This window comes from Phaseolus vulgaris, chromosome 3, assembly GCF_051622355.1.
Source record: "Phaseolus vulgaris cultivar YP4 chromosome 3, ASM5162235v1, whole genome shotgun sequence".
Classification (NCBI taxonomy): Eukaryota; Viridiplantae; Streptophyta; class Magnoliopsida; order Fabales; family Fabaceae; genus Phaseolus; species Phaseolus vulgaris.
In genome coordinates this window covers 13,686,379-13,758,467 of record NC_143500.1, presented here as the reverse complement: position 1 = coordinate 13,758,467, position 72,089 = coordinate 13,686,379, and the positions used below count along the sequence as shown (strand labels likewise).

Here is a 72,089-nt window from a genome sequence, read left to right as displayed (position 1 = left end):
GAGATGCTGCTGTGTTTTTATAGTAGGATCTGGGTAGTTATCTTTGTAATCCACTCTGTGTTGAATCTAAAGCTTAAGTGTTTTCAAAACTTTTAAGTTTAATGTGTTTTTCAAACTAAGTGAAAAACCTGTTGTTTTGTCGAAACAACCGATTGTTTTACACTTAGGTGTTTTTGAAAAGGTTGAAAACTGTTTTGGTTGGTTGACTTGCTGTCAAACCAAAACAACCGATTGTTTTGTGAAATCAATCGATTGTTTGTTTGAAAATCTTAATAGAATCTGTTTTGTTAGTTAAGTGTGCTTTAAATGATTTTCAAACTGAATGCGCTCCTGTTTTAATTGCTTTGATCAATATTTGAAAGCTATAAATAGTTTGTTAATGTTTTATAACAAACAAGGAAAGAGAAAAACAGATTTGAGTTTTTCGGAGATTGCTTTCAAGATTTGAGTTTTCACCTTTGAGCTTTGGTTTTCTCAAGAGAGAGTGGAATAGGATTACATATGTATTGATTTCAGTTGATTCTGTAACAAGTGTACTTCGTTCTGAATACTTTGTACATTCTGGTGTTGTAAATCCAAGAAGGGTTGTGTGCTCTTGAGGTTGTCAAGATCAACATTCATGTGGGTGTGCTGAGCCAAAGGAAGTGTGTTTCTTGAAGGGATCAATGTCACTTCTTTGGTGGTGTTTGTATGTAATCTGTAATTGATTGCTTAGTGGATTGCCCAGTGGATTTTGGGGACTGGATGTAGCTCTTGGTTTAAGAGTGAACCAGTATAAACTGTTTGTGTATCTCTTTCTTCTTTCAAACTCTTTTAAATTCAATTGTTATTGTTTTACTGGTATAAACAACTGATTGTTTCGCAAAAACAACCGATTGTTTTTCTGGTGCTTTGTTGTTTTGAGCTTTGTTCTTGGCTAACTGAATTCCTAATCTAGTTTCTTGCAAAGAATTACATTCTAGCTTAAAAAGTTTGCGAAAACCCCCTTTAAACAATTCACCCCCCTCTCGTTTAAGGCCATACATTCTAACATAAATAAGTGGTTATACGCTCCTGGTTGTTATTGATCTAAGATAACACTTTTAAATCAGTTTTTCCAAGATTGCTTCAAGATTTGGATTTTTTTTTCTAAAAGTGGAATAGGATTGTGTTGTATCAAGTTTGTTTTGATCTTTGATCATTCCCAGGTGTATTTCATTCTCTTTCATTTGATTACTGTATTTCTGTAAAGATTGGTGTAGTGCAGATTCAGAAGGTGTTCTAAAATTTTTGGTGTTTTGCCAAAGGTGGTGTGTGTTCTTGAAGGGTTCAAGATCACCACTTTGGTGTGTGTTGTTTAATCAAGTTTTTTGATTGCCTAGTGAATTCTCTGTGGTTAGCTAAGGACTGGATGTAGCTCTTGGTTAAGAGTGAACCAGTATAAATACCCCGTGTAAATCTCTCTATCCTTTCTCTCATTTAAAACTGTTTTTGCCTTCTTTTAAATACAATTGATATAAACAATCAATTATTTCGCAAAAATAACCGGTTGAAATTCTACAATCACTCTAAAAACAATTTTTATCTTTGGTGATTTGATTTCTAATTGATTGATTCCTCATTGCCTTTCATTGTTCCTTCAAAACTTTCGAAAATCTTTCAAAAAACAATTCACCCCCTCTTGTTTAAGACCTACAATTCTAACAGAATTAACACAAATGATAATAACATGTAAAGTAAAAGATAGAAGAAGATAGAAGAAATTCACACTATGAACTAGGATTTAGGAAATTTTAACATTGGTTCAATGAAGGTGAAGACAAACATTGTCTTTTGGGTAACCTTCTTAGGAGCCATTGAAATCTTCCAATGGAGGTTTGAACGAGGAAGAATGGAGAAGACTCAAAAGATTCAAAAATTCATTATAGAGTGTGAGTGCGTAAAGAAAAGCTTTAGCGTCACATTAGGTTATTCTTGAAGAAGAGTTTGAAACAAAGCGATGATTACGTTTCTGTTGGCAACGTTGACTAAGACGGGGCAATGTGCAACATTGATTATGAGCAATGTTTGTTTTGCGCTAAGTTGTTTTTATAGTCATGCATTAAAAGGTTCATCTTTTCACCATTAGTACCCTTTAATATGCTTGATACTTACTAATGATTGCTTATTAATAAGTTGGTACATGTTTAGATGATCATGCTTTCATTTATTGCCTTTTCTTCGTCAGAGTTCAATCTGTTCAAATGCTTATTTTGATTGAAGACCTCAGTTAGACAGAGTTGATGTTATATAGTGCTTATGATCCTTAAGACGTTCCTTATGAACTTTTAGACTTCCCCAAGATTCCTGCCACATGAGCTTTTTTAAATCACGAGTCTTTGTCATAGATGTTATATATGCGCATTCCTTTGGCATGCTCTACACTACTTTGGGTTGTTCTATGCTTTTAGAGTAGCTCTTTCTAAGAGCCACTGGCCCATTTAGAAGAAATTCTATTCTTCCAAACATATCCTCTACAGTTTCACCATTCATCATGCTAAAGAACTAGTGTTGATTTATGAAGATTGTAGTTCTTCTCTTTTTAATGTCTTCATTCGCCTTGTACTTGATTTTCAAGAAGTCATGTAGATCCATAATTGACTTTAATATACACATCTTCTTATCTTCATCTTGTTCTTTCATTATAATTATTTTTCTCCTAATAATGCTTGAGGCTTTGTAGTATATGCTCCCTCATCTATCATTTGTTGTTCCAAACTTGTAATGTTGAATCTTTTTTTGTAGACGTTGTCAAGCGTTCGACCCTTTACAGGATGGCTCTGATATCAATTGAATTATGTTTTAAAATTTCTTTACAATTTTTTTTGTAAATATTGTCTAATGATGTTACTTAGATTATAGTTTTATATAATAAGAAGTCTATTAATGACTCCTTTTAAGTCCAAAATTCGTATGATAGAATTAATCAAATGTAATTTCAAGCTTCTAATAGATTTACTCAACCAATATATTTTTCAAACTTAGTTTTAGCAGTTATTATCCCTCTTGAATTAACATAGATGATAATAACATATAAAGTAAAAGAGATAAAAAAAAAGGTAAGAAATACGCATTATATTTTATACTAGTTCGTCAGATACAGTAGACAACATTTAATTCTCAATCAACAGATTGAGTTTCACTAGTATACTAATATTGTGAAGTACAACTGAGTATTATTTGGGATCATAATCAATCTTGGCTAACCATTTGAGTATTGTTTGGATCCTAACCACTCTTGGCTAACCCCTTTAGTATTATTTAGCATCGTAGCCACTCTTGGCTAATCTTTTGAGTATTCTTTCACACTTAGCCACTCAACAAGTATTTTTTTTAATCACAACCACTATTGACTTACCCTGTACAAGTATTCTTTTACACTTAGTCATTCCTAGCTAAACCTAGTATTCTTTTCGATTGCAAACCACTCCTAGATAACCGTGTATGAGTATTCTTTGCCAAACAACCGCTTTGGGCTAATAAAATACATTTTGTGAGGTATGATTATTTATAGAGTTTAAGAATTCTTTCCTAGTTCGCTAAATGAACACTCTAGTATTTTCTATGAAGATTTTGTGCCACAAAAAATATGGGCAACATTTTAGAACAATGCAACATCCTCACTCACATTCTTCTTCCTAAAAGATAACTTTATATATAGGCACTAAAAGAATATAACTATTGAAAATCCATTCATGACTGTTGATCAACTTCAAGTCACTTGAACAACCTTTCTACGTCTCATAAGCTTTATAGTGGACGATGCATTAAAGGCACTTCATCCAACTTTAATAAGTATTCTTCTTTGCGTAACATTTTGGATAATTGACAGTACTTATCCCCTTAGGTAGCATAACATTTTTCACCAAAATATGGTAAAAGTACATACCATATTAATCAAATAGTTGGGCTATAGTTGAAAGTCGTTAGAGTCAAGTTCACTAAAAAAAAATTGTTGTTACCTACTGATAATTAATTACCTACAAATTTGGATTCGTAGATAAATTTGAATTTATCTACATATTATTATCCATATGTAAAATTGAGTTACCTATGAATATTTTCATATATAATCATGAAGTAGTTTAGCATAAAAATCTGGAGATAAAATTTGTACGTAATTTTAATAGATTGAAAAGAAAAAATGTTACTTATGAATATTACCTACAAATTTTTACATATGAATTTAAATCCGTAGATATTTTACCTATAGATTTAAATATTAATATTCATGTTTGAATATTAATATTGTTAATAATATGAATGTAGTAGTAATAATATTATTAATATTAATAGTATTAATGTTATTAAAATTATTATTAATATTACATTAAGAATATTATTATTATTATTATTAACCTCATTAATAATATTATTAATGTTATTATTATTAACCTCATTAATAATTATATTAATGTTATTATTATTTATATTACTATGAATATTAATAATAATATGATTATTATAAATATTATTGTTAATACTATTAAATACTATTAATATTAATAATAAGAAGAAGAATCATAAGAATAATTATGATAATAATAGTAATAATTATTATAATAATAATATGATAAAAAAATTGGTGTAGTGGTTAAATGTTCTATATGTAATCTTTAGATTTGAATTCAATTTTCTCTTGCAACAAAATCTTAATAATAATATTAAGATTAATAATAATAACAACAATAATAAGAGTATGTAATTTTTTTTTTTTCAGTGATTGTTCTTGAAGATAATAGTTTTAACTCTTTACCCAAGAGATCACTTGATATGACTCCTATTTGAATAGATCTCCTTGATATCAGGGATGACAATGTGGGACGGGCCATGCGGGCTAGTCCGTGGTCCGCTAAGAAAAAATATGGGACAGAGGGCCTATTTCAGCCTGTTACCCCGCTTAGGCCTGCTCCGCATAACCACAACCCGTGCGGATCAAGCGCATAATATCTTAAAAATCTAAAAATTTCTTTATGCATCCCCATAACTTCTTCATGTAGCCTTACATTTTCTTAAAGTACAAAATTATTCATTCGAAATTTACAATCCAAAATATAAATTTGGATTCTGGATTGTTCAATCTGGAATATTCTACAATCCGAAACACAAATTTTAACTTTCAGATTCTATAACCCTGAAAGTCTTTGAATTCCATATTTTGGAATTAAAGAAAAAATGTTCAATGAAAAATGTCAAAGGTTAATTTGAGCAGTTTTTGAAGTATGGGGTGCAAGAAGAAAGGCATGGAGGTGAAAGAAGAAACTACCCTTAATCCCTAATTCATAACACCTTCACGAAATTCAATAATATTTTTTTAATATTTAAAGAGCATTTTTTTTTTGTCTAAAATGCATAGATTGTTTATGTTTTAATACTTATTCAATGCAGTAGTTAGAAATTTATTTTTTTTATTAATAAAATTTAAATTTAAATATAATATTATATATATATATATATATCATTTTATACTATTTTTTAAATTAGAATAACAAGCATGTGTCTACATGTACCTTACAAAATGTATATATTTATTGAAATATTTTATTAGCCAATTTATTAGTATGATTAAAATTAAAATTTCATTGAAAATCATAATATCATAATATTTTTTTTATTCATATCTTATTACGCATGTTTAGTGAGAATAATAACGTGGGATAATTTACCCAATTCATATAAATAAGAAAAAAATTAATTTAATAAAAAAAATTCCAAATTTATATTTGAACATTTATTTTTTATTAGTTTAAAAAAATATGTGTACTAGGTCGTAGCCTACGAGCCAGCTCATATGCGAGACAAACCAATAAAATGAATTTGCATTTCTTACGTGGGTCGGGACAATGTGGACGGATGAGCCCGTAGTGCCATCCCTACTTGATAGACGAAAGCAAGAGACATAAAATAGGATTGTATAGTGTGAAATTGGTTGAGAGACGAAACACTTGTATCTCTCATGTGTGGTTGATAGAAGCATTCATTCTTAAAAATCATACATGATCATGTTTTATGCTTTGTTGTATTTAATTACTTAATCAAAATTATGATAGTTTTTTTTAGCATTACACTACTAGTGTAATTAAATATAATTACCATTTAAACTAACTAATATTATAAACATTTATAAATTAAATTTTAAATTTACAATATTATTAATTGAAATTAATGTATTTAGTTGTTTTATTGATATGTTAACGGTTGATTTCTTGTATAGAATTGATATATTAATTAGTTTAATTGATATTAACACCCTAATAATGAGTAGTACTACTTGTTCCTAGTTCAATTGGTAGTCAAGATTATTCATGCATTTGCAAAATATATATTTATATTTAAAACCATTCACCATCTCCATAGATAAAATGACCTTATTTTGGATAACAAGGCAATATAATGAAACAATCAAAAGTGTTGAAAATTCTTCCTATCAAAATTCTCTAGGGAATTCTTCAACTGTATCTCTCTTTTATGTAATCACTCCAACTTTTATTTATAGGAATATCGTTTTCGTGAATTGTTATCCCTCTATTTTATGAGTCGTTGAATTGTTTTTGTCGGAAAATTTATAAATTTGTAACAAAACACACCAATGAGAAGACTCATTTGAACACCACTCTTGGTGAAGTGTGTGGTATATATTGAAAAAGGGAAAGTGTGAAAGCATAAATAGGCTATAGTTGTCAGACATTTTCATTCTATTCTATAAATAGTACTGGTGTTTTGTTGTGGATTTTACGAATGCACGAAACTATTGAGTACCTTTTATTTGAAAACATATTTTTTATAAATTAAAAAAGAAAAAAATAGAAGATTAATAGTAGAAATGAATACTCATGGGAACATTTTCAAATAATTTTTTTTCCTAATTTTCAAGTGCGTAGTGAAGAAGAAGGAAGGAATTTTAGTAATTAGTCTCTCACAATATTAATTTTTCTTGAGAAGTTAACTAAAAATCTAGTGTCATTTTAGATAATCCCATGATTTAGTATCATGAAAATAAATAACATATATGTAATTAAGACAACGAATTTAAAAAAAATAAAGTTTAAGTTTAAATAATATTCACAATAATATGATTTTTACTTTGTAGATATATTTTAAAAATAATGCTTTAAATTTGTCACATAAACAATATAATATTTAAATGTGATAACAAAAGTTAAATATAATCATAAATCAATTAGCAATAAAATATGTAACACCACATAAATACATATAACTGTTACAATACAAGTTCTACAAGTTTCTATACAAGCTTAGAGCTTTTCAAAACATTCATAATATATGATTAGGACTTAATACAAATATTTATAATCCATAGCTCAAAACAAAATTCTAAAGCCTTCCAGGCTCTCATGCACCTGCACCTGTATGATCATCTACTCGTGTACTAGTTCACAACACAACAAAAAAAATAAAGATAAACTAGTAAAATAAAATTTATAAAGAGTAAACCAAATTACATGGATCCATTTTCCAATTATTCAATATTCTTCAAATCCCAACATAAAACAATCACAAAGATCCTACATAGATCTACATATCCAAGATATTCCATTGACAAAATAACAATTGACGTCTTCTGAAAGATCCGTATTAAGTAAGTCCTACCAGAGACTAATACCTAATCCAATACCCAAGACTTAGATTACCAACGAATCCAAGAGAAAAGATCAGGGTAAGTTCAATACAATCCAAGTTGAGCATCTCATATATCACGGTGTGCATGAACTCCCCCATCAACTTCTCACCGCCTGGTATCTTAGTCTATGTGACTTTGATCATGAGTGAAGTGAGGAGATCTCTCTTACTACATAGGCATCAATACTTAATACACAAACAAACATCAGTCCTTACATTATCCAAATGTATGACTTTAATTCCATAAAATTTTGATCATACAATATCATTCAAAAGGCAATCCACAACATTCAAAACTCTATTTAATATAAAAAATAACACTTAAATATTAAACCATCAAAATCTAATATTTCTATAAGTTTAAACAATATATAAACAAACAATATCCCTACAAGAGAAATTGAATATTGGAACCACGTCTCCTCTACATCCAAATCTTCTAGTCTAAAGTACTATTAAAAACTAAAACTAAAGTTAAATTCTCTTACCTGAAAAATTGATCTTCAAGGCAGTTTCCAAAACCAAGCAGTAATATTATACCAAGATATAGGGACCTAGAGCAAGCAATCCAAACAGAAGAGAAATTTAGTATACATTGAGATTATCACTATTTTCAACTGACCCCATCAAGATTGATGATTAAATCATAAAAAAAACATAGAATAAAAGATCTTTAAAGCAAATATGAATTTACTGTGTTTAAGAATTTGTGCGAATATAAATGTTCCAAGACTCCTCAACTACGGTGAGATGCAATCAGATTCTGAAATAGTGAAAATTGGAAGAGGAAGAGGAAATGAAGAGAAAAGGAGAAAAAGAGAAGTTAGGAGAGAGAGAAAAAATAAAATGAGAATGGGAGAATGTTGTGTTTAGGAAGTTTACAAAATATAATTTATTGATACATTATATAAGTATTTTTTTTCGATGAAAGTATATATATATATATATATATATAATTTATATCATCACTTTCAAATATAACACACATTAAACATATATGTCTTCTTATATACTAAACTTAATTAAATTTATAATATCACTCCACTTTTTTTTTTCTTTATATTTATATAATTGTACATAATATATCATAAAATTAAGTAAAAATAAGAACACTAATTATTGTTGTGCGATGTGTTCTTAGTACTTTATCACGTCTCAAATAAAAATGCAGAATATTGGTGAAAAATAAATAAAACATACTTAATGTTATATTAAATTTATAAATACTCAAATAAATAAAATTAATTAATATTTTTTTTTACAAAAGCATACTTAAGTTTAAAATAAAATTGATTAAATTTGTTAAGCTAGGTGAATATTCAAAATTCCTAGAAATAAAAAAATATAGATTTTTAAAGTTAATTTTATTCTTATAAGTATTAAAATGGCATTCACAAGATTCATGTATATTCTATTTTCGTATATTCTCTTTTTGGGTTGAGATGTCTCCTTATGTTCTAGTTAAGATACCCTTCCTCAACTAGATCGATAATAGATTATGTAAATAATGATAAAGATGAATTTGTTAGGGGAAGAAGAAGAAAGATGAGTAAATACATGAATCATGATAAGAAGAAATAAAGAATAAGAAATGAATAAAATATTTGAAGAAAAGATTTGAATGGAGATTCACAAGAGGAAAACTCAAAGTAATGGAAGAATAGATAAAGAAACACTTAATTTTGTATATCTTAGATTATAGAATATTCCTTGATGTTCTTGGAATATTCTACAATCCAAAGACACACAAGTAAACACATGAAATTAATAAAGAGTAGAAGGCACATGAAGAGTTTCAAATCAACACATGTCACTTTCAAGTGCATGTGATGGTTGTAGCTCTTTCATGTGGTTTTTTCTTATTTTTAGGCGCCCATGTGTGCATAGTTAGATGAATAGTTAACTAAGTGTTAAACATATGATCAGTTAAGTTAATCATTAACTTAAGTAATCTTATGTTCACACATAAGATTCCAATTATTTTAAACACATGTAAGGTGTATTTTCTTATTCTTGATCATGACATGTGTAAAAAAATATATCAAAACACAAGAAGAAAGAGTTGATTTGTGTTTTAAAAACCTTTTGCAGTTTTTGTAATGTATCGTTTGATCGCAAGTCGTCAAACAATAGTTTAGGCTTGACAAACGATATCTCAAAAACCTTTTCTAAAGGTTGATTTGCAAATCTTTAATTTTTTCGTTAATGCAATACAACAATATGCAATGAACAAGGATTAGGGAAATAAATATTTACTCTATGATTTTTATACTAGTTCGTCTAATAAGGCAGACCACGTCCAAATCTTATACAAATAATTGAGTTTCATTATACAAACTACTATTGCAAGTTACAAGTTGAGTATGATTTGGAATGTAGTCACTCTTAGCTAATAACCCAAGTACCATTTGAATACTTAGCCTCTTAAAGCTAAAACCTCAAGTATTATTTGAAATGCAACCACTCCTGGCTAACCCATTGAGTATTGTGTGCGACACAACCTGATGTGAGTTGATTTTAGGATTGCACATTTTATGGGTTACTCTTTTGTTTATGAATTTTGGATTAACAATTATGGTAATAATCTCAAAGAAGATTGCCACTGGACACAAACTTAATCAAGTAGTTAAGTAAGTGTGAATGTTCTCTTTTAAAGAGCAAAAAAGAAAACACAATATAAGGTGAATATGATGATAATGGAAAAATTAAAGAACATAGAACATACACTAGTGCAGAAACAGTCATTAACGATAGTTAAAAAGAGTATTTGAAGACGGTTGTAAAACTGTGGTTATATAAGATGTCGTTAAAAATAATAGCTTTTAACGACGATTTTTAAATCGTTGTTATAAACACAACATTTATGACACTTGTTGAAAAAACTGCCGTTAATTCATATAAGAATATCGTTAATTCATATAAGAATAGGCTTAAACAATACTTATAACGACGATTGTAGTAGGAAACTGTCGTTATAAGTCATGTTGTTGGTGTTTTTAAAGACGGTTCGTTCCAGAATCGTCGTTAAAAGGGTATTTTTTTAAAAAAAATTATATATATAACTATACATATGCTCTTGTCCTGCATAATATATCAAATTTCCAGAACAATAATGCATAAAAGACTATATATAATTAATTAAGTACATATAACATTTTACAAAAAGTTCTACAATTTATGAAAAAGTTTTATAAAAAAACTTATAATGTAATTCTAATCATTCATTTATCCTAAAGTTTTATACATGGTTACAAAATATTTTGATCATGTTAATGCTTTCGAATGTAGCGGTTGTGGGTCATTGAAAAAATGTGACATTTGAAATTGTTTTCATGTAGTGCATAAATAACAAACCCAAATTTTAAAGTATTTGTGTTCTGAGGTATTACTTGATCCCAACCTCTATCAGTTTCAGCTTGCACAATAGTTGACATCCACTGCATCACATAGTAACAACACTCATAATTTTCAGATTGCTTATTGTACTACAAGTCAAAATAAATGTTATTAAATGAATGAATAAGACACATTAAAGTGAGTGAACAAATATAAAAATACCTTAAGGTGAATCCAAGTAAGATTTTTTTTTTGTGTTTACACTTTTCCTCCCACTCAACATGTTATATCTAGAATAAACACTAAAATAATAAGATTTTATGTTAGAACACATAACTATGTAATGTATAAGTAATAAGAGATGTTAAGAGAATTTGTCTAACCTATCTATAATGTGTTTAAAATAGTTAGGAGGTTTCTTTTGCAAGGAGCAAAACCATGCAACAGTATGATCTTGAACATATATGATTAGTAGTTGTTAATGACGCCTACATAACAAATTACTTAGTTTCTCTTATTTCAACAATTTAGTATAACTTTTTTCATGAATATGGACTTACTCGTGGATACACAAAGCAACACATTCAATATTGTCGAAGGTCAAACACTTCCGGACTCAGCATCAACATGTTTAATATATAAAAACAATATCTAATAATTAAAAGTAAATCAAAATTGTTGAAGGTTGTGTTAGAATGGATGACTTTAAACTAGAGGGGGGGTGAATTGTTTAAAGAGAGTTTTCGCAAACTTTTAAAACAAGAATGAAATTATCTCAAGAAACAATTGTTAAGAAATTCAGTTTGCCAAAACAACAATAAAAAACAGCAGTACCAGAAAAACAATCGGTTGTTTCACAGAAACAATCGGTTGTTTATACCAGCAAACAACAAACAAAACTAAATTTAAAGAGTTAGGGATAGAGAGATTACACACAGATGTTTATACTGGTTCACTCCAAATCCAGAGCTACATCCAGTCTTCTCAGAAACCCTGAGGAAATCCACTAAGCAATCACACCTTGATCACTTACACCACAACCAAGAAGTGACCTTGATCACCTCAAGACACACACACTTCTTGGCCAACACACCAACACTAAGATTGTTGATCTTGATCCCCTCAAGAACACACAACCAATCTCAGCAAACACAGAAACGAAACTTGTTTCACAGAGTACAAGGATTACACTTGTTACAAAAGATAATCTGAAATCAATACAAGCAGAATCCTATTCCACACACTTTGATCAATCACAAACTCTAAGCAATCTCAGCTCTTTGAAAAACTCAAAAACTCTTTTCAAAATCTTGTAACAGTTTGTTACTCAAATCTGCATTTATGAATTTATTCAAAGATGTTGTTTTTTTATCAAATCTTAACAAACTCTTAAATTGCATTAAAAGATTGGTCAAAACATTTAATGACTGGAGCGTAAGCAGTTAAATCATTTAAAGCTCAATCAAAGATAAAACAGTTTTTCTGTTATGGTCCCAAAACAAACAATCGGTTGTTTCCTCGAATCAATCAGTTGTTTTGGTTTTAATAGTTCAACCATTTGAAAAACAGTTTTCGATCTTTTCTCAAAACACTAAGTATAAACAATCGGTTGTTTCGACAAAACAATCGGTTGTTTTAACTTAGTTTGAAAAACATTTTACTTTCACAAAGATTGAGAATGCCTATGCTTTAGATTTAATCAAAAGGTGGATTACAACACTCAAACTACCCCAGAACTAAACTAAACCAACACAACAACAACAAGCACATCCAAGGCTTCAACATCTTTCAAAGGGTTTTGATTCTTCAAAGCTTGAACACCACTTGGTTCAATAGGTTGGACACCTTCGAACTCAGAATCAATGTGTTCAATACATAAAAATAATATCTAATCATTAAAAACTAAATAAAAATTGTCGAAGGTCGGACACCCCCATACTCAGAATCAATGCATTCAATTTATAAAAATAATATCTAATCATTAAAAACTAAATCAAAATTGTCGAAGGTCAGACACTCTCGGACTCAGAATCAGTGCGTTCAATATATAAAAATAATATGTAATCATTAAAAACTAAATCAAAATTTCCGAAGGTCTGACACCCAAGACTCAGAATAAACATGTTCAATATATACATAATCAAATTTAATATATTATTAAATAATAAATAAAAACACTAACCTCAAAAGTGGTGCGGAGCACAAGTGGCAGCATAATGGAAGAACTTTGTTGTGAGTGGTGGTTGAGCCTTGCGCGGAGCTGGTGCGTTTTAGGTGCAGTTGGGGCGGGGTCACGCTGCTAGGGCTGAGGGCAAAGGTTGCGGTGGCGGTTCCACGGTGTGATTGCACGATGGCGGTTCCTTGGTATGCGTTGTGGTCGGTTGCACGGTGGCGATTCCTTGGTGTGCGTTGCTATCATCGGCTTTAGTGTGGTGGCAGAGAGAGGAGCGAGTGAGAGAAGTGAGAGTGAGAGTGAGAAGAATGAGCGCAAAACAAAATAGGAGAGGGGGACGCACGGGACAACACTTTTTGACGATTTTAGTGTATTTTACACTTATAACAACAATTCCTCCCATAACTTTCTTTAACGACGGTTCCCTCTAGAACCGTCCTTACTTCACTCCCAGAACCATTTTTAACGATGATTCCCCGCAGAAACGTCATTAAAAGTACCAAATAATTACGAAAATGCCACCGTTTTTTTACGACAGTTTTCTACTAATCGTCTTTATATGGGGTCGTGGTTTTGATATTTTGTATTAATGATATAATGAAGCAAAATGAAAGAAATAAAGGAAGAGATAAAGAACATCAACGGACATAGAATAATGGAAAGGCATAATCAAAGAAAAGGAAAATATGAAGAGAAAGGAAAGCTTATGGAAATAGAGCAAGGAATCACGCCACTTGGAATGGTGGGAGGTTCCAAGATGAGATGTGAGGAGTTGCCACATGAGGTGCACTACTCTCAAGATAAGACCAAGAACAATTTTGGAGACAAAACTCACTAATCACTCAAGTACAGTTTCTCTTCTTAATTCAAATTCAAGTGTGAAATACATGAGACAAGGCACCCTTTATATAGGAGGGGTAAGAGCGTCATTTGTGAGAAACCTTCTAAAAGGTAGGTCAAAGTGGAGTGCCTCCCAAGCTAGCCTACATTTTCTAGAAACTAGATTAAGGGGCAGTTTTGGAAAGGGTTTCTAGAAGCTAGGTTTTTGGTGGGTTTAGCACAAGCCCAATACTTATACTAAGTACACCCTATTTTAGCTTATTCTTCTAATTGTAGCCCATAGTGAGCCCAATTTATTTACTTAATCATGTCTTTTAAAAAGACCAGAAGAAAGAACATCTAATACTCTAGTCTATGTCCAATTCTTCTTCTTCTGAGGTCCTTCTGAGGTTTGGAGGAGCCTTTTCTTGGATGCTGAGATGATTGACCTAGGTGTGAAGCGTCTGTGGGGTCCTTGGTCATCTGCTTGTTGAGTTGGGTTGTATCACAACCACTTATGGCTAATACGAAGTATTGTTTAGACAATAGTCACTCTTAGCTAAGACACTAAGTTGTTTTTGGAATGTAGTCACTCCTAGCTAAATAAACTAGGTTTGAATAAGGATGTGATCACAAAGATCATAAGGGGTTTGATCATTAGAGAGTGTTAGTGTCTTATGACATATACAAATACACGAACTCTTTTCTAGTTTGTTATCAACTATGTTCTCTACAAACTTTTAAGGTCATTGAAAGGTTCTGATAATATTTTGACACTTAGCAATCGTTCACTTTTCTATCTTCTTCTTTTTCTTCTTCTTCTTCTGAGGATAACCTTATATAGAGTCGTTGCAAATCCCTTTCTGGTTGTTGAGAGCTTTTGAACTTGGATAACTTCATCTTCTTTCGTTTGACTAGTGTGGACGTAGATGTGCCTTAGATATGCTCCACATAACATTAAATGCCAATCTCCTCTTCAAGAAACATCTTGATAACTAGTAGACTTATCAACACTAGGTTAGAGAGTTCTTGTTTACTTAAAATGAAGTAAAAGCAAAGACCATACAAGGCAAATAATGAAACGAGATTTGACATAAACTTGTGTCAAGATGGTTGTTGAAACAAAATAGCTTTAACTCATATCCTAAGTGATCTTGGTGTATACTTGTGCTTTTTTACACATCATTTGGGTAGATAGAAGATGAAAACATTCCCTACAACATAGTAATAAGCTTAAAAATGTTTTTGTTAGGTACATTGTACGCTTAAAGACTATATGCTCTTATTGCCTATTAAAGTTTTCATTTATCAAACAAAGAGAGGATTGCAAGATATCGTATTGTCTGTCAGAAGAAGTACTTGCATCTTGCAAGATCTAGTTACAAATTATGAAAGGTTTCTAATAAAAGAAAAAAAAAATAATTGAAAGATAGAAAGATGGTTATGCTCCCCTATTGACATGGACATAGACGTGTCATCGTGCAACCATACCAAGATGTTTGGAGAGACATACATTTATGGGTTTATCATTTCATCATTAACATCCTTCAATGTGTCTGAATTATTAGGGTAGTAATTTCTCGTGGTAGACTTCCTCCTAAGCTATTGTTCTAATCTCATAATTCAAGTCACTTGAAACCTAAAAATAGTGATTTGTGGTTCTTCCCTTATCCTTGCCCTTAATGAGTACTTTCTTTTGTTGTCTATATTCCTCAATTCTGGTATTTCTTTGTTGGAGTCTATGGAGCTTGTTCATCAACTCCCAATTTTTTTCTTAAGATTATCCCTAAATTTATTCTAGTATCTTATTGGAGATTACTTTTTAGTCTCAAATCTCTCACTAAGAAAATCTATATGAGGTTAATAATCTCTCTTATACACCTAAAAGGTTTTCAATTATATTTGTACACTAATCCTTTTAACTCAAGCATTTCGAGATTCTATAAAGAGTATAAACCAAAAAAATATTATTTCTTTAATTACAATATTAATTATATTTGTATATTGGCCTCCCAAACTAGATAAAGGATTCATGATTGAGAAGGTAAAACATATATTTTTTTTAATTGAAATCTTCACAATTATATATGTACAATAACCCAATAATTAGTAATAAAAGCCTTTAAAAATTATTTTCTTTAATCTTCTAAATTATTTATGTAGAAATTTCATTTCTAATAAAATTGTAGTTCACAAAATTAACTCCCACTTAAAACTTTTCGTTTCCTTTAAAAGAATTGCAAGAAGTGAAACTCCATCTTTTTAGTAAGCTTAATATTTTAATATTAAGGTGTCAATTTTGTAAAAGAAAAATAAATCTATAGACACTCCATCTTCATCTCATTTAAACAAGTCGTATTGAAACACGTTCATGAGGTTAATATATATTGTTCAATATCTTGTTAATTTAGTTAAATTTTATTTAATATTTTAAAATTTTTCTTTAATTGATCGTTGAAACGATAATTGATTTAACAGAAATACAAGATATACATTTATATTTTTTATTTCCATAAATTTAAAATAAAAATATGATTTCGGTCATTTCATATAGTATTGTTTAGTAGAAAATATAGTTTTAGTAAATATTAAAAAATTAAAATAGTTTTTATTTCCTTAAATGTAATGAGTAAACTCATAATTTAGTCTAGTTTTTTTTTTAATTTGTCTTAACTCAATTTTATTTTAAAATATTAAGAAAATATTAACGAATTTTTAGTACTATCCTCATTTAGTACATAATCTAAATATCAGAATACGTTGATATTTATATTTTTACCATTTTAATAAAGAAGTTTAAAAGATCATTTTATCATATTATAATGTGTGTTTTAATATTTTCAATAAATACACATTATTAAATGTACCGGTATGGCCGAGAGGTCGAGGGGCCGAGACCTTAGAAGGCTTGGCCGAGAGGCCGAGACCTTAGAAGACTTGGCCGAGAGGCCGAGACCTTAGAAGGCTTGGCTGAGACCTTGGAAGGCTTGGCCGAGACGGCCGAGGGGCCGAGACCTTAGAAGACTTGGCCGAGAGGCCGAGACTTGGGAAGACTTGGCCGAGAGGCCGAGACCTGAGAAGACTTGGCCGAGAGGCCGAGACCTTAGAAGACTTGGCCGAGAGGCCGAGACCTTAGAAGACTTGGCCGAGATGACCGAGACCACTGGAACATGGCCGATGGCCGACCCATGCCATGATGATTTGGCCGATGGCCGACCCCTATTACAGTTAACGCTCAAACCAAGATCAGTGAAGTTAATCTATCATTAAGAATTAGGTAATGCAAACCTAAGAGGTGTCCACCTCGATAAATGGACCCAACAAGGTAGGCCCACTAGAATAATATAAATAGTACGCATCCCAAGGAGTAAGGTATGTCATTTATCACTCTGAGAGCTGACCACCCGCTTTACTGACTTGAGCGTCAGAGTGCCTTCGCAGGTACCCCCACCATCCGGTGTTCAGCCGAGGCCGAGGGCCGAAGGAGAAGCAGGAGGACGAAGAGAACCTCAGTTCACTACCCAGTCACCTGACCGACCGAAGGAAGGAGAAGAAGACTTCAACAGTTCTCTAGGTCCCATCTCCCTAGCAGGAACATTAAAAAACAGAAAAGGTAACGTTACGTAAGAAAATATCAATTATTATGTTAAAGACTTTGACTAAAGAGTTAAAAAAATATAACAATATAATAATTAATATGACTTTGTTTATAATAATAGTTAATAAATTAAAAGAGATATATTTTATTATAAAGTGTAATACTTTGTTTTCTGAATACATATTCGTTGTAATTAAAAAATGTTTATTTCTCAATTTCATTCTAATTATTATAATGAAATATTTTTTTAGTTTTTGTGAAATGAATCAATTTTGATTTTATTCTTAATTTGATTTTATTTTTTATCATTTGAAATTATTATTTTTATTTACCGTAAAATAAATTGTTTTTAGTTTGAGTCTATGTAATTGCTTATGGTATACATTTGTATAAAATTTGAGATCTTTATTTTTAATTCTTTTTAAATAAGACCAAACCAGATTACATTCTCTAAAATCGGATTACATTGTCTGAGTTGAGATGATGATAATGAAACCAGTTTAACTACCGACCTTGATAGTTAATTAGATATTAATTCAAAAATTAGTTTATAATTTTTATTAATAGTAAAAACTATTTTAGATATCAATACTTTTTAGTATATAACATAATATTTAATTTAATCAATATAGTAACTAATTATTATTATTTTTTTAAATTGTTTTTTATTTAATTATTTTTTTTAGTGATTTTCTTGCTTTAGTTGAAAGTTACTTTAGAGTACAAAATTATAGGTAAGAGAAACTATAAATGTTTTGATAGTACTTTAGGATAGATAATATCCATGGTTGCAATATCTTGATTTCTATTTAAGGTTTTTGTTTGAAAATATATAAGTGTTTGAAGTTGAGTATAATTTCTTATAGTTATTCAAGGATTGAATTGAGATGAATAGAGTATGTAATTGAGTAAAATTTATCCAAATTGATCATTTGCTCTTGGCTGCATTTTCGCTCAAGTAAAAATGAATCAATCTTATTTCTTCTCAAACGAGAGATTTTTCACTCAAACGAAAATAAAGTTAGAACTCAACCCTTGCTCTTGGCTAGATTTTTGTTGAAGTGATTTTTTTTTTCAAGCGAATTTTTTTCGCTCAAACTATTTTGTTTTGTTTTGTTAATTGATTGAACATGAATGTTAAATATAAATATAAATAGAATATTAATTTGTATATTTAATTAATTTGTGATTTCGTTTAAGTGAATTATATTGTATGAAAAAGGTGGTTGAAAATATATATATATATATATATATATATTTAGGTATGTATAATCTTTATTTTAAGATACTTAATGATTTGCCAATAAATCCTCTGCTGGCTTATATTATATGATTTATGTCTTATGGTATTACACTAATTAATTTAATAATTATTAATTAAATTTTATTTTTATAATTTTTATTTAATTTTCAATTTAAACTATTATTAAATTAATTACATTAATTATTTTATATATTTTTATTATTTATAATTTTTATGTAACACTAGTGGAAACACAACATGTGTAGAGCTCTTTTTTATAATAAATATAAGTATTCACATTTTTTTAAATATTATAATATATATAAGAAAACATAATGCATGTATAGAAGATGGAAGAATTGAAATAAAACTAGAAAAGAAATTTAGATTTAGTAAAAGAATAATTTTTACATATATTAATCAAAACATAAAATGAGGAAGAGGTACGAGAATGATGATGTGTAAAAGAGAAAAGAAAAGAGTGATAATGAACTTATATGAGGTTATTAAAAGACTTTGTAAATAATAATTTCAAGGAAAAGAAGAAGTTATTAAATTGATAAGAAAAATTAATTATTTAATTGATAACGGTTAAAATTAGAATTTTTTTATTAAACTGATATATTAAATTAATTGTTATTTTTTGAAAGATAAAAATGAGAAAAAATTATGTAAAAAAGACGATTATAAGAATAATCTGATTATATATTATATATTGTTATTGTTATAGATTATGGAATGAAAACATTAATTATTTTGTAATATATATTTTTTTAATTTGAATCACATAAAATATTAAAAAACGAAGATACTAAACATTAAAAATAATACAATTATTAAATAAATATTTAATATTTTTTAATTATATTTTATATAAAAATTACTTTTATCTCTATAAAAATAAAAATAAAAATAAATGATAATAACTAAAAGTAACTTAAAGAAAATAAAAAATAAAAAATAAAGAATATTAATAAAAATTAACTAAAAACTTATAACTTGTCAGTTAAAAACTCTTAAAAATAAATTATTTGAATATATTTTGTTAAACATTTTATAAAAAGCATACTTTATAAATTAACAATAGAAATTATTAGTTACTTTATTCGTCTTAACCAAGTAAGAGCAGTGTTACAATTATTTATTCCAGAAACGCATTTTGATATTCTTCACTGTTTGTAACCTTTGGCTTGTTGATTGCCTCGGGAGTGAGCAAAGGAGGGAGAGAAAGTCACCAACTCAAAAGCATTTTTCTTTTTAACTTATTTTCTCTCTCTCATTTCCATTCCCTTATATCAGTTTCCTCAACTTCTCAATTTTTTTGACGAGACAGTGTGAGGTTTTGGGTGTTTTCAGCTAAACAAAAAGAAGACTAGTATCTGTTTTTCTTTTTATTTTGTTGGAAAGCTACTATCACAGAATCTCAGGTAGACATGGTTCTTCTCTGCAAAAAATCACCTTTCAATCGATCCACATCACTTCTTTGCTGTTCCTCTTGCTGTCCCATTTTTCATGCAATTCACGTTTTGGGTTTTCGATCTTTTACTGAATATTGACTTGGGTCGGTTCTGCCTCGGTGCTTGCTCGAACTGCTTTTTTTCGTTTTCAGCGAAACTGGGGTGTGTTTGCATGCTTAATTTGTTTTTGTTTTTTGAGGTTTTGGGTTTATTTCTTTCTGTGATGGATTGTAATAATTTGATTGTTTGGATCTATGTTTAGGTTTGTTTATTTTTCATCAGTAGATGGCTTGTGTGCCTGCATGTTTTTTTTTTTGGGGGTGTTAATTAGTCGAAAATGGGGACAATTTTTTAATGCAATTTGAATTTGACCTAATCCTCCGGTGGGGTTGTTAGATTCTTTTTGTTAGAATATGTGGTCTTTAGGTTGTGAGGCTGGAATATGCTTCTGATCATGATAAAGTTGCCTCCAAGTTGTGTTCATTTTTTGGGGGTTTTCTCTCCATGTTTTTGGTAGGTTTCATTTTGTGATGGACTGTTACTCAGTTTTTGATATTGGTGACTGTAACTCAGTTTTGTTGGCAGAACTTCAGGTTTTGCAATGAAGAAGGTTCCCAAGAACAGCTGCAAGTCTGCATCGCACAGGCTCTTTAAGGACAAGGCAAAGAACCGTGTGGATGACCTGCAAGTGATGTTCCTGGATCTGCAGTATGCTAGGAAGGAGAGCCGCACTGTTGATGCTGCAGTGCTTGAGGAGCAAGTTCATCAAATGCTTCGTGAGTGGAAGGCTGAGCTCAATGAGCCCTCGCCTGCATCTTCGTTGCAGCAAGTAAGATCATTTTCATGGTGGTAACATCGTTGCTGAAACTAGTTAACTTTGTGTTAGATTTAAAATTGAGATATCTATCATGGTTGCTTGTTTCTAACCTGTACTTTTCCAATTGAGATGAACATGTGCGAACTTGAATGGCAGTTTTTGTGGTAAAGTTGTGATTGTGAACTCTTGTGTTTATGGGTTAATATAGGGTGGCAGTCTTGGGTCATTCTCCACCGATATCTGTCGGCTATTGCAGCTTTGTGACGAGGAAGATGATGCCTCTAGTCCGTTAGCTGCTCCTAAGTCTGAACCTAATGATCAGACACTACAAGCTGGGGGCAAGGTCATGTTCCAGGAGGTGAGTGATTTTTCCTTTTGGAGGATTTTTTGGCGATAATAATTTTGCAGGTCTGTGTGGTAGTGACATTAGTTGTTTATGTATTGATTGGAATTTTATATTTTTATTACTCTAACTTCATATATAAATTGCAGATGCTTCAGAAATGGTTGACACTGTTTAATAGAATTTGTAAATATTATCCATGTGACTTTTGTCTATAGAATTTTTCCCAGTGAACAGGAAGTGGGTTGTTTTAGGCCTGGCTTTCAGAGTTTACCAGACAAAGTCTATCTTTCTATGCTATATTTGGATTGAATGATTATATCTGTTTATTTTCCTTTTTTAACTTTGTAACTTGTTTCTCCTTTCTTGATAATTGAATCACATCTATTATTTATATAGAAGTCATGTAATTGATGTACTCAAACAGAAATGCAGAATGCAAAACATGACAATATATCTTGCTTTTTGGGATTGTGGGGATAGGTTAAAGAAGATAAGGGAATTATATTAAGGAGATGAGGAGTAAAGTAGACATTAGTGAATGAGCCGGAATATACCGGTTCTACTATCTTGTCATATAATACAGTACTTCATGGTATGTAGTGTGCACACAACTTTTTCTTGGCTACCCTCATTGGAATTGTATGAGTTGCAAATTAATTCATCGATTTGCTTCTAATCTTCAGTCGATTGATATGAATTATATGGAGTATCTTGTTGTAGGAATTGCATGTTAATTGATGTAATAATGGCAGAATTGCTTGAATCTTAATTCTTCCCCCATTTTAGTCATACAAATAATGGTTAGTGGGCCAAACAGCATCTGTGTGGTAATAAACCAGGGTGATGGTTGGATGTGGACAAAATCTTGTCAGTGGAGAGTTCTGGGGGCTTAGATCTCAGATGTGTCTTCACCTGCTGTCCAGATGGACCAACTTAACCCAGCAGATCAACTATCGGGGCTTGGGGATACGTGGGGATATTACAGTGACAGAGACCCTCTGGTTGTAGGATTTCATCTGTCACCAGTGGCAAGGATGATGGGTCTGGGAGGAAGTAGGTGAAGCAAACCTTGGATTTTTGGAACTGAGATGGACCATGGTAGAAAAGAGACGAAAACAAAAGAGATGGCTGAAAAAAAGTAGGGCACTTTCTTGCTAGGTTGTCTTTCAGAGGTTAGTGAGATGAGCATGGAGAATTCTAATAATTAATGTGTAGACAATAAGAAAATAATTTATCTCAGTACTTAATTTATTGTTATACTATATAAAAAATTATATTTTTATATTTTTAATGACTAATCATCAATATTATAATTGATGATTTGTTTTGATTTACAATTCAGAAAATAGATCTAATGTTTGAAATGATCATCCCTCAGAATTTGTACTTAAGGTTTAACCCAACCCCTCAAAACTGGTTTGTTAGGTGAAGATTGTCCTAGGTTTATAATATTTAAATCATATCTCTAGTGATGTAGGACTAAAACATCATCCATGACACTGCAATTAGGGCAAACCCCAAAGAGGCACAACTAATGCATGCTCGGAGTGGCCACAATTAAGGTGGTTTTTCCAACAATCATGGATCCTTAATGCCCCTTGCACTTGATAATCCCAACTTCGCATATATTGCTGGTGGAAATTGAGTTGTTAATTTTCATTTACTTTGTATCTAGAATGCACATAATTGAGAGTGATAAAGATTGACTCAACCCTTGGTGCAGTATTTTAATTCAAATATGTTCTTTGTTTTACCTGTGAACCAACATTGGGCCTTGGAACTGTATTTGTTTTAGTTTATATAGACTTGGAAATAAATAAGGCTTTGTCTGAAGTGGTTATTGCTTGATCAAGTTCTATGGGTTGCTTAAAATTTTTAATGTTGACTTTGATAAGCTGCATTGAACTGCCATTGATCACCAATCTTGATTTAAGAGGAACTTTCTCCGTAAGAAAGCATAATCAGAGCTTTCTTTGCAATTTTCTGATAACAAGACTTGCCACAACAGTCAATGGTACTTATAGCGTTGGGTGGTTTGATGTTTGGACTGGGTTGAGGGTGTATGTGTTTGGGTACTATGGTGTGTTTGGGGTTTGACTTGAACCTGGACCAAGGTCAACACCCACCCAAATAGCTAGATGGGTGTTGGTGGTTGTTGTGGTGCATTATATGTATCCAAGCATTATGAATGCAGTATATATTGGACGAGTCCTTGTTTTTCTGGTTGAACTGTCTAATTAGTCAGTTTTTTGGAAATAAGTTTGTGTATAATAATATACTTTTCTTGCTAATATATATTTCTTTTTGCCCATCTTTGTCCCAAGAAGTTGGAGTGTTTCATAGATTACCTGTGTGACCGAGTCATGTGAAAGTATACTGTTTGGGATTTCAGTTGACATTACCTACCCTATTTGAGTGGTTATTTTCAGTTGTAATATGCTTTGGGCTAGTTTTTCTTAATGTATTTTTAAATCTTTCCTAAAAATGGAAAAGAAAAGGCTCTGATGGTTATTCTGCTTTTACACGTTTTCTGTCCAGTATTTCAAGAGCAGTCTATTTTCAATATTAGATTCGTTTGTGGTTGTAATAAGTTTCCTGGTTTAACTGTAAATCAGGGCCAACAGCAACATGATTTCCCATTGATTGATGAGTGCAAAAACTCCACCTCAAGTGTTCAAAATGTGGCAGCTAACAACCCAGATGGACATGCTTTAGAATATCATCAGTTTGATTTGCATCAGGACTATGATCATGGCTTTTACACTGGTTTTAATGGTACAGGTTATTGTGAGGAGGATGCTATTCCTCATATATCTAGCTACTTACCAAGTATCTGCCCTCCTCCTTCTGCTTTCTTAGGCCCAAAATGTTCACTTTGGGACTGTCCAAGGCCTGCGCAAGGGTTGGACTGGTGTCAAGACTACTGCAGTAGCTTTCATGCTGCCTTAGCTTTGAATGAAGGGCCACCAGGTATGTCCCCAGTTCTACGACCAGGGGGAATTGGTTTAAAGGATAGTTTACTTTTTGCTGCCCTTAGTGCAAGGGCACAAGGAAAAGATGTTGGCATCCCAGAATGTGAGGGAGCAGCAACTGCAAAGTCTCCATGGAATGCGCCTGGTACTTTTGATCTTTTAGTCTCTTTTCTTTGGTTGATGGGTTTGGTTATTTTTTAGAGATGTATCTGGTACGGGTTTACAAGATTGTTCTTTCTTGAATCAATTCATATATTTGATTGCAGAGCTCTTTGATCTGACTGTTCTTGAGGGTGAGACTATTAGGGAGTGGCTCTTCTTTGATAAGCCTCGTAGAGCATTTGAGAGTGGAAACAGAAAGCAAAGGTCATTGCCAGATTATAGTGGACGTGGTTGGCATGAATCCAGAAAGCAAGTCATGAATGAGTTTGGAGGGCTGAAGAGATCCTATTATATGGATCCACAACCACTGAACCATTTTGAGTGGCATCTTTATGAATACGAGATTAGCAAGTGTGATGCATGTGCCTTGTACCGGTTGGAACTGAAGCTTGTTGATGGTAAGAAGAACTCCAAGACAAAGTTGGCTAATGATTCAGTTGCTGATCTGCAGAAGCAGATGGGAAGGCTTTCTGCTGAGTTTCCACATGACAACAAAAGGGCTGCCAAAGGCAGAGCCAAAGTTAATGCAAAAGTTGGCATAGGTGGTGTCTATTCTGCTTCACACAGAGTGACTACACTGAATGGAGCGTACGAGTATGGGTTGGCTGCACCATATGACTATCTTGTTGAGAACATGGGCGACTACTATGGGACATGATCTATTTGGAATCATCTGCAAGATGTTGCACTCGACTTGGTTATACCTTATTTTGTGCTTGATTTTATTTTGCCTGCCCCAATGTTTGGGTATTTTATCATTTCTCCAAGTTACCAGAAATCAAGGTCATTTTTTGCCTTGAGATATTTTGTGAATAGCTCATTCTCACTGGAATGCAGCATGAGAAGCTGCTGGATGCGAATTCTAACTACAAAATTTGCTGTATAGTATATATGATGAGCAATTTGATGAATGCTAGAATCTCATTAGCATCACCCGAATTGACCTATCGTTTAGGCTCAAAATTTGTGATTCAGCTTACTCTATTTTGCAAATCATGCTGGACAAACCTTCGAAGGTTACATTATACTGGCTCAATAATAAAGTTGTTTTAGTTCCATTGTGTAATTTTTCTATAAGCGAAGAAAAAAGGAACTTTGAATAATATTATTGGATGGTAATATTTGAGGATTGAGACTATGTGATCCTTAGTGAAATTATGCAGTCGCAGACTAACAGATCGTAACAAGTTTCTTGTTCCTTGTTACAAGTACATGGGTAATGCTAGAAGGCTTTGGCTTTATATTTACCAAAAGTCTTAATTGTGGTTGTGAATTTGCTAGTTAACTTATTAGACTATTAAACTCGTTACAAGGATTTTCCATTCAGCCTACAATACAGCCCCTGCCATCTGTTTTTGTGGCCAAGCTTTATTTTAGTTTTATTAGATTGGTCTGTTTCCTTATTATTTCTTTTGTACTAAACTTGCGTACATTTATTTTTTGCACATTATTTCAGTATTTCATCGTCTGAATTTGTCTCTCAATTAGTTCAGTTTTTGTGTGTATATGTTACACTGCTATTCCATCATATGAAAGACTAATTTCATGAAATGACAGGTGGAAAATACATTGGAGAAATTAAGTTACTCCTAAAACAATTTTATTGAGTTATTTGTTATTCTCGTCATTTCTTAAAAACGAAGGGATATAGGTACTATATGAGTGGAGTACAAGGGTTCTCTATATTTTAATAATCTTTTATAGGGTATATTTAAGAAAAATTAGTTCTTATTAGTGAGAATGTAATGATAAAGAATTAATCAAATTTATAGGTAATTGATAATTAGAAAGTAAATTTTAACCGAGAATTGGAAGTTATTGAATTAGAACTGATGTCTAAAATGATACAACTATTTTTAATTGACGAGAATCATGTTATTTGTGAAGTAATTCTACTCATCTTAATTCTTTATTTTCTTTTTAATGTAATGATTCTAATAAATAGCTTATACTTAATCATTAAAGCTATTCTGTGAGAAAGAAACATTTTGTACTTTGAGAATCACAATTCCTAGAATCTATACATTCTGAAAATTATTATAAATGCCCAAATTTTCATAGTTATAGTAAAAAATATTACGGAAAATATTTGTACATATTTTCTAAAAATGTATTAAAATCATTAATTTATTACCATATTTAATAATTTAACAACAATATTTTTCATTAAAATTTTGATTTCAACTCGGAAAAGATAGATTCTCATTTTTTCATAAGAATGTTCATGAGAAACTTGGTAAAAATTATTTGCTGAGAATATTATTTTTTAAAAGGTAAACCAAACAACAAAACATAATTTTCCAAATTTAGATTCTTGCGAAATTTCTTCTATCAAATGTCTCCCCAAAAAGAAAATTAATAGTGAAAACGAAAAGTGACCTTTAAATTTATTTTTGGAATCCTTTATCCTTTTTTAACATATTATATAGATATATATAGAGAGAGAGAAATCAAATGACATTATCCTAAGTTATTCCAACCATCAAACCTTTAATAACCTTTTATAAAATGTATTTTCTTTTACGATATAATCTGAATTATAATTATATATTACCTTACGAGCGCACCAATTTCAGAAAAATAAAGATTGAAATTATTCTTGTAGAAACTCAAAGGATTCTACAATATCCACATTTTATCTTCTATTCTTTTTGTTTGAGTTTATATATTTTTTTATCATTTCACTCATCGTGTTCAGATGACTTCTTTCTATTACTTTTTTTTAAGATGAAGTAAACACTCTTACGCTCATGTTAATAAATTGTATTGGACGTAATAAATAAATAACATCTGCCTCGTTAATGTTAAAATATTTTAATGGACTTTTATCCAAATGAGTCTAGATTTATTTGGTCCCAAAGTTTAACACGTAATTAGTGTTTTATCTATCACTTCTTGGTACAACAACATGGATTTCAGATTCTTTGACATACATTCTGTACGAGAATATTAGTGGAAAATCTATGGACTTGCTTTTAAGAAACTCCAAAAAAACATGATAAATCAGAGATAGGATATGAAGATCTTAAATTAAATCTCACGCATTTTTACATAGACAGTCTAGTGGTATTCTGAAAAGGAAACCATGAAAAAACCCAAAACAGCATGGGTACCAAAGGATAAAATTATTTCTTTTACAGATATCCTAAATCGAAGCAAGAAGACTCAGATTCTACAAGATTCACACAAAAACAAAATGGATTAATATTGGAGCTGGTCAGATAAGGATAAGGATGAGACATTCACCTTCTTCTGACAAGAATTCTTCTAGTAGACAATCTGCTCTACAACGTCTACAAGTATTTATATCTTAATGCATTAGACGGTCCAGAAATTATATGTATTAAACAGTGTAGAAATTGTATGCATTAGACGGTCTATGACACGTTTTGCATAAGACGATCTGTTACATTATTTAAATATTTTATAACAGAAAATCTTTTTATATCCTAAATGTATCTTTGAATTTATTTTCACCAAATTGTCCTGTTTAAAACTGCTTATATATTACACTGTTTTACCCTTGCTACATTTACGCTTTCAGTTATCTCATTCAAAAAACTATAATCATCCCTCCGCGCCCCTACATTTTCTAAAAGCTTTTACACCCTGTTTGCTTCTGGGTGTGACAAAGGAGGAGGAAAGGCGAGCGGAAAGAGGTTTTGTTTGGATCAGTGTATCTGAGGGTGTGCAGATGAAAGAGCGAGATGGTTAATTTTTTCACTTCTCACAAAACTGAGAAGATTTGCGTTGATTATAGAGGCACAAATACAAATTTACTTTGCTATCCTTCCATCAAATATATTAAACAATGTGGGCATCTGCATGTGAATGAGTCATCAGTTTTCTTCTTTATCATGCCACCAGTGGTGTAGTTCTACACGAATGAGTTTTCTTTTCTTCTTTACAGTGTTGGGTGCAGAAGAATCTTGACCAAAAAAACTGTAGACCTGTGAACCAGTGAACGTGAACTTTGTGTGTAAATAAAATTAGCTTTGTGATAGTTTTGTTTTCTCCTGTGCCAGAACGAAACGAGAGAGCTGGTGCTTTGAGGAGCAAGAAAAGTGGTTTGAGGAACGACATAACTGGTTTGTCTTCATGTTTTTTAACAACACTATACATTCAAAATTATTTAAAATTGATTATGGTGGTTGTTTTCAAAAAGCATAATTGATTTTCCGAAATTTTTAAGTGCAAAATCAATTTTTGTATCTTTGTAAATGGTGCAAAATCGATTTTCGATTTTTCCAAACGATGCATAATCGATTTTACAGTGAAGGTTGATTTGAGAGAATCGATTATGTGGCTTTTAAAGGTAGGAGAGAATCGATTTTGTGGCTTTTAAAGGTCAGACGAGAATCAATTTTGTGACTTTTAAAGGTAGAACGAGAATCGATTATGTGACTTTTAAAGGTAGAACGAGAATCGATTCTCCCTTATGAGAAAAATGTTAGAATTGATTCTCTTATATATTTTTTTTCAGATTTGATATTGGCTCATCTTCTTGGATATGATTGTAGTGGTTCTTTGGTTGGTTATGTTCGTCACACAATTTTTTTTTCTTCGATTTCTTCTTCTTCTTCTCCAATGCCTTCACCCTTCACGTAAGTTTTTAATATATTATTTTCTATTTAGAGCTTTTTTCTATTAAGTGTAGTCACTATTTTTTTTTATTATGTTTATTGTTTTTATTTTTAATAAATGTATTTATATTCTTTTATATGTGTTTATTGTTTAGTTTATTTTTTGTGTTTACAATTTTTTATTTTTTGTGTTTACAATTTTTTATTTTTTTAATGTATTTACTTTTTTTTTGAATTATTATGTGTTTATTGGTTTTACAGTTTTTATTATTATTTTACTGTTTAGTTTTTATTTTATAACTTTAATGTTTTTATTTTTTATATTATTATGTGTTTAATGTTTTTATATTTTTTATTATTACATTTTTTTAAACCCTGGTACCATCCCTGAGGACATACATTTTGATCGTCAACAAGTCCTATTAATCATGACAAGAAAAGAGGTGCATGGTCAAAATATAAGAAACGTAAGTAGCTTGACTATGAATGACATACTACTTCATTACATGTGGGTGCACATGTTGTGTCATCGGGGGAGCAACTTCTCGCAGTTGGTTCATGAAGATGTTTTAATGTTATGGTGCCTAAAATGTATTATAATAATTAATTGACTTCATTATATCATGCAACATATGATAAAATGTCGTGACAATGATATGCCTATTCCATATGGCTGTTTAATCACACACCTCATGTTGCTATATGGCATGAACTTGATGGGAGAGTCATCAATCACATTAGGGTGGAATAACTTCTTTGGGAAAAAAACCATGAAGAAAATGAATATCTTTGAGGTCAATGGTGTGTGCCAACTTGGAAGGTCCGACGACAAACATGAACAAGAACACAAAGACATTCCATTGCCTCAAGAACATGTTGCAGGCAGTCATCGTCAACCCGAATCCCCCATGATTCGGCGATGTTAACACAAATTTGGGGAGAATTCAAAATATACAGGAAAAAATCAACACTATCCACACACGTTTGGACCGAATCGAAGATACACTTCACCAACTTCAACTCAATGATGATCATTAATTGTATTTTTATTGTGTTATTATTATTTTTTATGTTGAACTTATTTTGATTGTCAGTTAAATTTAATGTGTTATTGAATATTATTATGTTTGTAATTTTTTTAAATTCTCATGACACAATATTATTTAGGACTCTAATTTAATGACTTCATTTATTTATTGTAATCACCACCTATTTCATGTTCATCTAATGTTTATTAATGATAAGTGAAAGTTGTTATTTTTTTTTTTTTTACTTTTATTGGATACAAATTGAAAGAAAAAATTATAGATAAAAAATAAAATATAATTTTTTCATGTTGTTAGTCAATATTTCATAATATTTATGAAAATATGTGAATTTTATTGTGCTACTATGTTTAAATTGTACATTATTTTTAAAATATATAGTTATTCAAAATATTAATAATATTTTTTTTACTATTATAGTTATTAATATAATTATGTACATTCAATATACAAATTTAAATATTACATAAATTTATTTAATAATTTTAAATATATTTAATTATACTATTAATAAAAACATATAATTATAAATAATAAAAATAATTAAATAATATGATAATACCAAAAAAGATATATAATTATATAAAATAATAAATGTATATAATAATAAATATTATTTTCATAAATTTTTAATATATTTAATAAATTTATTTGAATTTAACACAATTATTTTTTATTACAAAATAAGAGTAATTATGAATATTATATATTAGAAAAAAATAATTAACTCAAATTTACACAAAAAAATATACCATACTCATTATTAAAATATTTTTTAATGACAAGGATAAATTTGTAAATTTACATTTTACACATTCAAAAAAATTTCTTAATTATCTCTTAACTATCACATCACTCATAAATTTCAATAAACAATCCTCACAAATTCACTCTATCATCTCTCAATCCAAACAACCTCACATACTTACACCCTCTAATCCACTCCATCCCCCCTCCCTCAAATCCCCACAAAAAGCTTTAGTTCTTTTTTTTTATCATTGGTTGTTCCAATGTATCTAATTGCGACTGTGTTGGATTGGCGAAACAACCCTTCAGGTGGAGCACCACGTGGTTATAAGTGAGCTGGATGAGTGAGGACTGGATATAAGTTATGCATTGGAACACTATGGTATTTGAGGTCTCTTTACAGGGCCTCAACCTGTTAACCAAAGGGTTATATCATCTCTCAAACTTTTGTATATAAAGGAGACCCTACACCTTTAATAATATAATTGAGTCACATTCTATATTTCTCTCTCTGGCTCTCTGTCCTATGTCTATTATGGTATCCAGATCTATCAGCTTTTTCACATCCTTTCTCTTTTTTTGAGTACACATGACTTCTGCAGCCCCTGGCTCCACCTCTTCCACCTCTTCCATCTTTTCCACCTCTTCCACCTCTGTTTCTCTACACCATTTTCATATACCGATTCTTCTCAAGCTTGATGAAGAAAATTTTCTTCTATGGAAACAACAAGTGTTGGCCACACTTGATGGCCTTATGCTCTTGCATTTCCTTGATGGTTCTTGCATCCTTGAATCGCCTTCAACCTCCGCCAATGGCACTGTCACGACAACTCCTGCTTATCTTCTTTACAAACAACAAGACAATTTGTTGGTGGCTTGGCTTTTGGCGTCAATGACAACACAATTGGTAACGCAAATGGTTGGTCTCCATTCTGCTACCCAAATTTGGACCACGCTGCACACGTATTTCTTGTCTCATACTCGATCTCAGATCAAGAAACTTAAACTCAATTTCAAACAACTCAAGAAAGATCAATTTGTGTCAACATATGTTCTCGACATCAAAAGAACTGTGGATGCTCTTGCGTCAGTCGGTGCACCCATATCAGTAGAAGATCATATCAAAGCCATCTTGGATGGTCTTTCGTCCGATTATGACCCATTTGTTGCCTCTGTTTTGTCACGACGGGATCCCTATACTGTTGCTTAGATTGAAGCCCTTCTTTTGGTTCAAGAAGAGCGTCTTTAGCGTCACAATCAAGTCGATCCGTTAATGCTTCATGCCATTGCTGCATACACATCCTGGCATCCTGCAATTCCTTCTCAAGAAAAATATAAGAACAAATTTTCTAGTTCTCGTGGTACCCGGGGCTTGGGCAGAAGCAACAATTTTAGTCGTGGTGCTCGTGTGGCTCGCTCTTCCAATCGTGGTGCTTGGAATAACTCAAAGATATTTTGTCAAGTGTGTGGCAAACCCGATCACACTGCTCTTCATTGCTGGCACTAGTATGATTATCAACCCCAACCTCCTCCGCATGCCCATGTTTCTCATTTTTTCAGATTCTGATCATGCATCGAATGAGGGAGGCATCTTTGTTGGACATTCAATCCACCATGGACGATCCTCTTTTGTACCCTGATAGCGGTGCCACTCATCACATCACAAAGGACCCCACTGTCTATTCTTCAAAACAGCCTTATCATGGCACTAAAACTGTCAAAATGAGCAATGGATCAAGTTTGTCTATTGCCAATATTGGTTCCACATATTTTTCTTCTTCTTCTACTCATAAAAGTTTAGTTTTAAATTTTTTTTTACATGTTCCTTTAATTACAAAAAATCTCCTTAGTGTGTCTTCTTTTGCTCGTGATAACAATGTTCTGTTTACTTTCACCGCTAACCATTGCTATGTTGTCGATCAGGCTACGAAAAAGATTCTTCTTCAAAGCACCCTTAAAGATGGTTTATATAGTTTCCCAATGCTTCATAATCATCTTCCTTCATCTTCAGTTCACCATATTTCTTTTACTTGTAATACACTGACTGCTAATGTTTGGCATCAAAGAATGGGTCATTGTAATATGGATACTCTCAAAAATATTTTTCACAATAATGATATCCGATGTTCCAATAATATTAGTTTTTGTTCTAGCTGTCTTCTTGGTAAACATATGCAATTGCCTTTTCATTCTTCTGCTATTGTTTACACAAAACCTTTAGAACTTGTGTTTGCTGATGTGTGGGGTATTGAATCAAGTGTGTTCAAGCTTTGAAGATTCCAAATCCTAAGCGTTTGATGGAAAGCTGGAGGTGCTTGATGTTGCTGAAGTGCTTTAGAATAGGATTTGGGGTAGATTATATTTGTAATCCACTCTTTGTTGAATCTAAAGCTTAAGTGTTTTTAAATCTTTTAAGTTTAAAGTGTTTTTCAAACTAAGTGAAAAACAACCTGTTGTTTTGTCGAAACAACCGATTGTTTTATACTTAGGTGTTTTTGAAAAAGTTTGAAAACTGTTTTGGATGGTTGACTTGTTGTCAAACAAAAACAATTGATTGATTCGCTATTTCAACCGATTGTTTGTTTGAAATCCTAACAGAAACAATTTTGTTAGTTAAATGAGCTTTAATTGATTTCATAACCGAATACGCTCCTACTTTACATGCTTTGACCAAGATTTGAATACTATAAATAGTTTGTTAATGTTTTATAACAAACAACAAGAAAGAAAAACAGATTTGAGTTTTTCAAAGAGTTTTCAAGCATTTGAGTTTTAACTTTGAGCTTTGGTTATTCAAGAGAGAAGTGGAATAGGATTACTCTGTATTGATTTCAGTTGATTCTGTAACAATGTAATTCGTTCTAAAGATTTGTGTACATTCTGGTGTTGTATAGCCAAGAAGGGTTGTGTGCTCTTGAGGTTGTCAAGATCAACATTCTTGGTGAGTGAGCCAAAGGAAGTGTGTGTCTTGAAGGGATCAAGGTCACTTCTTTGGTGGTGTGTGTATGTAATCTGGATTTGATTACCTAGTGAATTCCCGAGTGATTTATGGGAAACTGGATGTAGCTTTTGGATTAAGAGTGAACCAGTATAAACTGTTTGTACATTTCTTTCTTCCTTAGACTCTTTAATTTCAGTTGTTGTTATTTTTATTGGTATAAACAACCGATTGTTTCTGCGAAACAACCGATTGTTTTTCTGCGAAACAACCGATTGTTTTTCTGCGAAACAACCGATTGTTTTTCTGTTACTTTTCTGTTTTGAGCTTTGTTCTTGGCAAACTGAATTCCTAAATCTGGTTTCTTGCAAAGAATTTCATTCTATCTTAAAATTTTTGCGAAAACCCCCTTTAAACCATTCACCCCCCATCTAGTTTAAAGCAAAACATTCTAACCCGGGGACCATCTCCTATACCAGCTTCCAATGGTGCACGTTATTACATTTCTTTTGTTGATACTTTTAGTAAGTATACATGGTTATATTTTCTTCATGCTAAGTCACAGGTTCCTGCTGCTTTTCAAAAATTTAAATCTTTTGCTGAAAATCAAATGTGTTCTAAATTGCGTTCTTTACAAACCAACAATGCCCGTGAATTTCTTTGTCTTAAACAGGTTCTTGATCAACATGGTATACAACACAGGCTTATTTGTCCTCACACTCATGAGCAAAGTGGTGCTGTTGAGCGTAAGCATAGGTACATAGTTGACATGGGATTAACTCTCTTAGCCACTGCTTCATTGCCTAGGCGTTTTTGGGCTGAGCTTTTCGTACCTCAACTCATATTATCAATGTGCTTCCCTCTCCTGTTTTGCATAATTCTAATCCTTATACTATGTTGTTTAACAAAAATCCTAATTACGCTATTTTCAAAGTTTTTTGATGTGCTTGTTTTCCTTTATTACGACCTTATAACATAAATAAATTTGATTTTCGTTCACAATAGTGCTTGTTTCTTGGGTATAGTGTCAACAACAAAGGTTATATATGTCTAACTCCTTCTGGTAAAACAATTGTTGAAACTGAGTTTCCATATCATGAACAATTAAATTCTTTTCCTATTTCATCTGTTTCAATGTCTTCACCTTTGACTACACCCCCTACTCTTACTGTTATTCATTCTAATACTAATACTACTATGCCTATTTATAGTTCTTCTGCTATTCTCCCTATAGATAACAACACTGATATGCCTAACAATACTGGCTCTATTGGCTATAAGATTCAACCTGTCAATTCCCATCCCATGGTCACTCGTGCCAAGGTAGGTACTTTCAAACCTAAGACATATACTACCATTGTTTCTATACCTACTGCTTCTACGTCTGTCAAGGAAACCATTACATCACCTATGTGGTTTCAAGCAATGAATGGCGAATATCACGTTCTCCTCTCCAACAAAACTTGGACTCTTACCACACTTCCACCGGGAGCCTCTCTTGTTGGCTGCAAGTGGATATTCAAAACAAAGCTTCATGCATATGGTACCTTTCAACGGTGTAAGGCCCGACTGGTTGCAAAGGGATTCAATCAAACTGAAGGTGTTGACTACACAGAGACTTTTAGCCTAGTGGTGAAACATAATACCATCCGCATTGTGCTCTCTCATGTTGTTACTCAACAATGGCCTATGCGTCAGATTGATATTAATAACGCCTTCCTTCATGGTGATCTGATTGAGCATGTTTACATGCAACAACCTCCTGGGTTTGCATCTCGTGATTCAACTCTTGTATGCAGATTACATAAGGCCATTTATGGTCTCAAACAAGCTCTCAGGTCCTGGTTTTCTAAACTTAGTCAAACTTTGATTCATCTTGGTTTTCAATCTACTGTCAGTGATTCCTCTATTTTCACCAACACTTTGTTTGTGCTTGTTTATGTTGATGATATCATTATCACTGGTTCTTCATCTACTGTTGTCACTGATCTTATTTCAACTCTTAACTCTTTCTTTGCTCTCAAAAATTTAGGTCCTCTCCATCATTTTCTTGGGATTCAAGTATCAACTACACAACTTAGTAATATGCATTTATCTCAGGATCAATATATAAAAGACTTACTTCGTTGAATGAATATGCTTCATGCAAAGTCCCAACCTACCCCTATGACTTCATCAACTCGTCTACAACAAGACTCCTCTGAACCTTTTGAAGATCCATCTATGTACAGGTCAGTCGTTGGTGCTTTGCAATATATTCTTATAACGCGACCTGAGTTATCTTATTCAGTTAACTGTGTTTGTCACTTTATGCATGATCCTAAACTACACCACTGGCAAGCTGTGAAACGTATCTTACACTATCTAGCTGGAACCACCAATTATGGTCTTTTATTGAATCGTCAGTCTTCATCCTCCATCATTGGTTTCTCGGATGCAGATTGGGGAGCTGATGTTGATGACAGGAAATCAACAACTGCCTACTGCATCTATATTGGCTCAAATCTCGTATCATGGTCTACTCACAAACAAAAATCTGTTTCCAGAAGCTCAACAAAAGCTGAATACCGTGTTATAGCAGCTCTTCTTACTGAAGTTATATGGACTCAGTCTCTTTTATCAGAATTACGTATTCCCTTTCTCACACCAAAGTTGTACTATGATAATCTTGGTGTTGTCCTTCTCAGTGCCAATCCTGTCATGCATTCAAAGACAAAACATTTTGAGTTGGACCTACATTTTGTTCGTGATCATATATGCAAGGGCACCATTACTCTTCTTCATCTTCCTGCACGCTTCCAAGTCGCGAACCCTCTCACCAAACATGTATCTGGAAATTTGTTTCTTAATGTCAGGGATAAACTCATGGTGCTTCCTAATCCAACCATAAGTTTAACGGGGGGTGTTAACCAGAGGGTTATATCCTCTCTCTAACTTTTGTATATAAAGGAGACCCTACATCTTTAATAATATAATTGAGTCCCATTCTATATTTCTGTATCTGACTCTCTGTCCTATGTCTATTACAACCCTCTATTCTAAGTTAATCAGAAGCTTTTGGAGCAATGCTAAGCTCATCAAGAGGAACATGATACAATTTGTGGTTATGGAAAGAGAGGTTGTGTTGAACCAAGTAGCTATAGCAGAAGCCATCAATTGTGAGAGGGTAACCAACTGCTACTATTCATAATGGGAAGATATCTATAGTGGAACTGGTACTGTAGAGAAGGCTTTGTATGGAGACAAGTTTTCTGAAGTACTGGTAGGTCAAAGATTGACTACAATCGTCTGACAAGCTATGCAAAGATATGACAGCAACTCTGTAACAAGTCTTTGTTTCCAAAACATGGCTCCGAAGACCATGTTACTGAGTTTGGAAAGTATGTTATCTATCAACTCATAGCAGGTATACCATTCAACTTCTCACACCTTCTATTCCTAAACATTCTGAGAGTGGTGAAGTCTCTTAGAGAAGGCATGGTAAATGTGCCATATTCAGCTTTGATCAATTGTTTGTTGGGGCATCAAAGAGTCTACTAGTTGTTTTATAAGATTAATGAATGCCAACGATATGAGCTAATAAAAAGGTTGGTTACATCGTGAAAACAACAGTGTTTTCTGTGGTGAACGTTAGGCAGATGCAGATGAGTCGGCCTTTGGAGAAAGTTGAAGTTCCGCCCCTGAACGTAGAAGTTTTGCTAGCACATCGTCTAGAAAACCTTGAGTGTCCACACCTTTACCTTTTGAGAGTCTGACTTTAGTAGAAGAGAAGATTTAAAAGTTTATATCAGAGGTCAACAAGATGTCTTTGAAGAGGAAGACGAGAGCAGGAACTTCAGTTATAGCAACTCCTGCTTTTGTATCTTCTTTACATTTAGAGTCTTCAAACGATTCAAAGAATGTTGGGGAGTCTACTACAACACTAGAGGAAGAACTGCCAAATTTGTTCTTACTGTTCCTACAGTTGTTGAAGTTCCCCAATCCATTAAGAAGAGGAGGACCAATCCTCTAAGAGATGTTCGGAAGAGACAGAGGGTCTCCATATATGTTTATATGAAGAAAGCTGTTACAACAAAACCTAATAAATCTGCAATACCGTCTGCTAAGCCACTCATTATTTCCATTCATGATGATATCAGTAAAAAATCAAATCATATGGTCTTTGCATCTCTTAGAAAGCAAAGAAGAAGAGTTCAACAACAAAAGCCAACTAAAGAGTAGTCTCCCTTGAGGTAAAACTTTTAGATTTTGTTTTACTTAAAACCACCATGACCTCGTCTAAACACAGTTGTACCTGCACCATCTAACCAAACACAAACCAAATCTTCTACGATATCCCAACCACCTTCTACAGCTGAACCAACCCAAGCTAACTCTCAAACACTTAACCAAATGAACTAAAATGAATCGTCTACCCAACTTGAATCCACCTTGCAACATTCAAATTCCATCACCTCGGAATAATTAGCTCAACCCTTAGACTCCGAACCTCTGCCAACTCCTTTAGGAACTCACGCAATGAAAGCCTTAGATTTACATAATTTCAAGTAAAAGTACTCTCATTAAGACATGATAAGTCCAACTAATAAACTATTAAAATGTTGCTTAAAGTAGATAAAAACATTTAATTCATCTTCTACGTCCAAGCTGCTTAACAGTTAAAAAGACATTCAAGTGAATTTGAATTTCAAACTATGAAGTAATATAAAAATACAATATAATTCTTTCTTATCCCTTATATTCTTTACATTACATGTTAGTTAACTGCAACTAATATCAGAAGATATTTGCGAAATTACATTTCGAAAAGTCTTTCTAAACATTTCATCGATAAAACTTAGTTGTGTTTAACATTCTCCATGAGATGCAATATCTTAGAGAAGAACTTTTTAACTAATCATCTATAGTGAAACTATCACCTAAATGATGATATCGTGCTATGGTATTTTTCATATAATCTCTTAAACTAAATTAACGGTTTGCTGACAACATAGACGGCTGAACAATGGCATTTACATGCTCTCAAATCTCAACATTCGTAAGACCTAATACACTCAATTATTTGAAATACATTACATCTATATTCTTTATTCACCATATTAATCCCTTTCAATTATTTAGAAAAATACTACCATGTTTTCTAATAAGAAAATTAATGTAAATAGTGTATTTCACGGTTCAAATTATTGTTTTATCTTATTAATTTCAAGCAAGATGTATTTGATCAAATCCTTCCTATCAAAGTAACTATTATTCCCATGTTATTGAGTACATCCGCATTACAATCTTCCGAAAGAGTGTATATGGGAATTAAGCTTGAGGTCGCACGATCTTATATAAAGCTTGATGGACAGTTATTCCTTTAGCAACTATTAGAAGTGGATTCTCACAATCACTCAGCGCCATCATCTTCTTGGTTGTTCGCCAGCTCACATTCATCAATCCATTCAGTGTATCTACATCATTGCAATTAAGCTACTTGAGTCACACGGTTTTACGTAAGTGAGAAAGAAAGAGGTGAAGGAGGAGGTTTTCAACATAGTGATTGCACTTACATGTCTATTGGCTCAGATAAAGCTGAAATGACACACAAAAAACATAATTAGCTAAATCTACAGTGTATATGCACTCAGCCCATATATATACAATAAACGTCTTTAAACTAACAATTGGGTTGAGATCCATAATCCACCTTCCATGGTTCCAGACTTGGAACCAAACATTCCCTACAATGCTATATTAGCCTATCTTAATAATAAATCAGTTGTTTATTTTTTTTCCTGTTTTCAAAATGGCAAACAGGAAAATACACATTAAAAAATAAAAAATATCATTATAGACAAGTATAAGGGGTCATCAAATTTTTTTATACACCATCTTAGTAATTTCCCGTTTCTGCACCTAGTCTGTAAAATAACAGCATATCTTACCCGTGGAATAAAGTGTTTTTTCAAGAGTAAAATAAAATAACTACAGCCCATGAAAACAAACCTGTGATGGTGGTGCTAAAGCTCTCTTGACATATATTGCATGAAGCTTCCCCTATCATGTTCTTCATATCACTGTCAAAAGACCTCCCAAAATGAGCATCAATATGAATAGTATTCATCTCTAACTTTAAATAAAATGGTAGTGTCATGTTACTTTGTGGTTTTAGAGAAAACAGGCCTAAATGTCTCTGAATGCAAATGCGAAGGAAACGAAATGGCTACATATTAAAGAAATGCTTACATGCTGCATTCAACACTGGTCCCATGATTGCAGAAAGGACAGCTAAAGACAGTGTCAAGTTTATCCATTCGTTTCTTTGGAGGGGCCTTAGCCGCTGATTTTCTCTTGCCCATTACTCAAATTCTGATTTTCAGATATTCCAAAAAATAAAAAAAATTAGTGAAAAGGGTAAAAACAAAACTCCTAAGCAGCATGCCAGTTAAATCCCTGCATCAGTAATATTGAAGCATGTAAACAATTTCTCAATTTCCTACGCTAAACATTCTAATTGCCACGAGAATCAATATGCCAGCCTACTTATATGAAAATGAATGCTACAAGAGTAAAGGGAAAAACACTAAATTTAAATAACATTGCATAGACTGTGAACAACAATAGATGCATTATCTTGAAAATAGTAAAAATACGATAAAAGTTGAAACCAAAATCTCTTTAATTGTTGTTTCACAATTATCTAACAAGAAAATCTGTTTCCAGATAACATCAATTCAAAATACACACGCGGAATCCAGTCATGCAGAGGGAAAGATTAACTGCATCGACAAGAGAAAATACGAAAAGCTCTTAACTTTATGCGGGCAACATTAAAGATGAACAGTTAACAAAATTGAATGAAAAACATAAAACAGATATGTGCATTGTTACCGCATTTTTGCCCGATTCTCGAAAAGAAAAAGGAGAATGGAAACAAATAAAAAGAAACCCTAAAAAATCCAAATAGAGGGTAAATGAAAGAAGATATGCAATTGCATGCAGAGATGGAAAGTGAAAAGGCCTAACCGAATATTCCTAATGCCGAACCGAGTATGAACAGCAAGTATGCGGTGAAGAAAGTGAGAGAAAGAATGAGGATTTTGAAAACGCTGAAGAGAAGAAGAAGAGAGAGAGAGAGAGAAAAAGATGGGGTTTTATGCAGGAGGACAGATTATATGAAAGAGTTAGAAACAGAATACTGGAAGTTTGGCATAGATTTTGAGCGGTGACTTACTCTTTATATGTAAAAGTGGAAAACACATTATTAATGATAAAAAATAAAAATAATTAAAAATTTCCATTATTATAATTATTTAAATAAAGTAATATTCTTAAATTTTGCTTTAAAACTACTAAAAAGATGTGTTAATAAAAGGAAATAGTAAAAATATTATATTTTTACTAGTGAAAACACAGCGGGGTATTCATATTTTTATTAGATTAAAATATATATAATTTTATAACTTTTATAGTTCTATTATTTTCATAAATAGTTAATTAAAAAATTAATATAATTTAATATATTTAATTTTATCAAAATAATATTAAAAAATTATAAACAAATTTATTAGATAAATTTTTCCCGTTTTGTAAATCTTTTTTATATTGGTAGTTGTTTTAGTTTTAAAAAATTTATGTATACCAGAGAAGAATCTCTTTTATTAATTTATTATTATTATTATTATTACTAGTTGAAACGTGTTGAGTCGGTGTATTTTTTTCAATATTTTTAAAAGGTTGTTATATTCTCTTTGATATTATATTTTAAATTTATAACAATGTAATTTTATTAAATTAATATAATGTAAATTTACAAATGTCATTATGAATTTTATTCTATATTTCTATTCACACATTAAAAATGAAAATACTAATTTAAAATATGATAATCTTATAATCTTGTAACAATAAATTACATATTAAAAATGAAAACATTAATTTAAAGCTTGATAATCTAATTCAAGAGAAAATGATTTTAACCAAAGTTAAATAACTTTGTTAATATAACATAGTAATTAATGTAATTAATAATAAATGTTTTTTTTAACTTTGATTAAGTTCAAAAGGTTATTCTAAAATCTTAGTAAAATAATGGAAGTTTTTTTTATCCTTAGTTAATTTTTAAGGGTTTATTTTTAAACCTCATCAAAATAACGAAGGTTTTTTTAACCTTTGTTAAATTCTAAAGATTTATTTTAAAATCTCGGCAAAACAACGAAGGTTTTTTTGTTAGAATATGACCTTAAAGAAGAGGGGGGTGAATTGTTTATGAAAGATTTTCGAAAACTTTGAAGGTATAATGAAAGCCAATGAAGAATCACAACGAAAGGAAAGCAATGCACAAAGTTGTTTTAGTTGATTTCTAGAAAATCAATCGGTTGTTTTTGCGATTCAATCGGTTATTTTTATCAACAGTTAATAAAAACAACTTAACACAGATATATGTGAGATTAGGGAAAGAGAGAGTCACACAAACAGATTTATACTAGTTCACTCTTACACCAAGAGCTACATCCAGTCCCCAGAAACCATTGGGTAATCCACTATGCAATCAAAACCAGATTACAAACACCACACACCAAAGTAGTGACCTTGAACCCCTCAAGAAACACACTACCTTTGTCAAACCACACCAAGAGTATTGATCTTAAACACCTTAAAAACACACAACACTCCTTGGCAATACAACTACATAAATACAGTAATCAACGAAGAATGAAATAGAATACACCTAGGTATTACAAAGCTTAAGGTTCAGAATTACAACCCAATCCTATTCCACACACTTAAGAATGATCCAAAGCTCTTCCAAATTTTGGAAGAACTGTTTTGATAAACTATTTTTCTTACTCCAAGATTAAGAGTGTAAAACCACCTTTATATAGACCAACCGAGTGGTAAAAAACATTTAATAAAGGAGACAAGGTAGTTAGGATCATTTAATACATATTAAAATCACTTAACAAAATTCTGTTAAGGTTTTCAAAAAAACAATTGGTTGTTTTGTCGAAACAATCGATTGAATTGACTTGACAGCAAAGTCAAACTTTTCAAAATCTTTTCAAAAACTACTAAGGTAAAACAACCTATTGTTTCAAAATTTCAACCTGTTGAAATTTCAACAGTTTTTTATAAAACCCATCTTTTTAAAAGGTTAAAGATTCAAATGAACTTAGATCATCTTATGGAGTGAATTCCATGTGTACGATTTACCCAATTCCGTAATTAAAAAAAATCTACCTATTTGCAGAAATTGGGATTAAAATTACACTAATATTGGAAGAAAACCTTCAGCTTCTCCACCATTTATAAGAAGTAATGTTTTTTGTTAATCAATATATTTATTAAATTATAAAAACAATTGGGTAAATTTATATTATATAAGTAAAAAACATAATTTACCTTTGAAGATCATTCCTAATTCTGTATAGAACACGTCATCCATAACTTTTTGAGTTTTAAAAAACTACATAAAAAACTAATATAATGTATTTATGACACATTAATTGTACCGACTAGTCCTCGACCATTGTTTGACCACTAGTGATGATGGAGCCGTGTAAGGTGGGTCCCTCGAGCAGCATGGGTTAGTGTCTCGCGAGGCACGTGCGCTAAGGTACCGAAGTGTGGTCACACATCGATCACCAGGATGTGCCGATGTGTCAGTAGAGAGGTCGGACATCGGTGACTCGAACAGCAGAGCTGGGCCACGAGAGGTGGATCCCATACCACATACCAGTTATCAGTTAGGGAGAAGCCTAGGTCATGAGAGTCCATGTGTGTGGCGTGGATGACGCGTTCAGGCGTAACACAAGTAAAGAGCCGCTGGAAAAGATATGACCTGAGAAGGTCACGTTCCAGGGGTGAGTTGCAGGCATGGCGCGTGAACAGCTAGGGCGCTCCCACGACGGGTGACCCTAGAGATCAGGTGCACGAGGTGGCATCCAGGTGGTCATCTCGTCAGAGGTTGCACTCCAGTTAGGGAGCCCTACGCGCTAGGTTGCCTTAAGAGTGGGTAATAACGGCGCTGGGGCCCACCCTCAGAAAGCCTATTTTGGGTAGTGGAAACAGTGGAAACCCTGGACTATATAAAGGGAAATAACAAACCTAGTAAGGTACGTTATTCATTTACGCCGCTTCACACACACAATTTACACAGAGCTTTTACGCTTAACAGTTTGATGTTTCCTAGCCCTAAGATTGACTTGAGCGTCGGAGTGCAAATGGCCTCTAGAGTGCCTTTTGTCTTTGTGATTTCAGGTGTTTGATCGAGAGAAAGACACGAACGAAGGCGCAAAGAATCAGGCGTGGGAGTATCGTAAGACGTACGAAGGCAATCGAGTCAACCGACATGAACATTAATAGTATATAATTATAACAAAAGATATAATAAATATTAAGAACTCATAGGTGAAAATATTTTATTTTACAAACAGATTGTTATTATATCGACTGAGTTGATATGAAATTGTCTTCTATCATGTTAATGGAAAACAATGAATTAGAATAAATATATTATTATATGTAAATTTGAATAATTAATAGAAAGTGCACATATACTATGTAATATATATTTGTACCGACCAGTCCTCGGGCGTCGTTGACCACTAGTAATGTGGGGTCACGTGAGTGGGGTCCCACAAGTGGCGTGGGTCAGTGTCTCGCGAGGCACGTGCGCTAAGGTACCGAAGTGTGGTCAGATATCGATCACCAGGATGTGCCGATGTGTCAGTAGAGAGGTCGAACATCAGTGACTCGAACAGCAGAGCTGGGCCACGAGAGGTGGATCCTAGACCACACACCAGTTATCAGTAAGGGAGAAGCCTAGGTCACGAGAGTCCATACGTGTGGAGGGGATGACGCGTTTAGGCGTAACACAAGTATAGAGCCACTGGAAAGGATACGATCTGTGAGGGTCACGTTCCAGCGGTGAGCTGCATGCATGGCATGTGAACAACTAGGGCACTCCCAAGACGGGCGACCACAGAGATCAGGTGGACAAGGAGGCATCCAGGTGGTCATCCTGTAAGAGGTTGCACTCCAGTTAGGGAACCCCACGCGCTAGGTTATCCGAAGAGTGGGTAATTGTGGTGCTGCGGCCCACCCCCTCAGGAAGCCCATTTTGGGTAAAGGGAACAGTGGAAACCCTAGTTTCAGTTCATATAAAGGGAAGTAACAAACTTAGCAAGGTAGCTATTCATTTGCACTGCTTAACACACATAGTTAAGTTTTACGTAAAGAGTTTTGGTGTTTCCTAGCCCTAAGATTGACTTGAGTGTCGGAGTGCAAACGACCTCTAGGGCGCCCTTTGTCTTTGTGTCTTCAGGCATTCAATCAAAGGAAAGCACGTGCGAACGCAAGGATTCTGGACGTGAGAGTGACGTAGACGCACAAAGACATATTTGGTCAACCGGCAGGAACATTTGGCGCCCACCGTGGGGCACGATCTAAAACACTGTCCCACCAGCAAGAACCAAAAGGACTGAGAAGATGAGAAATCCTAGACAAGGACCTGTTGCACCAAACGGAGGCGAAAGCCTCACCTTGCAACAAATTATGGAAATGATGCAGGCCCTCCAAGAAGAAGTGGTTGCGTCGAGAGCAAACCAAGAATGCATCCAGGCTGATTTGGCGGCCTCACGGGCAATGAACGAAGAACTACGCCTTTCGAATGAAGAGTTGCGCAGGAATCTGCAAAACCAGGCAGCCACACATGAGGAAGGAGATCGAGAACCTGTAATGCCACCCAGGGAGTTTCTGACGCCGTTCTCGCAGGAAATCATGGACGCCGTGATACCAGCCACGTTCGTAGGGCCCAAAGTTACCTTCACTGGTATAGAGGACCCAAAGGCCCATCTCACGGCTTTCCACACGCAAATGATGTTGGTTAGGGGCTCCGACGCGGTGAGATGCAAACTGTTCATGAGCACTCTGGTGGGAACAATGATGGATTGCTTCATCAGCCTCCTTGATGGCCACGTAACATCGTTCCCACAACTCACCAAGCTATTCAGAGCGCAGTACATCGCGAATCGGCCCCCCCTCCCATCTCTTATGATCTTTTTGACATAAGACAGTATCAGGGCGAGTCCCTGAAAGAGTTCCTTCACCGTTTCGGAGCACAGGTGGTGAGGTTGAACCTCAAGGACAAAACGATGATGATGCACGCGTTTAGAAAGGGCATTATGCCAGGCCCCTTCAGTGAATCGCTTATCAGAAACCATCCTAAAACCTTCACCGAGATAAGGCATCACGCAGTGGATCATATTGCGGTAGAAGGGGAAGTTAATGAGAAGCAATCATGCGTGGTTCCCACGCGTCCACGTGCATCAGGTCGACCTCAACCCCTAAGGGTGCATGAGGCAACAGTAGAGAAGAAGACCCCCGCAAAGAAGTAGCCCTATCAACCAAGGAAGCCTCAAATCAGGGAGCGTGAGAGGGAGAACGTGCCACCAAGGCACAACTTCGTGGTAGAGCTGAAGGATCTCATCGCTATCCCCAACATAGCGGAGAGGCTGAAGGTACCCCCCAAGACCGACAAGAAGCTCGGGCCCAACAAGAACGCCTGGTGTGAGTTCCACCAAGCATTCAGCCACCCCATACGCAACTGTTTGGCACTGGGGCACCAGCTAGATGAGTTGGCGAGGAACAATTTCCTGAGGGATTACCTGCAAGAAAAGAAGGGTGCCGAGGACGTGGCGGTGACAGGGGGTGGCCAGGGGCATGAAGTCCCCGTGCATGGTGAGATTCACACCATCGCGAGAGGTTTCTCGGGAGGAGGTTGCACCGCTTCTCAGTGGAAGAGGTAGGCACGGGCGGTGATGTCGGTAGAAGCACAAAGGGCCGACGATGCTTTCGATGTCGACCTTGTCTTCACCAAGGCCAACCTCCAAGACGTTGTTCCCCATGAAAATGACCCGGTGGTGATCTCAGTAGTAACCGCGGGAAGGAAGGTGCACTGTGTACTAGTGGATCAAGGAATCAAGGAAGCTCGGCAGATGTAATGTTCTGGACGACTTTCAACAAGCTGCAATTGTTCCTTGACATGCTAAGGCCCTATACTGGATGCCTGTACGGTTTTGCGGGAGACCAGGTGGATGTGCGTGGACACTTAGAGCAGAGGACCACTTTCACGGATGGTACCGCGTCCCGTACGGAGAACATCAGGTATCTCGTCATCAATGCCTTCTCTGCTTATAACATGCTGTTGGGTAGACTTACGCTGAATAGGTTGGGGGCGGTGCCGTCGATGAGGCACATGAAGATGAAGCTCTCTGACTTGGCAGGAAAGGTGATTACCATCAAGTCAGACCAGAAGGAGGCCAAAAGATGTTACGAGAACAACCTCAAAACAAAGAGACGGGTATTCATGGTCACTACACGACCACCGTACACCGAAATCGCCAGGACCAAAGCAGAGACTGCCTGCGAAAAGATAGCCTGGGAGAGCAGACATGATCCGTTTGGCGATCCAGGGGAAAGAGAGACTAGAGGAAAGATCTCCAAGCTTAGCAACACCCTCGACCAAATGGCGCAGGATCTGAATGCCAAGGTCCGACCTGTCCACCAGAGGGCGAAGAAACGACACCTAATTGACTTAGAAGGTCTGTTCGTAAAGATAGCTGAGTACAGGCTAAAACCGGACCCCAAGAAGGGTGTGTTCAGAATAGAAGCAGGGAAGTTTTTGGGTTTCTTGCTCACTGGGCGTGGTATGACAACAAACCCAGAAAGGTGCATACTGACGAGGCGCATGTCTGTCTTGTCTGGATTTGCACCAGTCAGAGCAGGGGGCGACCTCCCTTACCAAGAGGGTAAATAGGCGTTCATCAAGTTGAGGGAGTACTTAGCCAGCCCTCCAGTCCGGTGCAAACCACAGCTAAGCACGACACTTAGTTTGTATCTAGCGGTGATCGATCAGACGATCAGTTCAGTCCTTGTTCAAGAACAGGACCAGTTTCAAAAACTCATATGGCAAGGACCTGAGGAAAGATACCAGGTACCGGAGAAGGCGACCCCGGTAGTCTCACGTCAGCTCTCTCCCGTATGGACTGGTTCTTTCAGAGTAACAGAGGTCCTTGGGGACAAAGCATGTAGACTTGAGACGTTGAAAGGAGGCGCGATTCCTCGCACATGGAATGCGGTCAACTTCAAGTTTTATTTCAGTTAAGCAATAACACTGTAATTGTATTAGGGGACTCTCTTTTTACCTTATAAGGGTTTTTTAATGAGGTCACCCAATAAATTTTGATTGAAATGTTTTCTCGAGTTTGTACAATGCAGTTAAGAACTTGTTTTCCTTGCGTTTGAGGTCTCGTGAATGGAAAGGTAGGTTCGCAGACAACACCTCCCCTTTCGAGTGAGAACGCCAAGGTTGACCGAAATAGTTCAGCAGATAAATCCTCCTCGCCTTTGAGCGAAGCTGATGTTAGTTAAGAACTTGTTTTCCTTGCGTTAGAGGTCTCGTGAGTGGAAATGTAGGTTCGTAGAGAACACCTCCCCTTTCGAGTGACAACGCCAAGGTTGAACGAAATAGTTCACCAGATAAATCCTCCTCGCCCTTGAGCGAAGCTGAGGTCAGTTAAGAACTTGTTTTCCTTGCGTTAAAGGTCTAGTGAATGGAAAGGTAGGTTCGTAGAGAACACCTCCCCTTTCGAGTGAGAACGCCAAGGTTGAACGAAATAGTTCACCAGATAAATCCTTCTCGCCCTTGAGCGAAGCTGAGGTCAGCCAAGGAATTGTGTCCCTTGCGTTCAAAGTCTCGTGAGTGGAAAGGTAGGTTCATCAAAGAACACCTCCCCTCCTCGAGTGAGAACTCCAAGATTGAACGACTTAGTTCACAGTTAAACCCCCCTCGTACAGCAAGGGCAGGGTACCAAAAGGCACTAGCAGAAGCATCGCGGTGCTAGGCACCATGAGTTAGCAGTTGAGTAAGATAAAAGAGCAATTTTCAGTTAGATCATGCTTAAGGAAGTAAAAGCAGCTAGACATCCGAGAAAGTAAATTGCAAGTGGACAATAAACTGTTCGTTTGACAACCAAGTACAAACTAAAAAGGAAGAATCCTTGAAATAATCTGCCCGTTTACAACACGGTTTGATGCTGCGAAGGGTGAAGCGTCCATCTCAGGGTGCGCACCGGCAACCTGAGCAAGGGCGTCCTTGAACCCCGCGTCGTAAGCATCAACAACATCCCCGATTAGCTCAACCTTGGCTTCTTCGAACCTCTTGGCTTGTTGGAGGAGCTCGGCCTCAACACGACCCAGGTGCAGTTTTCGATTGATGGACCTTTCTTCAAGCCTTGCCATCTTGGCTTTGGATGCCTCAGCCGCCTCTTCCAACTTAATGACCTAGATTCGCAGGGGCAGGATTTTTGCCTTCAGCTGGACGGCCTCTTGGCATTTTTCATGAAGTCGTTTTAAGAGATCCTTTTCAGATTGGCAGAGACTAGTCAAATCCTGCTTCAGTGCGACCTCTTGGGTAGCAAACGAACGAGCCAACAGGGTCGTTTCTTCCTTAGCCTTGGCCTCTACCAGCGCCACACTCGCCTCAGGCCTAGTTATGAGGGCATTGGATTGAGCAAGAAGAGCCCCAAAGTTGAGACCCAACCTTTCCCTCGCAGCGGTCTCATCCTAGTCCACCGTCATATCTAGATGAAAGCCTTTGAGGGCATGTTGCAGGACAACAGGTAGTTCGGGGGCAGATGGAGCTACAGGGACGCTCGTCCCACCGTCTTCAAGCGCGAAGAGGTACGAGGGAGTGCTTGGCGTTTGGTCTCAGGGCGATGCCGGGCGACCGAAAGTGGAGGAATGGGAGGCCGTCATCGTCATAGGCCTAAGCCTTTTAGAGACCGACCCCTCAGCGGAGTCCTCATTAGATTCGATCTTCATTACCTTTTCGTAAGGAAATGGAGCGGGAGATGCTTGGACGGCGACAATAGGAACCGCCACTGTAGGAGTGGAGGGAGTAGAGGAGGGCGCAACAGTGGCAGAGGCAAGGGCGTGAGGGCTAGAGGTGCCCGCACCCGCAGACATCCCTCGACAGCGAGTAAGGATACCAGCCAGCTTGGCCCGTTTCTCCTCATTCGGCACCATCCCTATGTACAAATTTCAAAATACAAGAGGTTAGGAATCCAAAACACAGGGGTAAACATACGAATATAAAGAGGCAGAATGTGCAAGCATAACAGTACGATAACAGGCATAACCATGCAAGACAAGGTGAACCATGTAGCCTTTGAGGCCCTCATTAGTAGGACAGTGTTGAGCACCGCTCACAGGCTAGTAAGGACCAAACAGACGATCATGAGGAATTAGTTCCTCGAGTGTCCTAGGTTTCTTGAACCCTAACGTCCCCACCCAGTAGAGTGGGAAGTCGTCCAGGAAAGTGTGGTCGTGGTCAGCGCAACACACACTCTAAAGAAATTCCCCTTGAACCCTTTACACGAAAGAAAGCTAGAAAGGCAACGGAGATTAGGAAAAGGACTATGGCATAACTCAGTGGAAACTCAGAAAAACCCCACACTCGAAGGAAACCCAGGGAGATAGAGGAACGAAGAGAAAACAGGGAAAGCTTAAAATGCAAGGAGTTTAAACAGTCCTAGGTAGTTATCAAGCATCGAAATCAATATATAAGTGCAATCAATAGTTAAAGTTTGTACCTTTTGATCAGGTAGGATGAAGGTTCTAGAATTTGTAGGGAAAACGCGAGAGCGCTCGGGGAAGAAGACGAAGCAATCAAGGGTCTTTCAGAGAATGATGGAATAGTGATTGGACGCACGCGTTTTTGAATATTTAACGTAAACAAAGAAGCGTAAGCGACGTTAAGCCCTGACCGTTGATCAAAATACGTGTGTGTAGTTAAGACAGGCTCAGAGAGACGTCACATTGGCGCACTATTCACGTCCTGTCATACAGAGCCACGTAGGTCAACAAGGGCAAGAACTTAGTCTCTTCGCTGAACAAGTTACAGCTCGAGACTAGGGGGCTTGTGTACCGACCAGTCCTCGGGCGTTGTTGACCACTAATAATGTGGGGACACGTAAGCAGGGTCCCACAAGCGGCATGGGTCAGTGTCTAGCGAGGCACGTGTGCCAAAGAACCAAAGAGTGGTCAGACATAGGTCACCAGGATGTACCGACGTGCCACTAGGCAGTGTGGAGAGGTCGAACATTGGGACTCGAACAACAGAGCCGGGCCACGAGAGGTGGATCCCAGACCACACACCAGTTATCAGTAAGGGAGAAGCCTAGGTCACGAGAGTCCATGCGTGTGGAGTGGATGACGCGTTTAGGCGTAACACAAGTATAGAGCCATTGGAAAGGATACGACCTGTGAGGGTCACGTTCTCGCGGTGAGCAGCTAGGGCGCTCCCAAGACGGGCGACCACAAAGATCAGGTGCACGAGGAGGCATCCAGGTGGTCATCCTGTCAGAGGTTGCACTCCAGTTAGGAAACCCCACGCGTTAGGTTATCCTAAGAGTGGGCAATTGTGGCACTGGGGCCCACCCCCTCAGGAAGCCCATTATGGGTAATGGAAACAGTGGAAATCCTAGTTTCAGTCTATATAAAGGGAAGTAACAAACTTAGCAAGTTACGCTATTCATTTGCGCCGCTTAACACGCACAGTTACAGTTTTACGTAAAGAGTTTTGGTGTTTCCTAGCCCTAAGATTGACTTGAGCGTTGGGGTGCAAACGGCCTCTAGTGCGCCCTTTGTCTTTGTTTTTTCAGGCATTCAATCAAAGGAAAGCACGTGCGAGCGTAGGGATTTTGGACGTGTGAGTGACGTAGACGCACGAAGACGTATTTGGTCAACTGGAAGGAACAATATTTATATATTGTCCAGACCAGTCCTCAGTCATCGACCCAGAGACTAACCTCAGACATCGCACACCGATGCTTGGTGACAGGACGGGGGCCATGAGGTGGACCACAGACGCACTCACCGGGGGATTGGTTAGTCTTTTGGGCATTGGTATTCTGAGCCCGATGTGGATATCGATATCGGACCTCGCCAATAGAGGGAGAAAATCGGACATCAGTCATCTAAATGTTGTAGAGGGCCACGTAAGATGGGCCCTAGAGTTTTTTAAGATAACAGGTAAAGAAAAGAGATATGTGGGAAGCCTAAGTCACGAGGGATCTATGCATGTGGTGTGTATGACGCATGAAGGCGCAACACGTGTGGATAATCCTAGGAGGCGTTATGGCCCATTAGGGTTAGGATTTCCATGGAAAGCTGCATGCATGGCACGTGAATACTTAGGGCACCCACGAAGCAGATGGCGCTAGAGAATAGGTGCACAAGTTGGTACCCAAGCGGCCACTCTGGTTAATCGCTGCACTTCAGTTAAGGAAGGTTCCATGTGCTAGATACGCTAAGATTACCTAAATAGTGGCGTAGGGAAATTTTCCAAGGAACCCTAGATAAGGGTAATAACACAAAGGTAAACCCTAGTTTCAACCTCTATAAAGGGTGCCAAGAACCCTAGTAAGGTACGCAGTGTCTAAGACTGAAGCTAATATACACACTTGGTGTTTTTTTGCCCTAATACTGACTTGAATGTCGTAGTGTAAACAGATGCTAGGGCGCCCCTTTGTCTTTGCAGGGAGAGGTTTCTTGATCAAGAAGGTACAATTCTCAGGCAAGATTGAAGGGCCAAATCAGCTGTTGGTCAACCGGCGAAGCGAGTCAACAGGCAAGAACATTTGGCACCCACCGTGGGGCTCGTTAAATCAAGGTCCCACTCGCAATCACGTTATGAGTCTTTACTAGCAATATGAGGAGTACGAGGCAAGGCACCGCTGGATCCGCAAGAACTGTGCTCCCCGGAGGGGACAACGTTACCACACAACAAATATTGGATACGATGCGTGCCCTCCAAGCAGAAGTAGCGGCATCACAAGCGGACAATGCAAAACTGCCCAGAGCCAATGAAGAACTGCGTAGGGATCTGCAACAAGTAGGGGAACACACAACGAACGAACGTGCGCCACCAATACCACTTAGGGCACGTCCCATGCTGTTCTCACGAGCGATCATGAATACGGCGTTACCAACAACGTCTCTAGGCCCGAAAGTCTCACGGCGTTCCACACTTAAATGATGCTCACAGGAGGGTCTGACGTTGTGTACTGCAAGATGCTTATGAGCACGCTGTCAGGCGTGGCGTTGGAATGGTTTGTTAGCCTTCCAGACGAACACATCACCACCTTTGACCAATTTGCAACACTGTTCAGGAAGTAGTAAAGGACTACCTGAACAGGTTTGGGGTCCAAGTGGTGAGATTGAAATCTACTGATGAGGCCATGACGGTGCATGCCTTTGTCAAAGGAATGTTGCGTGGGACTTTTAGTGAGTCACTACTAAGGTTCTACCGGAAGACGTTCACGGAAATTAGACGTCGAGCGTTGGCACACATCGCCGCAGATGATTGAGTAACACAGAAACAAGGCCTTGTCGGTCCTGTTTGACCTCGTGCGGCAACACGATCTCAACCTATGAGGGTGCACGAGGCAACCACGAAGAAAAAGGGGGCGGAGAAACCCTATGAGCGGGCCCAGGTGAGAACGCGCGCACGAAGGGACCCGCCTCCGAAGCATAATTTTCGAGTGGAACTCAAAGAGTTGATCGCTATCCTGAACATAGCGGCAAGGCTAAAGGTACCGGCAAAGACCGACCGAAGAATGGGGCCCAACAAGAATGCTTGGTGTGAGTTTCACCAAGCGAACAAACACTACATAAGAATTGCCTGGCCTTGGCACACCAATTAGATGAGCTGGTAAAAGAGCAGTGTCTTGAAGGATTATCTTCAAGAGTCACAGAATGATCAGGTGTTGGTGGCTGCAGGGACGGATCAAGGGCACGAGGTGCCTATCCATGGGGAGGTTAACACTATCTCAGGAGGGTTCTCAGGGGTAGGGTGTACTGCCTCCTAGTGAAATAAGTACGCACGAGGCATAATGGCGGTAGAAGTACAACAGGTGGACCAAACCCCCGATGTCGACCTGGTCTTCACGAAGGCCGACCTCCGAGATGTCATACCCCATGACAATGACCTAGTAGTGATTTCACTAGTCACAACAGGAATGAAGGTGCACCGCGTCCTCATGGACCAAGGAAGTTCAACTGACGTGATGTTTTTTACGACCTTCAACCAGTTACAATTGTCCACGGACCGGTTAAGGCCCTGCACCGAATGTTTGTATGGTTTTGTAGGGGACCAGGTGGAGGTTCGTGGGCACATCGAGTTAAGGAAGACATTCACGGACGACACGACTTCGCACACTACCAACATTAGGTATCTCGTTGTTAATGCTCCTTCAGCCTACAATATACTGTTAGGTAGGCCAACTTTAAACAAGATAGGAGCAGTCGCCTCCACTAGGCATATGAAGATGAAGTTGCCTTCCCTTGAGGGTGCAGTGATCACCATTAAGTCCGACCAAAAGGAGGCGAAGAAGTGCTACGAAAACAACCTCAAAACGAAAAGAGGAGTATTTGCTGTCACTATCAGATCCCCGAGTGAAGACGGAGTGACCCGCGTAGAGATCGCCTGGGAGATCTGACCTGAGCCCACGGGAGGCGTGGTGGAGAGGGAGATTGGCGGAAAGACGTTAAAACTTGGGCGGTCCTTGAGCCAAGAGTTGCATGATCGGGTTGCTGAGGTCATAGCACGACACCTTGACGCATTCGCATGAACCGCTGCTGACATGCCCGGTATAGACCCTGACTCCCTATGTCATTGTCTCACCATGGAACCCAAGGTCCGACCTGTCCGCCAGAGAAGGCGAAAATTCAACGAAGAAAGGCGTCAGGTCGTGCGAGAAGAGACAAAGAAGCTATTGAAGGCCAACCACATCAGGGAAATTCAGTACCCCGAGTGGCTAGCTAATGTGGTACTAGTAAAGAAGGCCAGCGGAAAGTGGAGGATGTGTGTTGACTTCATGGACCTCAACAAGGCCTTACCCATTGCCAGTATTGAGGCTTTGGTGGACAGTGCCTCCGGATGCAGGCTACTTAGCTTCCTAGATGCATTTTCTGGTTACAACCAGATCATGATGCACCCGAGTGACGAATGCAAGACCGTGTTCATGACGGAACTGTCTTGCTATTGCTACAAGTTCATGCCCTTCGGGCTAAAGAACGCAGGGGCCACCTACCAGCGATTGATGGACAGGGTGCTAGACCCCATGTTTGGGCAGAATGTCCAAGCATACGTAGATGACATGGTGGTCACCTCCCAGCAGAAGGAGCAGCACGTAGTGGACCTGGAAGAGTTGTTCACCACGATAGCGAAGTACAGGCTAAAGCTGAACCCGGAGAAGTGCGTGTTCAGAGTTGAGGCGGGTAAGTTCTTAGGTTTCCTTCTCACTGAGCGTGGGATAGAGCAAATCCCGAGAAGTTCGCTGCTATAATAGCCATGAATAGCCTGATCTCGGTGAATGAAGTGCAACAGTTGACAGGGCACATGGCCGCCCTGTCCAGATTCGTATCGGCATGAGGAGACAAGGGGCACCCTTATTTCCAGTGCCTGAAGAGAAACAGTAGGTTCGTATGGACCCGGGAGTGCAAGCTAGAGTTAGGTACCCCACTCCGCTTATACTTTGCAGTTACAGAGAAGGTGATCTGTTCGATCCTGTTGTAGGAGCGAGACCAGGTGCAAAGGCCAATCTACTTCGTCAACAACGTATTGCAGGGGCCAGAGGTGAGATACCAGGCCTTAGAAAAAGCAGCCCTGGCAGTAGTATTTTCAGCGAGAAGACTTCGCCACTACTTTCAGAGCTTTACCGTGATAGTAATGACAGACCTTCCCATCCGCAAGGTCTTGCAAAAGCCAGATGTGGTAGGCAAAATGGTGCGGTGAGCGGTAGAACTGTTCGAGTTTGACGTGCAGTATGAGCCTAGGGGGCCCATTAAGGGCCAAGTTTCCGCTGACTTTGTGGTAGAACTCTCCTCGGCCGCCACACACCAAGAAGAAGCGGGTTTTAGATGGGTGCTTTCTGTGGACGGTTCCTCAAATCAACAAGGTAGCGGGGCTGACGTTATCTTGGAAGGACCAGATGGGTTGCTGATCGAGCAGGCCCTACGATTTGCTTTCAAGGTCAGTAACAACCAGACCGAATATGAGGCCCTGATCGCTGGAATGCTGTTGACTAAGGAGATGGGAGCAAAGGAGCTATTGGCCAAGAGTGACTCTTTGTTAGTTACAGGCCAAGTCACGGGGGAATACCAAGCTAAAGACCCTCAGATGGCCATATACTTGGAATATGTCCAAATCCTAAAGGAGTCATTCGAGGTGTTCGAGTTAGTCCATGTACCCAAAGAATAGAATGCCCCGAGCTGACTTACTTGCAAAGCTTGTCAGTTCGGGCAAGGGGGGTAGACAGAGGACCGTGATTCAGGAGACCTTGAAGACACCTCAAACCACCACAAACAATATGGTAGAAATCCAATAGATTAGCACATCAGAAGGGATGAGGAGAAGTCATCATTCGTTAACACAAGAAACAATGAAAACACCTAGAGTAAGCAGGTACCCGGTTGTTGGGGAGATAGCGCCGCAAATCCACCAGGTCGAATCAGGAGAAACCTGGATGACGCCCTACCAACGTTATTTGGATGATGAAGTACTCCCGTTAGAATCTACAGAAGCTTGGAAAATCAAGAAAAAATTGAGCAAGTACACCCTGGTCGATGGGAAGTTGTTCATGCATGGTTTCACCCATCCTATACTAGTATGTGTAGACGGTGAACAATGCACGTGCATCATGGCAGAGCTACATGAAGGGATTTGTGGTAGCCACATTAGTGGCGGATCTCTCTCATCAAAGGCCATTCGCGCAGGGTATTACTGGCCAACCATGAGGGAGGATTGCACGAGGTATGCCCAGCGGTGCAAGCAGTGCCAACAACACGCTGATTGGCACAAAGCGCCCCTAGAGGAGTTGAGATCGATCTACAGCCCATGGCCATTTCATACCTGGCGGATCGATATTCTGGGGCCTTTTCCTTTGGCAGTACGGCAGATGAAGTACTTTGTGGTTGCCATAGAATATTTCACGAAATATATCGAGGCTGAGCCAGTGGCACAAATCACAACCCATAAAATCCAACACTTCGTGTGGAAAAACATAGTGTTCCGCTTTGAAATACCAAAGAGGATGGTATCTGATAACGGTACTCAGTTTGTAAGCCAACAATTGGGCAAGCTATGTACAGAGCTAGGAGTGAAACAGGTGTTCGTGTCGGTAGAACACCCCTAGACGAATGGACAGGTCGAGTCGGCCAACCGAGTTTTGCTCAGAGGTCTGAAGAGAAGGCTAGACAAAGCCAAAGGGACCTGGGCGAAAGAAGTTCCTAGAATCGTGTGGGCCTAACACACTACCCCTCAGTTCACAACTAGGGAAACACCATTCAGCTTGGTATACGGTTCGGTCACTATGATTCCAGTAGAAATCCAGGAGAACTCACCACGCTTCCAAAACTTCGCGGTCGAGTAGTCCAACGAAGAGAGAAAGGTGAACCTGGACCTACTAGATGAAGTGAGGGAGGAAGCAAGGATTAAGGCTGAAGCCTTGAAAAGGATGGTGGAGTACAAGCACAACTCCAAGATGAGACCTCGGCAGTTCCAGGTCGCCGACCTGGTAATGCGGAAGGCCCACCCGTACCAGTTGGAAAACAAGTTATCTCCCAAGTGGACTGGCCCTTTCAGAGTAACGGAGGCCCTTGGGAATGGAGCATACATGCTCGAAATATTAGAGGGTGGCGCGATCCCTCGTACTTGGAACACGACCAATCTAAAATTTTATTTTAGTTAAAAACATTTTGCATTGTACATGTTCAAGGGGACACTCTTTTTCCCTCATAAGGGTTTTTTTTAACGCGATCACCCGAATAAAATTCCAGTTATTCAGTTAAGAAATGTTCATTGCAGTTAATTAACCTCTCCCTTGAAGTGATTAAGCCAAGAGCGGAAGTAGTCTGGTTCTTCAGCGAACCTCCCTCTTGTGTAAGTTCACCAAGGCCGAGAATAATAATGTTCGACAGTTAATGAACCTCTCCCTTGAAGTGATTAAGCCAAGAGCGGAAGTAGTATGGTTCTTCAGCGAACCTCCCTCTTGTGTAAGTTCACCAAGGCCGAGAATAGTATGGTTCGACAATTAATGAACCTCTCCTTTGAAGTGATTAAGCCAAAAACGGAAGTAGTATGGTTCTTCAGCGAACCTCCCTTTTGTGTAAGTTCACCAAGGCCGAGAATAGTATAGTTCGACAGTTAATGAACCTCTCCCTTGAAGTGATTAAGCCAAGAGCGGAAGTAGTATGGTTCGTCAGCGAACCTCCCTCTTGTGTGAGTTCACCGAGGCGGAAGTAGTATGATCACAAACAATGACTCATTGAAGAACTTCATAAAAGGATAAGATCTTCCTTATCTTTGTCTTTGTTTTTTTTAATTACTGATTCATGCTTAATTCTCTTTTTAAAATGAGCAATTACATCTATTTTTAAAAGAGACTTTATGTCTAGTCAAAGATCACATGTGCTGACCATATGTTTTTCTGCTCTTTTCTGACGTTCTCTATGCAGTGCTTGGACTAGTCTCTTGTCATGAAGACTTAAACCCACAATCACCAAAGGATCAAAGAAAGCCTCTGATTTGCTATAAAATCTGTTGCAGCTGTTGTCTTGCACAAAAATAACCAATTGAGCCATCTTTTGCAACATCTCTTTCTCTCCTTGTGTGTGTGCCTTTGCCTTTTTTTTTTTTCCTGCTGTCATGGAGTCCACTCCACCTACATTCAAGAGGATCAAAACAAGGGTTGTAAGGTCAGGAAGAAGGCTTGAGGGCTGGTTTTCAAGGGATAATGAACTTATTGAGAGGTATCGCTTTGAGACAAGTACAAAAGTGATCAACAATCCAAAAGTTGTCTCCTTTGATTGGTTGAAAAGGCAAAAGCTGGACAATGTGAGAAGGATTCTCAAGGATCAGTTGCTGAAAAGATTCTTGGAGATGAAGGGAAACATTTATCCAGATTTAATTCGGGTATTCTACACAAACTTAAAGTTTGAAGGAAACATTCTTGTTTCACATGTTAAAGGTGTAGACATGGAGATTACCCATGATGTGTGGGCTGTTGTAACTGGGTTGAAATATGCTTGTTTTAGAATCAATAAAGGAAATCTTGGTGTTGTGGAAGATTTCAGCAAGATTCAGTACTACAAAAGTTGTTTGAAGAATCCACAAGCTCAAGTTAGAACTTGTTCTATTGGAGGATTGAAGTTAGATGAAAGGGTGTTGGCTCTCATTGTCACTTGGATTCTAACTCCAAGGGGAAGAACCCATTATGTTTTAACAGAAGAAGATCTTGTCTAAATTCAAACTGTTGCTTGTTAAGTTGGAATTATTAACCTTGTGGTGAGTCCATCCTTACTTAGTAGGTACTGTTTGAAGATTTTAATTGGCTAACCATAAGAGGTTAAGGCAAGGAGCTGCAGCAAATATAAATACAAACACCTACACATTGTAGAACACATCAAGGAAGATCAACCACAAGCCAAGAAGTGCATAGTTTAGGAAATCTGAATTTTATTTTTGTGTAATTCAATTTCTTTTGTATTTCCTTTGAGTTGTAATTACATTCAACTTTGATTATTAGTGGATTAATTACGTGTAGACGGTGAGTGTGTCTTCAATGGCTCCAAGTGTCTAGAAGCCTCACCTTAGGATATGTCTAGTTTAAAGCTTTTTAGTTAGCAATCTTTAAATTGTGCTTAGTTAATTGTTTTGCTTGAATTACTTGTTTGTATTGTTAATTGCTTTGCATTGTTTTCTTTGAATAAAATTGTGTCTTCATTTCTACTTTTGATTTACGTAGTTTACTTAGAAAAAGGTTTGTGACAAGTTGTGAGGGACAGATTTTGGCAAGGAAAGACTTGGTACTTAAGAAGTCCTAGTGACTCACCTCTCTTTCCTGGAAAGCTACCTTCACTACTATCCTTATCTTTTTTGGGGTAAAATACTTAGAACACAAGTCTTTAACCATGTCTTCTCCATCTTGCAATTCTAATGAAAGTGATGTAACAATTCTTAAAAACCTTTTGGAAAAAGTTGCCCAAAATGTTCAAGCACTTTCATTTAGACAATTGCATCATGAGGCCCAACTTAAAGAGAGGGATTCTCAATTTGCTCTAATACGAGATGATTTGAAAATGGTTAAAGATGAATACACTAAATCCAAAAAGAGTTCGCATACATCTAGCTCTAGGGGTAATGAATCATATGGGGAACAAAGCCTTAGGATCAATGAATATTATCAACCACCCTCAAGAAGAGTTAGAAGAGAAAAGAAAGAAAGCCCTAGAGAGGTTAGGATAGATCTACCTCATTTCCATGGCAAAGAGAATGTAGAAACCTATTTAGATTGGGAGATGAAAGTAGAACAATTGTTTGCTTGTCACAATGTGAGTGAAGAAAACAAAGTATCCTCAACCACTCTAAGTTTCCAAGGCAATGCTATGTATTGGTGGACGGCCCTTGAGAGAGAGAGAGGCGTCTTCATAAGGATCCTCCCATAGAATATTGGAATGATCTTAAGGGAGCCTTAAGACGCCGCCATATTCCCTCATACTATAATAGGGAGTTAATGGACAAGCTCCAAAGACTCCAACAAAGAACCATGAGTGTAGAGGAGTATAGGCAAGAAATGGAACTATATATGATGAGAGCCTCCATTAGGGAATCCGAATCCACCACCATAGCTAGATTTCTTAGTGGGCTTAATCTTGAGATTAGAGATAGAGTTGAACTTCTACCTTACCAAGACTTGAATGATTTAGTTCAACTATGTATCAAGGTTGAACAACAAAATTTAAGGAAAACTTCAAGTCCTAAGGAAGGTTCATACTCAAACTCCTATCCAAGAAGAGATTTTAAAAGGGAGGAGAGTACACCTAAAGAAAAACCAAAAGAGACTCTCAAAAGTGTAGGTAAAGATATGCTCACTCCACCCATTCGCACTAGGGATGTTAAGTGTTTTAAATGTTTTGGAAGAGGGCATGTGCAAGCTCAATGCCCAAATCAAAGAACCTTGTTTTTAAGGGGGGTAAATGAGTATAGTAGTTGTGATGATGCACCTAGTGGGAAAGAAGAGGAGGAGAATAATGAGAGAGTATATCCTTATGAGAGGGAATTAATGATGATTAGGAGGACCCTCAACAACCAAACTAGCGTGAACCCAAAAACACAAAGGGAGAACATCTTTCATACAAGATGCAAAGTTTTTGAAAACATATGTTATCTCATTGTGGATAGTGGCTCTTGCTGCATTTGTTGTAGCGCTAGGATGGTTGAAAAGTTAAATCTACAAGTAGTCCCTCATCCAAAACCTTACAAACTTCAATGGATCAATGAAGATGGGGAACTAACTGTAGACAAGTGAAAGTCGAGTTTTCTATAGGTAACTACAAAGATAATGTTTTATGTGATGTAGTTCCTATGGAGGCTTGCCACATCTTATTGGGTAGACCTTGGCAATTTGACAAGAAAACCATGCACAATTGTCTAACCAACGAGATTACCTTCACCCATAAGGAAAAGAAGTTTATACTTAATCCTTTACCACATTCACAAGTGGTAAGAGATCAAGTACAAATGAAACAAAAGAGGGATGAAGAGAAAAAAAAAACTAGAAAAAGAGCGAATCCTTAGGGAGCAAAAGGCATGGGAGAAGAGTGTTCCTTCCCACAAGGTCATTCAACAAGACAAGGCGTTTGAAAATACCTTTGAAAATATGCTTCTTGTTGAACAACCTCAAAGCCTTATCTTTTGTAAAGGAACACTTACATGCACTGCCACAAATCTTTAGACTATGAACCTCCTCAAGTAAAAGAGCTTTTAAAAGAATTTGATGATATATTCTCTAAGGAAGGCCCCATAGGACTTCCTCCTTTTAGAGGTATAGAACATCAAATTGATTTAGTTCCGGGGGCTAGTCTACCTAATAGATCAACCTATAGAACTAATCCTGAGGAAACTAAGGAGATAGAATCTCAAGTACAAGATTTGTTGGATAAGGGTTGGGTCCAAAAGAGCCTAAGCCCTTGTGTTGTACCTGTCTTGTAGGTGCCAAAAAAAGATGGCAAGTGGAGAATGTGCTGCGATTGTAGGGCCATCAACAATATCACCATGAAGTATAGGCATCCAATCCAAGACTAGATGATATGCTTGATGAATTACATGGGTCAATCATATTTTCCAAAATTGATCTTAAAAGTGGATATCACCAAATTAGAATCAAAGAGAGTGATGAATGGAAAACCACTTTTAAAACCAAATTTGGACTATATGAATGGTTGGTGATGCCCTTTGGTCTCACTAACGCACCTAGTACTTTCATGAGGCTCATGAATCATGTCTTGAGAGATTGCATAGGTAAATACGTAGTAGTTTACTTTGATGATATCCTAGTCCATAGCTAAAGCTTAGACGACCACCTAAGACACCTTAGGGAAGTTCTCTTAGTGCTTAGGATTAATAGTTTATTTGCTAATAGTGATAAGTGTACCTTTTGTGTTGATAATGTAGTATTTTTAGGTTTTGTAGTTAACAAAAATGGGGTACATGTTGACCTCGAAAAAATCAAAGCCATCCAAGAATGGTCAACCCCACAAAATGTAGGAGATGTTAAGAGTTTTCATGGTTTGGCTAGCTTTTATAGACGTTTTGTGCCTAACTTCTCAAGTCTAGCTTCACCACTCAATGAGTTAGTGAAGAAAGACACTCCATTTTGTTGGACCGAGAAGCATGAACAAGCCTTCAAGAGACTAAAAGCTCAACTCACTAATGCACCCATTCTAGCTTTACCAAACTTTGCTAAAACTTTTGAGCTAAAGTGTGATGCATCGGGAGTTGGTATAGGTGCGGTTTTGTTAAAAGGAGGGCATCCAATTGCTTATTTTAGTAAAAAACTTCATGGAGCCACCCTTAACTACCCTACCTATGTCAAAGAGCTTTATGCACTTGTGAGGGCCTTAAAGACTTGGGAACACTATCTAGTTTCTAAAGAATTTGTCATACATAGTGATCATGAGTCTTTGAAATATTTGAAAGGTCAACATAAGTAGAACAAACGTCATGCAAAATGGATTGATTTTCTTAAACAATTTCCTTATGTCATCAAATACAAGAAGGGTAGCACAAACATAGTAGAGGATGCTCTCTCAAGGAGACATGTGCTCTTTTCCAAACTTGGAGCCCAAATTCTTGGATTTGACAACATAAGAGACCTTTACCAAGAAGACCAAGATTTTGCATCTATCTTTGCTAAGTGTGAACGTAGAGCACAGGAAGGATTCTATGTATCTGAGGGGTATCTTTTTAAAAAAGGCAAACTTTGCATACCTCAAGACACACATAGAAAACTTCTTGTAAAGGAATCACATGAAAGAGGTCTCATGGGCCATTTTGGAGTTGATAAAACTCTTGATCTTTTAAAAGGAATTTTTTTTTGGCCACACATGAGACGAGATGTCCAAAGACATTGTTTTATATGTATTTCATGTTTAAAAGATAAATCTAAAACAATGCCTCATGGACTCTATATCCCTCTACCGATTGCAAGTGCTCCATGGGAAGACATTAGCATGAATTTTATCTTAGAACTCCCTAGGACTGCAAGAGGTTTTGACTCAATCTTTGTGGTTGTGGATCGTTTTAGCCAAATGGCACATTTTATTCCATGCCACAAAGTGGATGATGCTCAAAATATTTCCAAACTCTTCTTTAGAGAAGTGGTAAGACTTCATGGCCTACCAAAGAGCATAGTATCGGATAGAGATCCAAAGTTTATAAGCCATTTTTGGAAAACGCTTTGGGAAAAACTTGGCACTCGACTACAATTTTCCACATCATGTCATCCTTAAACGGATGGACAAACTAAAGTAGTCAATAGATCTCTTGGTACTATGCTTAGGGCAATCATGAGGGGTAGCCATAAATCTTGGGATGAGTACCTTCCCCATATTGAATTTGCCTACAATAGAGTAGTTCACAAAACTACCAATATTTCTCCATTTGAGGTTGTATATGGTTTTAACCCTCTTACTTTTTTAGACTTTCTACCCTTTCCCAATCCACAAACTTTTGTGCATAAGGAAGGAGCTATCAAAGCTGAATTTGTTAAGAAAATGCATGAGAAGGTTAAATTCCAAATACAACAACAAACTGAGAAATATGTCAAGTCCAACAATAAGGGGAAAAGAGAAATTATTTTTGAGGAAGGAGACCTAGTTTGGCTTCATCTTAGGAAGGATAGGTTTCCAACTAAGAGAAAGTCTAAACTTAGTCCCCGTGGTGATGGACCTTTTCAAGTCCTCAAAAGAGTCAATAACAATGCTTATAAATTAGACTTACCTGCCGAATATGGAGTACATGATACTTTTAATGTCATTGACTTGTCTGCTTTTGTAGGTACCGATGAAGAAAATGATGCTTTGGATTTGAGGACAAATCCTTTCCAAGGGGGAGGGGATGATGGAAAAGGGCCAAGCATCACTACAACTGAAAGCCAACCACCATGTCGTATTCGGCCAATCACTAGGGCCATGGCTAGAAAACATGAAGAGGATTGGAACACTGCTACTGATGACAAAGAGACCTATCTCTACATGCTCCAAGATGCCAAGATTTTACCGTAGAATAGCTTTTACATTTTTTGTCAAAAGTAGCATAGATTAATTCTTTTGTAATTTTGTTGAATCATGCAAAATGTTACCTAAAATGCTAACCTAAGTTTAATTAGAGTTTCCTACTCCTAATTAAACTTAGGTCTGACCCACATTAGCTCTAAGTGGAGCGTAAGGTTCTAGAACTCCTTGCACATGATAGAATTGTAGAACCTACCTCCCATGTGCTGAATTTAGACGTCATTCCCTTGTGCAAACATTTGAATTTCCCTCTCATTTGTGCCTTGTGTAAACCAGCCTCCTAAGCTATTTAAGGAGTGCCTTGGCTCTTAGTTTTTCAAGATTAATATACTTAGTGAATTGCTGCCAAATTGTGCCAATTTCACTTCTTGCCCAAAACCTCCTAGGTTGGGCTTTTAATCTTCACAAATTTCCCCTTTCCAAGTATAGTTGGCCTCACCATTCTCAATCCCTACCTCTCATGCACTTTCAAGGTCACCACCACTCTTAGGAGAACCTTGCTTCATCTTCAATCCATGATGCTTCCGCCATTCACCAACAAAATCCTAAAACTAAGAAGGCGCATCTCCATCAGTTTTGGTTGGTTGACTTGCTATCAAACCAAAACAAATTGTTTCGTGCTTTCAATCGATTGTTTGTTTGCAAATCCTAACAGAATCTGTTTTGTTAGTTGAGTGTGCTTTAAATGTTTTTCAAATTAAATGCGCTCCTGTTTTAAATGCTTTGACCAATCTTTGAAAGCTATAAATAGTTTGTTTATGTTTTATAACAAATAAGGAAAACAAATTTGAGTTTTTCAATTTTAGAGAGATTGCTTTCAAGATTTGAACTTTTACTATTCAGCTTTGGTTTTCTCAAGAGAGAGTGGAATAGGATTACATCTGTTTTGATTTTAGTTCATTCTGTAAACAAGTGTAATTCATTCTGAATACTTTGTATTTTCTGGAGTTGTAAGCCAAGGAGTGTTGTGTGCTCTTGAGGTTGTCAAGATCAACATTCTTGGTGTGTGCTGTGCCAAAGGAAGTGTGTTTCTTGAGGGGTTCAAGGTCACTTCTTTGGTGGTTTTGTGTGTAATTTGTATTTGATTGCTTAGTGGATTGCCCAGTGGATTCTGGGGACTGGACGTAGCTCTTGGTTTAAGAGTGAACCAGTATAAACTGTTTGTGTATCTCTTTCTTCCCTTAAACTCATTTAAATTTAGTTATTATTAATTTGTTGGTATAAACAACCGATTGTTTTGCAGAAACAACCAATTGTTTTTCTGGTGCTTTGTTGTTTTGTGCTTTATATCTTGGCTAACTGAATTTCTGATTGAGTTTCATTCAAAAGATTTTGTTCTAGCTTAAAAAGTTTTCCAAAACCCCTTTAAACAATAAACCCCCCCCCCCTCTCGTTTAAAGCCACATATTCTAACAATTGGCATCAAGAGCTTGGTACTTCTCAAGTTTGATCCTAAAATCTTTTTTTAATGGCTGAAAAACTACCTTTTGGAGTGGGAGCTTCAATGAACAGACCACCTCTGTTCTGTGGTTTGAATTATCAATTCTGGAAAGTTAGAATGAAAATCTTTGTTAAATCTCTTGACAAAGGAATTTGGGATGCAATTGAAAATGGCCCTTTTATCCCTAAATTTGAAAAAGATGGATCTTCCATTGAAAAACCTTGGTCCCAATGGATTGATGTTGAAAATAAAAAGGCCAAGTTTGATTGTATTGCCAAGAATATTATAACATCATTTTTGAATTCGGATGAATTTTTCAAGATATCACAATGTTCATCGGCCAGAGAGATGTGGGACACTTTGGAAGTCACCCATGAAGGAACAAATGATGTGAAGAGAGCAATGAAACATACTCTAATACAAGAGTATGAGATGTTCAGAATGCTTAAGGGAGAATCTATTGTTGAAGTGCAAAAGAGGTTCACTCACATCATCAACCATCTAATGAGCCTTGGGAAAACCTTTGATAAAGAAGAACTAAACATCAAGATTCTCAAGTGCCTTGATAAATCTTGGCAACCTAAGGTGACAACAATTTCTGAATCAAAAGATTTGACATCCTTAACAACAGCTTCATTGTTTGGTAAGCTTAGAGAACATGAGTTAGAAATGAATAGACTCAATGTTCAAGAAAGTGAAGACAAGCATGTGAGAAGCATTGCCTTGAAAGCTGCCAAGCACAAAATCAAACAAGATTCAAGTGAAGAAGAAAACGTTAGCTTGCTGTCCAAAAAGTTTAGTAGATTCTTGAAGAGAAATCGCAACAAAGAAGCCAACAAAGAAAGGTATGGCAATAAGAAAACTAATGATTTCAATTCTAACAATTATACTTGCTTTGGTTGTGGTGAACAAGGGCATATAAAAGTTGATTGCCCAAATAAAGAAAGCAATGAAAAGAAATCAAGCTACAAGGAGAAAAAGGGAAAATCAAGAAGAGCATATATTGCTTGGGATGAAAATGAAGTTTCCTCATCAAGTGAAGATGAAAAAGGAAACATATGCTTAATTGCAGAAGGAGATGATGATTCTTGCAGCTCAAGCAATGTAAGTTCATGTGCTTCCCTAAGTGCTGAAAATTACAGTAAATTGCTTCAAGCTTTTCAAGAAACTCATGAAGAAGCTAACCGATTGGCTTTTTCAAACAACCGATTGAAAGGGCTAAACAACTGGCTTGAAAAGAGGGTTAAGACACTTGAAGAAGAGCTGAAAAAATCAAAAATTGATTTTGAAAAACTTGAAAAGCATTGCAAAAACTCTTCTCATGTGTGTGACTCTCTTGTTTGTGAAAATTGTGAAAATCTTGAAAAGAAAGTTCATTATTTTGTTAAAATTGTGAATAAGCTTTCAAAGAGAAAATCCAACTTTGAGAATGTCTTGGCATCTCAAAATTGTGTTTTTGTAAGAGCTGGATTAGGTTTTAATCCACAGAACAAGCAAGATAAGTTTGCAAAGAATTTTTCAAAACGGCCAGTAAAACAACCGATTGTTAAGTCGAAACAACCGATTGTTACAAGCTTTTATTGCATGAAAAGAGGCCATTCTGTTAGATTCTGTAAAATAAGGAAATACTCTGTTCCTAGAGGTTTCATGAAATGGATTCCCAAAGGTTGTGAGGTTTCAAATGATAAAAAAAAAATCAAATGGACCCACACTTGTAAGGGGACCAAATCTTGTTGCTTGAATTCATTTGAATGTAGGGATACTAGAAGAAACATGAGGCCTTGAGTCATCTGATCAGATTCTTGAAAGAAAAGGATTGAGACTGGAACTGAATTAAAGGTGTGTACGAGTCCAGGCTTTCTCAAAATTCAAAAGAAGCATTTTTTATCACAAACAATGACTCATTGACGGGACTTTATAAAAGGATTAGACCTTCCTTATCTTTGTCTTGTTTTTGTTTTTAATTACTAATTCATGCTTAATTCTCTTTTTAAAATGAGCAATTACATCTGTTTTGAACCTTTCTCAGTTTATGCTTGAAAATCACATTCTGTCAACATGTTGCAGAAAAACAACCGATTGTTTTCTCGAAATAACCGATTGTTTCTTCACTGAAAGCACTGTGAAGAATTGGATTAATTTCTCTATACTTTTTTTCTATTGCAGATCTCAATAATGAAAGGATCTTGAGTCAATAAAGCAGTCTTGAAAGCCTGATTTGGTTCTGGAGGAAGATACAAGATGTCATAAAGGAATATATTCCATATCCTGGAAATTGAAGAGCCTTTATGTCTAGTCAAAGATCACATGTCCTGACCATGTGTTTTTCTGCTCTTTTCTGACGTTCTCTATGCAGTGCTTGGACTAGTCTCTTGTGTTGAAGACTGAAACCCACAATCACCAAAGGATCAAAGAAAGCCTCTGATTTGCTATAAAATCTATTGCAGTTGTTGTCTTTCACAAAAACAATCAATTGAGCCATCTCTTGCAACATCTCTTTCTCTCCTTGTGTGTGTGCCTTTGCCCTTTTTTTTTTTTTTTCTGCTGTCATGGAGTCCACTCCACCTACATCCAAGAGGATCAAAACAAGGGTTGTAAGGTCAGGAGGAAGGCTTGAGGGTTGGTTTTCAGGGGATAATGAACTTATTGAGAGGTATCGCTTTGAGACAAGTACAAAAGTGATCAACAATCCAAAAGTTGTCTCCTTTGATTGGTTGAAAAGCCAAAAGCTGGACAATGTGAGAAGGCTTCTCAAGGATCAGTTGTTGAAAAGATTCTTGGAGATGAAGGGAAACATTTATCCAGATTTAATTTGGGTATTCTACACAAACTTAAAGTTTGAAGGAAACAATCTTGATTCACATGTTAAAGCTGTAGACATGGAGATTACCCATGATGTATGGGCTGCTGTAACTGGGTTGAAATATGTTGGTCTTAGAATCAATAAAGGAAATCTTGGTGTTGTGGAAGATTTCAACAAGATTCAGTACTACAAAAGTTGTTTGAAGAATCCACAAGCTCAAGTTAGAACTTGTTCTGTTGGAGGATTGAAGTTAGATTAAAGGGTGTTGGCTCTCATTGTCACTTGGATTCTAACTCCAAGGGGGAACAACAATTTTGTTTTAACAGAAGAAGATCTTGTCTATATCTACTGCATCATGAAGAAAATCAAGATCAACTTGATTCATATCATCAAAGAACATATGCAAAAGTCCATGAGGTTAAGTGACTAGCATTATCCCTATGTTGTTTTAATCTCTAAATTTCTGCTCTATTTTGAAGTGAATCTTGAAGATGAAACCTCTGAGTTGGTTAAATCAACCCAAGAAGTGAACAATGGTTCACTAAGCAAAATGGGATTCACCAAGATAAATGGAAAATGGGTGAGCAAAGATGGTGATCATGGTGGTTCCTCAAGTGCTGCAGCTGCTGATTTTGATGAAGAAGATCAAGCTGCTGATATGGATATCTACAATGAAGAACAACCTGCAACTAACTTTGATGCTGGAACAAATGCAGGACATCAAGGGGATGAGATTCCCTCAATGTCTTCTTTTGAAAGATACATGGTGGATAGACTTGATGGTTTTGCTGAAAATCAAAGAAATCTCCATGATATTTGTGTGACAAATTTCCAGAACATTGACAACAGATTCCAGAGCATGGACACTCGCTTTCTCACCCTGGATGAACAGATTGAAGTTGTTCAGAACCAGATCTTTGAGCTGCAATATGGCAAGGATGACTGAAGAAAAACAACCGGTTGAATGCTCGAAACAACAGATTGTTTTTGCTTTGTAACAAGTTTTATTGCTATTCCTTTTATATTCTGTTTTATCTGGAACAATTTTTGTTTTATCTCTTCTTATAGTCTATTTGTGAAGAGAAATAGGGGGAGAATTTTATGTTGTGTTGTCTTAAAATCTGCAAACTCTATCTGTTTAAGTGATTTTTATTTCTGCTGCTACTGCTGATACTTTAAAGTTTGCCTTGGTTTGCCTTTTTGGCTGATGTTCTCTGTTGTATTGGTTAAGCAGAACACAAGTTATATGTGCTATTCTAATCTGCTGCCATAGATGTTGTATATTGCTTAAATTTTCTTTTGCAGGAACTACTTCAAATTCATACAAGTCCAACACAAGCAACCAGGAATTTGTCTTCATCAAATAGGGGGAGATTGTTGAATCAAGTGTGATCAAAGGCTTTGAAGAATCCAAATCCTAGTGTTTGATGGAAGGCTGAAGTTACTACTGTGTTTAAGATAGGATCTGGGTAATTTATCTGTGTAATCCACTCTTTATTGAATCTAAATCTAAAGTGTTTTCAAATCTTTTAAGATTAAAGTGTTTTTCAAACTAAGTGAAAAACAACTTGTTGTTTTGTCGAAACAACCGATTGTTTTACTCTTTTGGTTGGTTGAAAACTGTTTTGGTTGGTTGACTTGCTGTCAAACCAAAACAATCGATTGTTTCGTGCTTTCAATCGATTGTTTGTTTGAAAATCCTAACAGAATTTGTTTTGTTAGTCAAGTGTGCTTTAAATGTTTTTCAAACTGAATGTGCTCCTGTTTTAAATGCTTTGACCAATATTTGAAAGCTATAAATAGTTTGTTTATGTTTTATAACAAATAAGAAAAACAAATTTGAGTTTTTCAATTTGAGAGAGATTGCTTTCAAGATTTGAACTTTCACTATTCAGCTTTGGTTTTCTCAAGAGAGAGTGGAATATGATTACCTCTGTATTGATTTCAATTCATTCTGTAAACAAGTGTAAATCATTCTGAATACTTTGTATTTTCTGGAGTTGTAAGCCAAGGAGTGTTGGGTGCTCTTGAGGTTGTCAAGATCAACATTCTTGGTGTGTGCTGTGCCAAAGGAAGTTTGCTTCTTAAGGGGTTCAATGTCACTTCTTGGTGGTTTTGTTGTAATCTGTATTTGATTGCTTAGTGGATTGCCCAGTGGATTCTGGGGACTGGATGTAGCTCTTGGTTTAAGAGTGAACCAGTATAAACTGTTTGTGTATCTCTTTCTTCCCTTAAACTCATTTAAATTCAGTTGTTATTAATTTGCTAGTATAAACAACTGATTGTTTCGCAGAAACAACTGATTGTTTTTCTGGTGCTTTGTTGTTTTGTGCTTTATATCTTGGCTAACTGAATTTCTGATTGAGTTTCATTCAAAGGATTTTGTTCTAGATTAAAAAGTTTTCAAAAACCTCCTTTAAACAATTCACCTCCCCTATCGTTTAAAGCCACATATTCTAACATAGTTCGGCAGTAAAATGTTGATCTTGTGTTGTTTTTTTGCCTTGTGTATATTTTCGTTGTGTTGTGTGTTTGTATACACATATGTGAACACAATAAAAATACAAAAAGGAAAGGTTGAATTTTGTTTGTTTTTTTAAACTTTTGAGCATTTTTCTCAAATATTGTCTGAATGAGAATATTCAGACAATAATTTTATAAATTAATTAATTAGTTAATGCTAGTTGTGTCTGATGCAGTGTATCAGGAAAAGTAATTTAACTTAACAAAATTTCTTATGTAAAAGAATTTTGGTTGTATGTAATATTTAAGTGACTCTCTTTCTTTTTTTAGTGCAGAAAAAGATAATATGCAAAATAAAGAGATAGAGAAAGAGAGAATACACATTGTAATTTTTATAATAGTTCACCTTATCAAGCAAACTACGTCTAGTTCTCAATCAACTGATTGAGTTCTACTAAGCATATTATTATTGCTAAGTACAAGGTGAGTATTCTTGAATCAAGCCACATTTGACTTAATTAAGTATTCTTTAGGCTCGTAGCTACCTCTTGCGTATTCTTTGCCAAATAGTCACTACTGGCTAAGATGAAAAAGTTAGATGGTGAGCAATTTATCACGTTGAAGCCCTCTGAAGATGATAATAGTATGAAGTGTAGAATTTAATCACTTTTTCTCTCTTAGTTAGTTGATTGAACACACTTAGTGTTCTTCTACGAAGTTTTATATAAGCACAAAAACTTAAGCAATGTTTAAACATTACACAACGTGGTTTGTCTCTTTCTTCTTCTCATTTGGTTGCTTT

The 72,089-nt window shown here is 36.1% G+C and overlaps 4 protein-coding genes and 1 pseudogene across 8 annotated transcripts; 4 read left to right on the top strand and 1 right to left on the bottom strand.

Annotated features, from left to right (window-relative positions):
* Nucleotides 1-19,955: 19,955 nt before the first annotated feature.
* On the top strand, nt 19,956-25,640 carry LOC137806653 (transcription factor VOZ1). Of its 5 annotated transcripts, none has more exons than XM_068606872.2 (5): nt 19,956-20,255; nt 20,879-21,114; nt 21,311-21,460; nt 24,064-24,565; nt 24,687-25,640. In XM_068606872.2, exons 2-5 carry the CDS (start codon nt 20,887-20,889, stop codon nt 25,238-25,240), a joined length of 1,434 nt encoding a protein of 477 aa, XP_068462973.1. In that variant the 5' UTR covers nt 19,956-20,255; nt 20,879-20,886; the 3' UTR covers nt 25,241-25,640. The 5 variants fall into 5 exon arrangements, with proteins under 5 accessions (XP_068462973.1, XP_068462970.1, XP_068462969.1 ...); XM_068606869.2 differs by having other exon boundaries at nt 19,962-20,255; nt 20,871-21,114; XM_068606868.2 differs by having other exon boundaries at nt 19,977-20,447; nt 20,871-21,114.
* Nucleotides 25,641-39,065: 13,425 nt separating this feature from the next.
* Nucleotides 39,066-41,094, bottom strand: LOC137806652 (transcription elongation factor 1 homolog). Its single transcript, XM_068606867.1, has 5 exons — nt 40,908-41,094; nt 40,128-40,250; nt 39,888-39,958; nt 39,452-39,473; nt 39,066-39,352 (listed from the first exon to the last, which is right to left on the bottom strand). Exons 2-5 carry the CDS (start codon nt 40,238-40,240, stop codon nt 39,289-39,291), a joined length of 270 nt encoding a protein of 89 aa, XP_068462968.1. The 5' UTR covers nt 40,241-40,250; nt 40,908-41,094; the 3' UTR covers nt 39,066-39,288.
* Nucleotides 41,095-53,839: 12,745 nt separating this feature from the next.
* On the top strand, nt 53,840-54,445 carry LOC137839111 (uncharacterized). Its single transcript, XM_068648241.1, has one exon. The coding sequence runs from the start codon at nt 53,840-53,842 to the stop codon at nt 54,443-54,445; it is 606 nt and encodes a 201-aa protein (XP_068504342.1).
* Nucleotides 54,446-54,589: 144 nt separating this feature from the next.
* LOC137839352 (uncharacterized) lies at nt 54,590-56,208 on the top strand. Its single transcript, XM_090300059.1, has 3 exons — nt 54,590-55,226; nt 55,525-55,722; nt 55,826-56,208. The coding sequence occupies exons 1-3, from the start codon at nt 54,590-54,592 to the stop codon at nt 56,206-56,208; spliced, it is 1,218 nt and encodes a 405-aa protein (XP_090156185.1).
* Nucleotides 56,209-59,918: 3,710 nt separating this feature from the next.
* On the top strand, nt 59,919-61,584 carry LOC150028698 (uncharacterized; annotated as a pseudogene).
* Nucleotides 61,585-72,089: the final 10,505 nt, after the last annotated feature.

Coding starts and splice junctions, on each gene's coding strand:
- LOC137806653 (XM_068606868.2), top strand. CDS start 20,341: ATGCAATTCACGTTTTGGGTTTTCGATCTTTTACTGAATATTGACTTG. Junction 20,448..20,870: donor TCGTTTTCAGCGAAACTGGG/GTGTGTTTGCAT, acceptor TTTTGTTGGCAG/AACTTCAGGTTTTGCAATGA. Junction 21,461..24,063: donor GCAAGGTCATGTTCCAGGAG/GTGAGTGATTTT, acceptor ACTGTAAATCAG/GGCCAACAGCAACATGATTT.
- LOC137806652 (XM_068606867.1), bottom strand. CDS start 40,240: ATGGGCAAGAGAAAATCAGCGGCTAAGGCCCCTCCAAAGAAACGAATG. Junction 39,959..40,127: donor ACCAGTGTTGAATGCAGCAT/GTAAGCATTTCT, acceptor GTCTTTTGACAG/TGATATGAAGAACATGATAG. Junction 39,474..39,887: donor CTTTAGCACCACCATCACAG/GTTTGTTTTCAT, acceptor GTGTCATTTCAG/CTTTATCTGAGCCAATAGAC.
- LOC137839111 (XM_068648241.1), top strand. CDS start 53,840: ATGGCGGTAGAAGTACAACAGGTGGACCAAACCCCCGATGTCGACCTG.
- LOC137839352 (XM_090300059.1), top strand. CDS start 54,590: ATGCCCGGTATAGACCCTGACTCCCTATGTCATTGTCTCACCATGGAA. Junction 55,227..55,524: donor CGTGTTCAGAGTTGAGGCGG/GTAAGTTCTTAG, acceptor ATCCTGTTGTAG/GAGCGAGACCAGGTGCAAAG. Junction 55,723..55,825: donor TCTTGCAAAAGCCAGATGTG/GTAGGCAAAATG, acceptor ACTTTGTGGTAG/AACTCTCCTCGGCCGCCACA.